Source organism: Fistularia commersonii, chromosome 11 (assembly GCF_037954325.1).
Source record: "Fistularia commersonii isolate RoL2024-O1a breed Wild chromosome 11, RoL_Fcom_v1.0, whole genome shotgun sequence".
NCBI lineage: Eukaryota > Metazoa > Chordata > Actinopteri > Syngnathiformes > Fistulariidae > Fistularia > Fistularia commersonii.
In genome coordinates this window covers 3,885,810-3,957,898 of record NC_141294.1, presented here as the reverse complement: position 1 = coordinate 3,957,898, position 72,089 = coordinate 3,885,810, and the positions used below count along the sequence as shown (strand labels likewise).

At 39.7% G+C, this 72,089-nt stretch overlaps 4 protein-coding genes across 6 annotated transcripts in view; all 4 read left to right on the top strand.

Moving 5' to 3' along the window:
* Positions 1 to 4,674, top strand: part of LOC147229245 (basic helix-loop-helix transcription factor scleraxis-like) — an 11,996-nt gene extending 7,322 nt beyond the window's left edge. The window contains exon 3 of the mRNA XM_086154556.1: positions 3,873 to 4,674. Within this exon, the coding sequence (XP_086010682.1) occupies positions 3,873 to 3,911 (39 nt within the window). The 3' untranslated portion in view covers positions 3,912 to 4,674. The remainder of the gene's footprint in view (positions 1 to 3,872) is intronic.
* Positions 4,675 to 37,476: 32,802 nt separating this feature from the next.
* On the top strand, positions 37,477 to 47,309 carry gapdhs (glyceraldehyde-3-phosphate dehydrogenase, spermatogenic). Its single transcript, XM_086154555.1, has 11 exons — positions 37,477 to 37,575; positions 44,086 to 44,144; positions 44,317 to 44,413; positions 44,656 to 44,762; positions 45,387 to 45,477; positions 45,602 to 45,720; positions 45,822 to 45,903; positions 46,006 to 46,157; positions 46,279 to 46,441; positions 46,629 to 46,726; positions 46,814 to 47,309. The coding sequence occupies exons 2-11, from the start codon at positions 44,116 to 44,118 to the stop codon at positions 46,881 to 46,883; spliced, it is 1,008 nt and encodes a 335-aa protein (XP_086010681.1). The 5' UTR covers positions 37,477 to 37,575; positions 44,086 to 44,115; the 3' UTR covers positions 46,884 to 47,309.
* A 2,154-nt stretch (positions 47,310 to 49,463) lies between these two features.
* tmem147 (transmembrane protein 147) lies at positions 49,464 to 54,247 on the top strand. Of its 3 annotated transcripts, none has more exons than XM_086154553.1 (8): positions 49,464 to 49,535; positions 49,992 to 50,084; positions 50,509 to 50,578; positions 50,760 to 50,825; positions 51,394 to 51,530; positions 51,680 to 51,764; positions 52,031 to 52,152; positions 53,645 to 54,247. In XM_086154553.1, exons 2-8 carry the CDS (start codon positions 50,008 to 50,010, stop codon positions 53,763 to 53,765), a joined length of 678 nt encoding a protein of 225 aa, XP_086010679.1. In that variant the 5' UTR covers positions 49,464 to 49,535; positions 49,992 to 50,007; the 3' UTR covers positions 53,766 to 54,247. The 3 variants fall into 3 exon arrangements, with proteins under 3 accessions (XP_086010679.1, XP_086010680.1, XP_086010677.1); XM_086154554.1 differs by having other exon boundaries at positions 49,485 to 49,506; XM_086154551.1 differs by lacking the exon at positions 49,464 to 49,535 and adding an exon at positions 49,612 to 49,664.
* Positions 54,248 to 57,247: 3,000 nt separating this feature from the next.
* LOC147229242 (sulfotransferase 2B1-like) lies at positions 57,248 to 62,252 on the top strand. Its single transcript, XM_086154550.1, has 6 exons — positions 57,248 to 57,466; positions 59,155 to 59,363; positions 59,463 to 59,589; positions 59,807 to 59,901; positions 60,084 to 60,264; positions 60,931 to 62,252. Exons 1-6 carry the CDS (start codon positions 57,328 to 57,330, stop codon positions 61,044 to 61,046), a joined length of 867 nt encoding a protein of 288 aa, XP_086010676.1. The 5' UTR covers positions 57,248 to 57,327; the 3' UTR covers positions 61,047 to 62,252.
* Positions 62,253 to 72,089: the final 9,837 nt, after the last annotated feature.

The window sequence follows — 72,089 nt, the reverse complement described above, 5'->3', positions numbered from 1 at the left end:
AACTAAATTAGATGTTTGTATTTGACAGAATGGATTAACACAGGAAAAGAAGAGAGAGTGCATGGAAAATCGCAGTTATAGGTAAAGGAACGGCACGGATTGAGTTTCGGAAAAACAATATTAAAGTATGAAATTGTGGAGTTGATAAGATGCCGTGGAGAAAAACGATTTACTATCTTCACATTGGAGTATAAACAGACTTCTTTCACCTAGATAAAACAATAATATTGTTCCAATGTGGTAATATCATCATATCGTATCTAAAGTAAACATCATCAGGTAATCATATTAGTGTCGGACAAATCACCCCGCAGGGAGGCCGGAGGTATGTCGCTGTGTACGCGAGTGCGTGCGTGCGTGCGTGCGTGCGCGCGTGCGCCAGTGTATGTGTGTGTGTGTGGGTGTGTTTGGAGGGAGCATGGATGTCATCCGACCATGCCGTATTACTCTTCAGGAGATTGTTTTGACTACCAGGCCAACCTTATAGCCCCCCCTGTTTTGACTGAACCAGTTACACTCCGGCTGAACTGCCTTCGCCATCCACAGCTGTGCCTCTTACACCATCACTCAGTGCCGTGCACGGAGCGGCAGAAGTCTTAGTCATTTTACGGTAATTTGATGTCATGTGGCAAATCTTCAAGAAATCATAATCCACCCTTTTGTTCATTTAACCACTTTTTACCTCCAAACGTCCTTCTTTGCATTGATAAAGACCTCCAACTTCTTGAACGCCTCTCACGTCAGCAGCTTTCAACATCTAGATGTTATTCTTGCCATTTACTTGTCAGGTAAAGAACGCACTAGTAGTTACGGTAGCAATAGGCCAGATGTTTCCAAAGCCACATGAGAAACAGTTAGCTCCCTTTATAATTTTGATAAAACTGAAAAAGATTAAAAAAAAAAAATGGATTTGTACTTTCAGATGGCAGCTTATATTTGCATTTCTCAGATGTCTCTAGTATTCTTGTACTGCGCGCCAATGCGTGAGCCCATTCTCTTGGAAATTCTTCAGTTTTTTATTAACCTAATTGATTTCTCACATTTAAAAATCTCCAGCCCTTTTAGTATATAAACACTCACATTTACATATCTATATCTATCTATATATGTAAGTATCAAATGTACTTCTAATGGGAAGAAGAGTGACGTCATTAGTACGTCTGTTTTATGCCTTTTATCAATTCTAATTCAGTTCTCATTCAATGATAGCATTTTAATCGATTTCAAAGCAGGAAATCTTCACATTTCTATATTTATCGGTGTGTAAACCGATGCAGCATCTCGTCCTAAAATCTGTCCGGACGAGGCCGCAGTGGATATGGCTACCGTGGCACTGCATGGCACGACGGCTTCTTCGGCTTCACATCGTCGGTTCTTTCCATGTTTAGGTGACCTATTTTATTCAGCTGATTAATAAAAGCAGTCTCCACCATGTTAAAAAAAAAAAAAATGGAAAATCTTGTCAATAAGGAATAAGTGACATTGCATTTTGGGATTACCTGATTCTTCCACATGCAGCCACGTCTGTTAGAAATTGTCTTACATATTGGTAAAGATATTTCATCATTTTTATTTGGCAGGGTTGAATTAGTAAGCCATAAACTGTGTACAAGCTTGACAATTAAATTAACCTAACCGTACAGAAATACTTGAAATGACCACAACCTTTAAATTCCACATGGCACATTGAGTTAAACGTCAGCCAACACGTTACCTGCCGCTGTCATTTTGTTGTCATTTCACATCTTTCCTGGGCATTGGCCTGAAAAAGAGGTCTAATTATAGAGAGGGGAAAATTAGCCTACTTCTTGATTTATGACCTCAATAAACATTCGCCGTAATCGTTTAGTCTCAGATGCTAGTTTCAATTATGTAGCATGATGTTCATTTCAAAAATTGCTGTCTGGGTTCAAAAAAAAGAAAAAAAAAAAAAAAAAAAAAAAGACGATAAAGTTCTGCTTCTTTATTGTGTGTCTGTGCAGATATTGACAAGTCTCCACCGCAACCATCTGCCCGCGTTTGGTTTCTGTCGTTCCCCTCCGACTCCGGTTGACCCCATTACTCGCGCACAGAGCAAAACAAACAAGCCAACAAAACAGCGGTTACCGATAAAGTACAGATAATAGGGGCTTTATAATCATCCTCCTTTCTCAGTCCAGCTGGAGGAAGGATTGACAATAATTGTTCCTGCGTCTCCTCACACTCGCCTCAGTCAGTGGGAGGACCGACTCCTGTCCAAATCCTATGAGCTCACGCTCTTATTACCTCCTGATATCCTTCCAAACACCTACCCACCTTTGTTGATGTCAGTCAAGCTGACTTTTCCAAACACCTACACCTTGTGTTCGGTCTGAGAGGAAATGTGTTGCAGGTGTTGGGATGATGGAAGAAGGGCCTTCTGCGGCTCGAGTCGAGACAATATGAGATGGGGAGGGGGGGAAGGAGAGTCACGAGAGGACAGGAGGGGCGCTTGCGAGAGTTCAACTTTCATCCGTGACCTCACCTGCGGCGAAGGTGTTCGACCTCGTCACCTCGAGGACGTTTATGACAGAATGAGATGTCCGGGTAGATCCGATGGCTCGGTTTAAGTCGTTAAAAGCGACAATAAATGAGGCTAATACTCATTTGTCAGCTGTGATTTCACGAGCGGAAACATCATCTTGGAAAAAAGAAAAAAAAAGAATAAGCAAAGCTGACATCCGTTGCTTTTTCACCAGCGGTCTGTTCGATTAAAAATCTCTCGACTGTTGCTCCAGGAGCTCATAGAAGCGGAGCAGAGGTTAGAGGAGGAGGGGAAAATGTGATGTTATTTTCCTGGCCAGATAGAGAAATCCCCCTCGCCAGCCAGAAAATCAAGAGAGCTGCGCTCTGATACCACAGATAAACCAGAAGCACATCATGCACTCCGTCTCGTATCGACTCGCATTTTTCACTCCGCAGATTCGCACGCGTTTCAATACACGCTCGATCTCCGCCGACGATAAAAGCATAAAGAAATGTACCATTCGGTCAGTTTTCCCACGCGGCGCGTAGCTGACGGCTACGGCTTTTGAACGTTTTGGAAAGGTGAGCTTCTCATGGACGACGCACTCACGGGCCACATGTAGGTCATACGAGGTGACGGCGAATCAGTCACGGCCGTACAAACAGCAGGGCCTCGATACCCAAGACCAGGTTTGGCATCCGGCGAAGGGAAAGATCCTGGTTCTAATTACAGTACATACAAAAAGATAAAAAATGCACGCCTTGCGCTTTTTTTTTTTTTTTTTTTCACTGCCGGTATCTTACCAAACACGTAACCTCACATAAATATAAGAATACGCAAAGCTGTGCTGAGCAAATATTGAAAGCAAACATAATATGGGAAGGACTCTCAATCTATGAACAGATGTTAGGAAGGACATTCTTTGAGTGGAGGCTTGTTTTTTCGCGTGTTTATCAAACAGCAGTCAAATTCTGCCAAGACCTTAAAGTGGTGTATAAAGAAAAAGGGAAAAACGCCCAACTGTCATTGTTTTCACAGATCATAGATTCTTGATTCGATGCGCCCCCTTTGATTTTAATTCAATCGATCAAACTTTTTTTCTCGATTATAGCGATCTGTCTGAAGACAACAAGATTGATGATGTATATTTCAAAGTGCTATGGTATCATGCAGTTCGGAAAAATCTCACACCTGCCCGCAAATCATTTACCACAGTAGGAGTATTCACCGCTGCATGAAAACAAAAAAAAAAAAAAAAAAAAACTCCAACGCAAATGGCAAGACACCAGGATTAGAGAATGAATAACCGCGCTGTCTGATCTCATTCTGGTGTCATTTATGCCGATCGCATTTCCTCAATGCTTGACTCTTTTCTTCTCTCTTCCAGAACAAAGACAGAGACAGGAAGACGGCCATTCGAAGTTAACAACCACACGAGGAAAACGCTCGTCACTTCGACCATACTTTCAGTGATTTATTTTTATTTTATTTTATTATTTTTTATTTTTTTTTTAGCAACTTGAAGACTCTTCATACTTGTGAAATATTTCAGAAACTTTGTTCGAGTTCGACAGCACTTCCAGGACTTTTCAGACAAACTTTACAGAGCATCTCTTTGTATAGAATTTTTAGTCCTTTTTTTTTTTTTTTTTTTGGGTTTATTTTGTTTTGAAGAGTTAGTTTTCACATGATTATGAAAATTAAGAAGAACCTTTTATCAAGGGATTTTTTTTTTTTTTTTTTTTTTTTTTTTTTTACTGTATTGTTCAAAGACTCAGCGACAGTTTCTTCAGTGTTAAGAGCTTATGGCACATGTTAGGAAAAAACCCGAAAACCTATGAAAGACAAATTTGTATTCATCAAAAGCTGTGTTATTAATGTGTAAACTGTAATATAAATGTATATTTATGTGACATAACAATATATAATGAAACTATGTTATTTAACAAGCATATCACATTCTTGAGAATTAACACGTTGCAAAACATTGGTTATACCCAAGGTTTACTTTGGAAATTACAGGTGCACACTTGCCTGTGCACGCACACACCTACAAAAGCGACGCTGGAACTGTAGTTTGGTACGTCTAAAACAATTTTAAAAATTTCATATGCTGGAAAGTAACTAAAGTTGGTTAATAAAATTGTTTGTACATCTGGGAGTAAAGTCGATTCCTGGTTTTTGGCACTTTGAGCATTTTATTGCCTGAAGTCTGTCAAAATTCTTCCTGGGTGCACCAATAAAAAAAAAAAATGAAAAGTTTCCCAATGAATTCTCCTGCGTTTAAAAGAAGAGCTGTTTTATCATATTCTTACTCCCGCAGTCATCAAGGGGAGAAATACATTTGAAAAGAAAAAATACAAAAAAAAAAAAAAAAAAAAAAAATCCGTGCAATGAGCAGCTTTCACGGTGGCTCCAGCTGTGGCTTGCATCAGCCTCATCACTGCTTCTGCTTTTGGCTCTTTGTCGTCGGCTTCAAACCAGCTCTCTCTCTTTCTCTCTCCATCCCACACCCCGTTCTCACTTTTCCTCTTCCTTTTGGGGGCACGAAAGATCAGAGCAGAGGGGGTTAGAAGATGAGCTGGACACGTGGGGGTGGGGGACCGGTGGAATTTCGGATGGATGGGGGCGGGGAGGATATTTGGGGGGGAAGGAGGGGGAGTCGCTGAATTGAATCTGCAGGTATGGCTCCTTGAACATCTGCCTGTGTCCCTTCGCTGTCCTCTTCTTTACCTTTCCACATGCGCTTTCTCTCTTCTTCTCCTTGGCTCTTCCTCTCTTTTCCCTGGAGTGCCACTGGCCTCCTTAATGATGACTTTCCAGGGTGTGTAGCCTTGTTTTCTATCTATCTATCTATCTATCTATCTATCTATCTATCTATCTATCTATCTATCTATCTATCTATCTATCTATCTATCTATCTATCTATCTATCTATCTATCTATCTATCTATCTATCTATCTATCAAATCTTTGTAGTTAACAGTTAACAGTTAAGACAACTTATATTTCATTGTATTTCTTATTCTTCCTCCTTTCTACTATTATCTATTACTGTTATGTTTTTACTTGAAACTCTGGCACAACAATTTCCTTCGGGATAAATAAAGTTGTTCTCATCTCATCTATCTATCTATCTATCTATCTATCTATCTATCTATCTATCTATCTATCTATCTATCTATCTATCTATCTATCTATCTATCTATCTATCTATCTATCTATCTATCTATCTATCTATCTATCTATCTATCTATCTATCTATCTATCTATCTATCTTCTTATGGAGTCTGGCTTGCAGATGCAATTGCGTGTTCATTTCAATCAATAGTCTATGGTGGTTCTAGGTCAGTATTTTCAAACCGCAGAGCAGCGGCGTTCCTTCAGCGATTTTCCACCATTAAGTAAAATGTAAATGAGCCGTCCTTTTGATGGAAAATAACCCGCGTGCTGCACCGCTTTGCTGTTTCCAAATTATTTTCTTTAACAATGCTGACAGGCTGTTTCTGTAACCGAGGTGCCAATTACAGAGCCTTTTTCTTACAATGTGACAAAGTGCCTGCAGAGGAAAAGCAACCAACAAAAAAATGAAAAGTCACTTGATCCCGCTGCCAGAACGCAAGTTTAGGGGAAGGGGCATTCAAGGAAAACACAGCTGATTTATTGTGCAATCTCACAGACACCCCCACAACCATAAACAGCAAGCAGCACTCGCGTTCACTTAATGTGTCTGACTTGTAGTGACATCATCTTGCAGCTGATTTATAAAGTGAGTAATCTTACAAGCACCCCATAGCCACAAATTAAAGGGAGAATCAAGATGAGAAAGTAGGGCTTTTTTTATTCCTTATTTTGGTTGAATTAGCGGAAAACGGAGATTGATAAGCTCGGAAGACGGAATGAATTGCATCGGGATAAATTGAACGTGCGTACGAGATCTTTCCTGGAAAAATCAACTATTAGGAATTAAGAAATATGCAATTACGGCATATTTTTCTAGATTAAACCCGAGCGCCGACGCTGATTTCTCCTCTCCGTATGAAACGCGGAGGAACAAAAGAGCAAATTTCAAGGCCCACTTCTTGTGTAAGTGGTCCCTGCTGCTTGCTAAATTTCGAGACAAAGAGCCGAAAAGCGCCGCGCTGTCTTGTTTAACAGATCTCTGTATGAGTCGATGAGACATAGATAATCTTACGGCTGAGGTTTTTTTAAATGAAGCAATAGCCTTCAAAAGGCACTGCGTGTCTAGTGTGTCCTAATGACTTCTGGTCCAGTTAGTTTGAGAGTCTGATCTCTCTAGCAGGCCCTCTGTCTGAGCGGCGGAGAGGGGAAAAAGGAACCGGTTCCTCCCACACAGACCAGATCAGGTTCCCCCAACGCCTACACACACATATACACACAATTTAATACACACAGATGACCATTTACACACTGATGAACATAAATGCACAAATAGATGGACACATTCATGCACGTGTAGTCACCCACACACACACACACACACACCAGGCAGAATCTGTGATATAGCTTAGCTGTCTAATGATCTCTGTGTTTTACATTGATGAAAACAAATCAGCTGAGGGGCAGACTGCTGTTACGTGTTTAAGTGGGCGGTTTTGGACCGAGGTAAACCGGAGGTTGGACAGTCAACAGGAATATTATCGATAAAGAAAGAGGAAAAAAAAAGTGCCCGGACGGAAGGTGCCCCTGTGGAAATCTGGCATGTGGCGACTGATTGATAAAGCTGCAGTTTCTATCCCGCTTTGACAAGTTAAACAATGTAAACAACATTCGGAGAGTGTAATTACACATTAGCGGGACCTGCTAAACCCCTAAAAAGGGAAAAAAACGGAATCCTAAAATTCATTCCTATCCATCTAATAAAACATTGAAACATTAAACTTTGGCTTTGACTAATAATTATGATTAATCCAGCAGCTGACATGAACCACTGTGAGATCATGACTCATAAAGATGACCTTTTTCCTGCAGTTTCCTAAGATGCCAGTCGTGCCTTCATGTCACTACATTTACAGCTGTCACTTCCCAACAGCTGGCTCTTGGGGAACCACTGCTAAAAAGAGGGCAGTTTGTTTCTTCTGGCTGAACCAAAAAGAAACGTTCACATTTGATCATATCAAACACACAAAAAAATTGCGTGTGTTTATATTTTCATCCCAAATACTCAGATTAATCCAAACATGTAATTAAAAAAAAAAACATATTCCTTGCATCAGTGATGGTATTTATCAGTCAGAATCTACATTTGAAAAAATACGTCTCCCTCCAGAAAGCACTGCCTGCTCGGATCGTGGCTCGGATGAGAGGAAATTGTTTTTTAATAATTCTTCGTTCGCCGAAGCTTGTCGACGTCACGGTGCCTCGACAGACGTTCCATTAGTTCCATTGCATACGAAAAAAAAAAAGCAAATATCTCCCCGGCCAAGTCAGCAGTCTAAAACAATTGCGGAGGGATGCACTGAGTGACTGGTGGAAACAAAAAGATTAGATTATTTTTTTGAGGAGAGACAGCATTGAAATACACCTTAGACGCAGCCCTGCTAATCCATTATCATATATTTTAAGTATTATTGATTCTTCCAAAGATGAATAAGCTATGGAACACCGTGTGTGTCTATTTACCTCGTTCCTTTGGAGCGAATATTACGGAGAAATAACCTTAATCGTTCGGACATTTCTTTCACAAATCTTTTCCATTATCTAATCGGATTTAAAAGAGGACAAATGAAATCAACCGGGGCATTCATCACAAAAATATTACCTCATTCAAATAGCTTGTTTGCTAAACTTTGAGACTTGCGAGGGGGTTCGGTATCCGCGCGCCTGTTTGGAGGAGGCACAGGGACGGATATCGTCAAAATTTTTGTCACGTCGGACAAATCGACATCACCTTTACACCGAAGTTTAAACTTCCGTAAGAATCGTCAGAGTCGACGGTAGTTTTTTGTTTCCTTTTTTTTTCCCCTCCTGTTTGTCGGGGTGGTACAAATATGGCCTATTAATTAAAGATGGATAGGTAGCAGGGCTTTTCTGAAGCATGACCTCCTGTTGACATTGGAGTGGAAGTTTCCTCTGGTGTGCACTTCTGTTCTGTCGGCCTGTTGGCCAACTTCCTGCCTCCACTTGAACTGTCTCAATAAAACAAAAAGAACAAAGATATAAAACGTGGAGGCAAGAGCAAAATGCACCTTTAGGAGCATTAGTCTTTCTAACCCAACCGGGATCTGAGTTACGCAAACACACTGACACACGCGCGCACACACACACACACACGCTCACACACACACAGTCACACACGGCAGGAGGCTAACTGCTCCAAGTGGGAGCTGTGCTGCTGAGGGCCGGATGAAAGGAAACACTAAAACTACAACGAGGGAAAGACAGGTGGCCAGTTTGGCAGGTCTATGCGCTCACACACACACACACGTACACACCGAGACGCACGTATGCACGAACACAAACCGCTTCCTCCTCAAACCCCCTGTTGCGCACACCTGCGAAAGTGCCAAATCTCGGGGCTCCACCTCATTCGGCCGTCCACCTACCTCGCCCACTTTCTCCTTCCTCTCATCCCCCCGGATGAATCTTTCCCTCACGTTCCTCTGGCTCTCGAGGCTCTTGTGTGCAAACATCTCAGCCTGGAATTGGTTGTTAAAACACTTCCTCTTGATGTGGATACCACCATGACTGTGAGATGACTTCTTGAGTGTGTGCGTTTAATATTGCACACCTTATAAAGAAAGCAGATTTCGAATCTTTACAGAACATCACTCATTATCAACTCCGCGGATTTTTTTTTTTTTTTTGAAGGTGATTGATTCTGTTTTTACTCTCCGCAGCACGTTGAGGATGTCTTGGCAGTCAATAAACCGGTGCTGATGTTCTCTCACCAGCCTGTAATGGTTCCCCATTGTACTCCTGCTTTTTTTTTTTTCTCCTCTGGCTTTCTTTCATTTATTATTAAGAATTCTCACTGGTGGAATATAGTGACTGTCTAGACTCAGTATTAATGTCTGTTTAAAAAGATACCCTTCCCACTACAAATAGACCAAAACTGTAAGTTTCAAAGGGGAAATGAGATGTGCATGCTTTGGCACAATTGGTGCTTAAATATATTACTTGAAAACCACCTTGTGTAAATTCTGATTTTAAAAACTCTTTAACCACAGATGTGACAGATTTATTTTCATCATTTCTACCAGCTAGAGAGCAGTAATTTTGGAATGATTGTCACTGGTTATGTCAGGGGCTCCCAAAGTAGGAGTCAGGACCTTTACAAGACTCAGGCGTGAAATTTTTGTCCTTTTTTTTTTTTTCTCCTCGCTATAGTCGTTTCAAGAGCAAAGAAAGAGTTGTCATTTTCAGCAGCCTTTTAGTTTGTATCCATGTCTCAATTAGCTGTGGGGGAAAGTCGAAGTTCACTGAAATGTCATTTTCGGGGTTAAAGAGAGACAAAAACAACCCGACGTAATGCAGTTCAAATGCAGTTGGTTCAAAGTTTGGCAAAGTTTCAACCAGAGAAAGTAATATTGTTTTGTGTTCTGGTAATCAAGAGCATCATCGGGGTTTAGGGTTGTCAATATTCAAAAATACGTCAAAAATAAGTATATCATCGTGTTTGGAATAAGACTCAGAGTATACTTGAACTTGAAATTGCCGGAAACACCATCTATTGAAAAGATGATGTCTTGAAAATACCGTTCAGCCTCAGCAAAAGTATCTAAACATTTGTATAAACAACATAAGAACACGTTTTTGGTTCTTTCAGAACATCAGGGGTTTCCAAGGGGTTAAACACAGAGACCTTTCCATTCTCACTAATAGTTTTATTATATCCTTTGCTGACACCAGGATCCAGCTTCAAGAATCTTCTGGCTTAGGCATCCCTACCTTTTAGTAGATACACCAGACACCCATTAAATTTGTCGTTTCTTTTAAAGTACTTTTCCTTGTTTGCAAGTCTTTCCTCGGATTTGCGCTGTTCATCAAATGTCCCTCATCCTTCCACACCTATCCCTATCCCAAACTTCCTGTCTTTTGTGCTCTGCGTGTATACAAATAGCACACGATATGGGAACTGAAGACATATATCGGTTATAATTCTCAATGTGTATCTTGGTTATTGATCAATCGACTGAAAAAAACGAACTGATCCTTTTAGCTGCAGCCTAAATTCCAGAAATTGTTCCGTAAGCTCAATTATCGCATATGCAAATTTGCATTGTATGCTTGCGGCATTTGACATCACGTGCACATAGAGAGGATCGCCCGAGCAGTTCGGAAAAGGATATAGATAGTAAATGGCTGTGTGTGCAAACACACCATTAAATAAGATTACAAATAGCTAAATTTGTCAGTTATAAATGTAATAATTTCATGACGGTCATTATGTCTGTAAAGCGAGTTTATAATCCAGACTTGTGAGCAACAACAGTGACCGGACATTCTCACTCGCTCTTTGATCAACTCTATTTTCCATATGCTACCGTTGGAAGTCGGTAAAGCCATTGTGACTGCTATAAAAAAAAAAAAAAGATTTTACATTTAACATACATGGGAAATATTATAGATTGCTAAAGCGATTTGGATTTGATTTAACAGTTCCATGCTGTCTGCGATGAAAACCAGAGCCAGATTTTAACCAGCTACAGGTTTGGTCACCGCCAGCTGACACCAGTGGAGACTTATGAAATCGTAGCAACCAAAAGAAAACAGAACATCTAGTAACCGTTCAGCATGAGATCTTGAGCTCTTCCTCCATTTCTGCATTAAGTTGTCAACCACCAGAAACGCCGGGTGACCTACAGCAACTTCTCTCCTTAGATCTCGCCAGGTGATAGATGGATATAAAGATAAATGGAAGTTGAGGCACACCTGAGGTGCTATAGGCTCCTGCAAACATGTGCATGGTGCATGTTCTCATATAGGATAGCAAGGATTGTTCATGTTTTAGCGTTTTAAAGGCTGCACGAAACTCAGAACCGAGCAAGTCCGCTCAAATCAAACCAAGAGCGAAAACTCCGAGAGCAGTTAGAGACAAGTCGGAAAGAAAGAGATCCGTCAAAATAGACTTGAACCTTATTTTCCTTCATTAGGGTAAAATGATTTCCTTCGAGTCCAGCTTTATCTGTTTCAATGGTTAACAATATAAATCTTGCAGTCTTAGCTTTTTAAGAGTGGAAATTTGAATCGAGCCTTTTTGTGCAATGTGTGCTTATTCTTTTTACTGAGGCCAATAACACTATCCATTCTCCATTTTCAGGGTCGCCGTGGAGATGTGATATGCAGATTAATTTTCATTTTCCCCAAATGGCCAATGCGGTGACATGGCAAGAAGAGACAAGGAGGGTAGAGGTGATGAGAAGAGAGAAAACTAGAGGAGAGGAGAGGAGTTAGACCAGGGCAAGAGTAAGACTGAGCAGGTATTGAGTGTAACCATATACAGAGAAAGAAGGAGATTGCAGAAAGAGAAAATTAAAAGAGGAGCCAAGTCTTCAGTCAGTAGCAGCTTGCCAGAGCGTTGCTGTGCCTCGCCAGGTCCCTATGCTCTCTGCTCTGTCCTCTCCAATAAGACCCCTGGTTTAATGCTGGAAAATTCCCTCCAAGCTGTCAATCACTCCCTTTAATAAAAACAAAGTATAACATTGCGGTCTCACTCGCTCTCCGTTCTCCCCGGAGAATTAGAATGCGAGGTTTTGTCTGCGGAACTGTGAAAATCTCCTCTGCTTTTATTAGCAAAGCTCTGGTTCGACCAAAACTCTGGAAAAATCTGGCCACTCTCTGCTCCGCGTCTCCCATCTGGTCTACATTAGGAGCCAACCACCTGGACCAGTACCAAACCTGAAATGAAACTGGGGGTATTACAGAAAATAACTCCAGGATCTGCCTCCACACACACACACACACACACACGTACCCTCACATAGAGATACATATCTTGCTTTATTCAGTAGTGCAACCACTTGCGTGTGTGTATCTGTGCTCCAGACATGGTTCACGCGGCCTACCATTTCTATCCTTTTCTATGTGATGCCTAATCAAATTTCCTTCAGGTAAAACGGTCTTGACCTTCGTGATGGAATATGACTTGAGTGACCGGCCGTTTGACTCGTTGATTAACTGGCTCACTGATTGGCTAGTTAGGTGCTGAAAACTTGGCGAACACAGTTGACAGGATGAGGGATGGACTTGCTGACTGATGAGCAACACTTACTGACTGAGTGACAGCTGGCAATGTAAGGTATGTGTGAGACTAGTGAGCTTCTGGTTTTTTTTTTTTGTTTTTTACCATTTAAATCAAAGAAAAGGTCATTTGAATGGGAGAGATTTCCAGTCGTCAGTTACGTCACGCTCATCACAGCTGATGAATTAAAAACAGATCAAATGCAACCCCGTGCCAACGCTGCATCAACGGCAGAAGGTTTTGCCTTGTTGAAGCAGTAAATTAGGTGGCGAGAGTCCGTCTGGCGTAGCAGGACCGGAAAGGGAGTGCAAGGATGTCTGACCCGCCGAGGACGTAGGTCACTGGACACACCGGAAGGACGGAAACTGCAGGGGTTCGGCAAACTATCGCGCACCGTTGAAAAAAGACATACATTTTCTAATGGGATGCTATTATTTTGTAACTCGTAACCATGATTTTCATGATTTCAACTTCCAGATAACAATCAGATTCAGCACAAGGGAGTAAACTGTTTTGTGTGCTCATGCTACCGTTCTTTCAACAGGATTTATTTTTCTATTTTTTCAATCAATTTTTGGAACATTTTAAGTGCAGTGATTCATTACTTTCTCAAAAAACATCCCCATGGCGTTGAAACCTTAACCTCCGAAGCACCGAACCAAGATTCAGCAGGTAAAGATGCAAAGCGCTGTGCGGACTTTTGACGATTAACGGTCACGATGACGCTTCATCTTTTGTCGAACAGTCGCTCGTATTGCAGCGAGAATACCGATGAAGCCCATTTTGCTGACCGAGGCCCCAATGGTTAAGTTAAATCAAGCTAAATTAGATTCGATAATTCTGATCAGGGAAAAGATGGCACTGACACGGGCAGGTACGTGGCTGAAGGGCACCTTTGCAATGAACTCAGCTGCGTGTTGAACATCCTTTGCCCACATTCTCGATTGCCACCGATGAATTTACTCCCATTAGTATCAAAAAGCCAGACAGTTTTTCTAAGGGCAAAAACCAAAGCTGCACATCGACCACAGTTCTACGGAGCCAGGAGTAGTTTTTGCACAACTTGTCAGCATGGCTTTAAGAGTGATTATGGTGATGCTACGGCCTGACATCGCTCTTCTTACTCTTCATGCATTCCCTTATCCCTCATGCAGCCGCTTGAGGAACCAGACTTCTTCAATGCCAGTGTGCCCCGCTCTGTTGTCCATCATGCATCTCTGAGTTCACTCAACGATCAGCCTGTCCGGGGGGTCGTTCACACTTAATAACAAACAGCAGACGCGATGCCCCCGATGGCCTCGTGGCGCGTCATCACGTGTCTTACACCTGATAAAGATTAGCAGGCGATGCTCTTTTTCTTTTGATACACTGCATTACGGATCACGACACCACTGGATTATCAGGATCTCTTTCATTTTCACTTGCAGTCTCAATATTATGTGGTAAATATTTAAATTATGCATGTAAAACACCTACATGATCCACTTCTTGACCGGCAAATTTGGAGAACAGTCAAAAAAACAGTTAAAATCAACATGATAGCGTGCACAGCTTTGGCTGAATGTATATGAAGATGTTGTGTGATCGCAGTTCAAAATCAGAAAGCCAATGGGCGAGTTTACGCCGTATGACAGGTGCAACAGGTTAAGCTCTTTCGCCCCTCTTTACAAACATGCAGATTGAAGTAAAGACGTGGAAGAGGAGGTAACAGTAGCTCTATGCTTAAGCAGATACGTGCACATATTTTCACACAAACTGTCAGCTGGTCCTGTTCCAGAACCTCTTTTAGCCACTTTAAATCACCTAGGCAAAGTGTCAGTAAAGGCAGAGCTGAATGAAATGAAAATAAACATGGCAGAGCAAAGTTTACTGTCCAGAACTCAGTATCGCTCCCCTTGGTGGAAAACACACAATAAATTACAACAGATCATTTGTGGAATTTTAGGAAGAAAAAGATCAACTTTCCTTTTCCAACAAATGATTGGGCAGCTGATTTACTGCATGAATTTTGCATTGTGTGCTTTCCTGCTGGGTGTCCTTTTCTGCACCCATTGTGTGTGTATGTGTGTGTGTGTGTGTGTGTGTATACACACTGTGAATGGTAACAATGCTGTGGTTTTCAGGCATATGATCCTGTTGTACATTTTTTTAGACAGCTGCGCTGTTTCCACAGCTCATAACAACAACTTGTTCCATATGAAACCCCAAACACCGCTGTCAGTCCACCAGCACCCCTTTGTTCCGTTAAAAACAAAAATATGACTTGGATAGGACTGTGAAAAAATGTCCTATTCATACATGGGGAACAAATAAATAAACATGTATATAATATCTTAAATGATTTATATACATACAATCAATATTTTTTTGAATTAAGAGTAATAAAACAACATAATAAATAAGAATATATAAGAAAATAAATATAAAAATAAAATAATATATGAATTTAAGTGACTATAGTGGAATTTCTTATATCTATTGAAGAAAAAAGAGATTTAATTATTACTACTCCATGGCTGGTTGTGTTGCACCTTTTTTTGCACGTAATAATTGTTTAAAATTTTGTTGCTTAAAGGTTAGTCCTCACAACTATATCATGCTCAGCCAGCATGGCACAAAAAAATAAAAATTAATCTGATATGGATTTCTAGTCCATTTTACTTGGATTTTAATCATTTATTCATTCATTTTCATCCGCACCGCTTATCCTGCGCTCAGTGAGGCCTATCCCGGCTGTCATTGGGAGAGAAGCAATGAAAATATAGTGGACAATATTATCAACAAGTACGTCGGGAATGTGGGGTCATCCACTTGCAAAGCAAATCTTGATCATTTAAATTCTAATAATATTCCTCAGTTAATGAGCCAATGACTATTTTGGTGGCAGACCATCAACTACTTGAATTTATTCTCAAACATTCCTGAACTTGACTCGCCTTATTATTGTTGATTTAAAAACGAGTTGGTACTCGCCACTACTGTTGAGTTAAGATGGCGTGTCATAGGTCGAAATCGGGATTGAATATATCCCCTAAACTGAGATGGCACGCAGGTTCTACCATCCCTCGGTTAGTCTGAATTCCATTTGAAAATGAACAAGTAGGCAAACAGCTGTGTCACCTAAATGAGTATTTCAAACCCCTTGTTTTCATTGCCCATGCCGAAAACCTGGAAACCTGTGTTTCACAAGACTTAATTGCAATAGAACTGTATAAACAAGTCAAATTGTGAGTGAAATCTCCTAATGTTTTGGACCATGTGAGCTTAAGGAATAAGAGGCGGGTGGCCCGGTTGCCTCCAGAGTTTATTTGTGCAAAGTCCTTGCAGCCGGTTGAGCAAATTTTAATCGCCCATTTTAAAGTATAGAACTGAATTGCTACGGGCATCTTGGCTAAACATTTTTTTTATAATATGAGTCGGATTGTGCATTGGCAGTCATTCAAATGGAAAACGGGGCACCAGACATAGACATGTGGTTGGAAATTCAACATACAGGGCAGCGTGCAGTCTGAGTGACTGGGGACTTTCTCTGCTCGGGCATTGGTCATCATACTGAATAGTCAAAACTTAGGTATGTACCGGTTGTCCTAATCCGTAGAGCTATTGCGGTGAATGGCCGAAGGCGCCTGAGCGCTTAAAACGATCGCTATCGGTGTCTTTCCAGTCCTTCCAATTTAGCCGATCCACACGCCCGTGTGTTCCTTTTGTGCGAGATTAATTTGGAGGCAAACTGGAGGACTTCGCTCGGCCAGGACGCTTTGCCAGACAACAGTTCAGGTTAGTGCGGGATCTGATTTCAGACTTGGTGATTGAACGGAAAATTGGTTGGAATGCGCTACAGCTGTGAGTGTTGTGGAAACACATTTCTACATATGCAACATAATATGCATCTCCTCCATCACCGGTGTAACAACCAAAAATCCACAAAGACAAGGGATGAAATTGAAACTATAAGAATTTCATATAGCCCATCATTCAAAGATCTATAGGGTCAGTTGCAGTAGCCCACCTAAGTTGACAGCTAAGGACAGAATGAATTGTGAAATCCAAGATGATTCCCAACTGTCTGCAATAATCTCAGAGCACGTGAATGGCTGCCAAAAGTCTGACCTGGTGTTCATGCCCATTACTCAGCAGCCTGTTTATACTGCGAGGCCCACTTTGCTCTGGGAAGATGTAGTTGATGATGCGTACTGTATACGAGGAAGAAGATACAGCAAACTCGTAGCAGCGAGCTGAAAGCGCAAGATGCACCCTATGGAATTCGGGAGCCGGAGATTTGTGGCCACGTCCAGGAGCAGCTTACCAACGCAGCCACAGCTGGATTTTGTGGTCAGGTAGGAGGTCAAGGCGTACCATGCACGTAGAAAAATGTCAAGGTCAAGGTCAAACAGAAGCACATGCTGCGATTTGGACATGACGTATAGTTTTTCCGAGTTACCGAATAGAGCACGTGCTGCACATGCTAACCAGTGACACTACTTTTACACACGAAGGAATAAAAAAAGGTTTACACCTACTAGTACGGCATTATAATAAAATCACAGATAACTATATTATCGTATTTAAAACAGATATAATGCTAATATTTAATAGCTATGATAAGAATGGAGGATAAGTCCCCCATGTGTGCACGCCAGTGCGTGGGAAGGTTTTCGGTCGAACTGAAGGCTGAAGGTCCAGGCCATACAAGAATTATGTGAAAATGCTTTTAGAGAAAAGCAGCGTTGGACAGAATAAAAACCTTAAACTCAATATATCATTCGAAAGTAGAAGATCGGGAAAAAACTTGGAGACCGACGTGACTGACTTGCAAACGCGGACCGGTCTTTCTCGACAGTCATAACTTAAGGGATCGCATTTTGACACGATGCTGCGATGTTGATATAAATAAATGAATCAATTCTCTTTTTCTGCAACAGTGTACTTTCTTTTTCCGGGTGTTAATCCAGGTGTCTGAAGATCGTGGAGTCAAAACAGGTGAATCACATATCTGTTGCAATGAAGTGCTGGCAATACCAAAAAAAATAAAATAACTGACCCCAGTTTACGAGGTGGAATCCTGGCATATAAATGAAAAACATCAAGCTTGGATGTGCCTTTGAATTGTAAAGGAGAACTTGCGTTGTTCAAATCTCGACCAAATTTATGTTCAAAACCCTTTTGGCTGAAGAGGCAAGAAGCAAATGGGCTTCAGCCATTCTTTGTTTTTAAAGAGATTTGAGTCAGTATTTTGGTAACTGACCTCTCAGCTCTGATCTACATGGATGATGAGAGGAAAAACAAGCAGTCATATGGAGTAAATCATTCGATGGAGTCATAAAGTATGTGATCCAGTTGGTTCCCCCCAAAAATAAAATACCAAAAAACATAAAATCAGTTGGTGTTTTTATGATACAGGCATAAAACAGGAGACACATGATGGTCTCCATACATTTCATATGGATGCAGAGCGTCGATTCCCTGCAAAAAAGCGTTACTGGAGTAAATGTGCTGATGAACATTTTCCCCGGATGAAGAAATCCAAGTTGTTTTTTTTTTTTTGGGGGGGGGGGGGGGGTGGAGGGGTTGCATCTGAGCTGAAATTTTTATTCTTCTGAGTCACCTGATTACACTGTATGAAGTCACATGAAAACAGGAAGAGCTCATTGCCTAAAAACTGCAGGTCAGCTGATTAAAAACCAATCATAAGGAAAATGAATTAAATCCCAAAGTTATTGTGAAATTAGGCCGCGCAGACTAATGACATGTAAATATTTTACGGGGAGCTCTGAGAGGAGCGGGGCCTCCTTCCATTGAAAGATCCATCCCAGATAATGAAAATGATTATGCCCCGGTTCATAATGAGCCAAATACCACTGCCTGGAAATCTTAAATAGTGTTCATATCAATGACTTCAATCATTTATAAATCCTAACTCAAATATTTTGCCGTCATTAATAAACCCATTAGCGCGGCAGACTTTCAGCTCCATAATAGGTCTCCAAGACTGATTCTATACAGGCGCTCTCAAGTTACTGCATGTCTTAATTTCTTTCCTATATAACTTTTGGCCGCTGATTTATGACTCTATATTTCACAGCCTTTAGCTATTATTTCTTTTATAATATATTACAATTCAGAACAGAATTTAAAAAAAATGCGTTCCTGTCGGTCCCCATTGTGAGGACTCTGTTAAAGAGTACAGAATAGTCCAATAATAATCTTACTCCTTTATATTTCAGCCCTGCATTGACATTATCCCGACAGAGGACGGACGAGAGGTGCTCGACAACACGCCGTGTGCTCGGATTTGACATATGATTTCATTCATTTTCCTAGGCTTTATTATTGTTCCGTTTAATACCCTGAAACATGGCAGTGCACAAACACACATCCACAGTAAAAGCAGGGGTCAGGCAGAAAAGTATTAGAGCGCTCAGAACTCTATTTCCCAGAAGGCCTGCAGATTCCTGCGCACAATGAAATGGCAAAGGAGAGAAGACAGGATGAGAAACTGAAGACGAGGCATAAAGATGCTTCCAGCGAAGATACAGGAAATAAATCAACCGGTTCTTATTTTCTCCATGAAAATGATCGATAATAAGCCTGACAAACTGCCCCTGTGAAATTTCCTTTTCTCATGATTTTGATACTCGGAGAGTAAAACTTACCGCCGGTGTCCAAATGTTATCGCATTAGTCCGATTATGTTTCGAAAATACGAGAGAGCGGTTAAAACACGTGGACCGAAAGAGCGGCTTCTGTTTACACATGGCATCGGATGGATTTAAAAAAAAGAAGCGACCCCGGCGGTCAAATCGGGGAAACACACCATGATGGGGTTCCCGAGTCTCAATAAGTTGTGGAATGTGCCTTTGCCACTTGTCTCTGCACGGACCCTAAACCCACCGTCTCCTTTACAGACAATAAGCCTCCTTGTGAGAGAGGAAAGATGTTCGGGGAGAATGGGACCAGCTTGCCAACAGAAATAAAGAAGGAGAAGATGGAGCACTCTGTAAAAATGTGGAATCTGTGTATATCTGTGCTCCACTGTGAGCCATCAATCATTTTATAAGCCTCTTTTTTTGCAAGAAGAACAAATAATCATGCTTTTATAAATATAAATTAGATACTGTATGTTACAGAATGTTCTTTAAAAGGCTCGGACAACAAATCACTTTTTTTTTTCTTGTTGTTGTTTTCACTTGATCTAGAAATATAAAAACAGTGAGAAGGGGGAAGATTGATGACTCTCAATGATTTCTTTTCTGCACCACTTTGATGGTCTGGTCGTTGTTTGAAAAAAAGAACGAGATAAAACGAGCAAGAGATTCTAGATGTGCTGCAAATTCACTTGGCGGTGGCTCCGTTTCTTATTCTCATTGATTCTGAAATTTGTTTACAGTAAGAAATCTGAAATGAAATCATCCAATTTTGACATCCAACTATTTATTTATTTATAGGTTGATTGTATTACTAATGGCACCAACAGCTTGGCTGCATTTAAAGCATCCACTATTTATCATAATTGTAAAATTCTTAAATTCTCTTTTTTTTGCGTCTATTGTCTTTTTTTTGTTTTTTTGTTTTTTTTTTTTTACAAAATCATCATGAATCATATAAAACATATAAAAAGAAAGTGCTTCACAACAGAACTGAAGGACAAAACATAGCCAGAATAAAAAAAAAAAGAGCAATCTAAGTTTATAAGTTGGTGGTCATTTGAGAAAAAAACAAAACAAAAGAAAAAAAAAATGACTCAAATGACTACAAACATCAAAGATGTCAGAAATCTTAAAACAGACCACAATGGCCTCAGGCTAGAAAGCATGAGGAGACCAAGCTTACCAAACCAAATAAATTGCAAGGTTAGGATTCGGGGGTTTGTAATTTCACCATTGTTTTTGTTCTCAAGGGTTTTAGCACTCCTAATTCTATATACTAACAGTTATAGACAACAAGCTGATTGAAAATGGAAAAGAAGCGGAAAGCTTGCCGTGGGGCAACTGGCAGTGTTGCAGCGGTAACTTCTACCGTCCACTGGTCATTACAGAGACAAGGTGAGCTTTGCAGAAAAAATGCTCGCGGTAGCGTTTTTCAGCAACTAAGCATAATCAAACTGGACGGGAAGGTGAGTCAGAATTTTAGGAAAAGCGCTGACACATATTTTAATCAAAAACTGTCATAAACGCATTGTTTAAGCCGGTGACTCGCACTCGCATGGCTTTGTCAACAGAAGAAACCATCTGAAACAAGTTTTAACGCTGCCTCTTATGGAGTCTCCTAAGGTTATATGACAGAAACTGTTTCCCGTCTTTACTGTATGTGGTCGTGTTGTGATTCCATACACTATATTGACAAGAATAATGCTTTTGTCAGGCTAAACTGAACATCTGTTAAGAATAATAACAGTTGCCAAAGACTTTCTCTCGCTTTGACCCAACTAGGTTGGATGATGTTTCCATTTATTATTCTCCCCTCAAGATACACAACTGTGGCACTGAGATAATGCAGCTTTGCCTCTGTTTGGTTTCTATACTTTCACTTTTTTCACTGTCTCGCCTTGACGTTCATGCTGTTTTCCTTACAGTTATTACCAATTACCTTCTCTCTCGTCAATCCACAAATCTCTCTGCTACATGTAAGAGCAATGCCTAATAGCTTAAATCTACAGCAACAACCTATTAATTTCTCCCTTTGAGGTTGTTTTTTTTTTAAATATGAATTTGGAGCATATTTATTGCTGGAAACCACCAGATGTGCTAAAAATACCTCTGCCAGTCTGGTAGCCACGAGGCTCCATCACACACTCATTACCACACGACCTGAGGTTGGGAGGAGAGGAGAGAGGAGGGGATGTGGTCAGGAGAGAGAGGCATATAGCGTGTGTGTGTGTGTGTGTGTGTGTGTGTGTGTGTGTGTGTTTGCGCGTGTGCGCTTTTAAAGGGTTTGATGGGGACATAAGGGAAGGGATGTGGTAAAAAGAGGAAAAGAGAAGTGGAAAGTGAAGGAAAGGAACAGGGAGAGGGAAGGATATGATGTGCGTGCGTGTATGCGTATGAGCGTGCGCGTGTACGTGCATGTGCGTGCGTGTGTACGTGCGTGTGCGCATGGAGGTATGACTTAAGCTACTTTCAGGGACACTAACCAGGTTAGGGGTTGGGTAAGTCTCCAGGAAATGAATACAAGTCTATGTAAATACCCCAAAAATGACTTAAGAAAGTGCATGTGCACATGTGTGTGTGTTTGTGTGTGTGTGTGTGTGTGTGTGTGTGTGCGCGTGTGTCTGTGCGGAGTCTAGAATGGTTGTGGTCAGATACATTAGTATTATATGATATTTCCTATGGTCTCCTGGCATTTCTGAATGACGGCACACATTGCAGCCTACTGGGCTATTATTGAAATCTTACATCACATCATTTCTGAAGAATTTGCAGTTTGTTTGGCTGAGCAATTTTTTTTCTGTCACTCCCCACCCACTCATCTTTTTTCCTTGTCTTGATCTCTTGTCTTTTCTCTCCTCTCCTGTCTCTTTCGCCTTCATCCCAGTCTCCACACTTCCAGCCACCATACCTCTCTCATCCTTGATTTATTCCCCTGTTTCTCTCCATCCGTCCGTCTGTCTGTCTGGTGCTCTCTGTTCCAGCTGCCGAGTCCCTGCTGGACCATCAATCCTTCTCCTTAACCCAAACCTGGCCCTCAGTCAGCAAACACACAAATGCGAGCACACACGCCAATGCACACATACACTCATAGTATATCTACACATAAAAATTCAACTCTGTTCACGCAGCCAGACATCATATATTCATGCACGAACAAGATCTGAAAAAACACACATACATGAATGTCCACACGCGCGCACACATACATCAGGAAGCAAGAGGGGCAACCTGATCCTTCAGTCAACCTTGGAGTGAATCACACAGATGGAACTTCCAGGTTTGGGTTAGAATGTGAAATCAAGACTAACAAGGTGATCTGTGGCTCTGCAGGCTGGCAACGACACAGGTTTGTGCTCGGCTTGTGACCAGTTTCTTCACCATGCTGTCCTTCAGTCCGGCGGTGTCAGGGATAGACTTCGCAGGCAGGAAGCACTTGGATTTGATAACAAACAGATGGATGAAAAGACGGGGGCTGCTCCATCAGTGTTTCACGTTGAATTGAGGGGCTGCAAAGATATCCGCATTGGTAATGACTCTGATATAAGCAATGTGACATAAATCATCAAACACCATTTTTTTTTTTATATGTATCACTACATTAACATAAACGGGGAGGGAATATTAAGGCTCGGACAGAAATTGGATGTCCTCTAATTACTGTCCCCTCCGCCGCAGAGTAATCCAAGGATGCAATCATATTATGCGGTTTCTACTCAATTATATGTGCAATCTGACTCATGTTGGTGGAATCATTTCTACATTTCTACATTTGTTATTGTTGGTGGTTCCGTGAACTCTGCGCATGCAGAGGGTCAAGGTCTGATTCCTGTCTGGCATGCTAACCTTCCCCAACCTCAAAGAACAGTGACTGGTGTGTCTGATGAAGAAGGAAGGTGTACGTGTGTGTGTGTGTGTGTGTGTGTGTGTGTGTGTGTGTGTGTGTATGGGTATATATGACATATGGAGGGGTAAATGTGATGTATTACTTTCATTAACTAATTGATCAGCCATTGCTGATGCAGATGATAGGCAAGCATCAGTGTTTGGATTCAGAAAGATTTTTATTTTTTTGCTCATGTGCAAAATAATAGGACATAGCAGTAAGAACCCACAGTATCATTAAGTTTAAGTTTATCCCGGATTTGGTCTTGTTTTTTGGCTGCTTCCCTGTATATATTGCAAATATACCATATTTAAGTCATTGTCTTTTGAATGGAGGGAGACAGGAGGAAAGTATAAATCAGCTTCGCGAGAGACTTGGAGCTGAAGAGCTGGACAAGAAAGGTGGCAAAAATAAATGAATGGAATCAAGTGAGAGATATGATGAGGATCTGGAAATACAAATAAAAGATGCTCATAAAAAATGGAAAGCAAAAGCGAGCAATTTTTTATGGGTGGCCAATGATGCATTTAATATACTTCGGGGTTCCAGGATTCACAAACTGGCAAATGTGCTTGCGATGAGAGAGAGGGACAAATGAGGAGTGAAACAAGCCAGGGAGGTCACACGAAGGACTGGGTGTTGAAGCAAGGAGGTGAGGAAAGAGGGACAAGCCAGGAGAGAGGTGTTAATGCATCTTATGTGGATCCCATCACCCAGAGAAGAGAGGAGGGAAAATGACATAAATACCAGGCAGAGAAATGGGATGGAGAAGGGGAAAAAGTGTTGAGGAGAAGAAAAAAAAAAAAAAAAAAGCAGCATTTGACTGAACAGCTCTTTAAGTGTCATAGTAAACCATTTTCTGGGGGTTTTATTTTCATAAAATTCTGATGATGATTGTTGTTTTTGTTGATATATGTTCCTTTGTTTGAATTAAGGAATTTCCAGTCAAGTCTTGGACTGAAATAATTGAAGCATTTAAAGGTTAATATGCCATCTAATGTGTGCATTTGTCATATTCGGCACGTGAAAAGTGTATTTTCCGACCACGCTGTAATTATGCAGCTATTAAACATAGCACGCATCTTTAATCGTACTTTAATCACACGTTTTGTTCTGAGAGCCGACACAAGTGGCTTGTAATATATAATTACATATCAGTATATATATTTTTACTAGGTTTTGGTGTAGTTTTTGAAACCAAATGTAATATTTGGGTGAAGAAGACAGGGGATTCTATCTTGGAAACGGTTTAGAATATAAAATATTTCCTTCTGGTGGTGCCTTTTATTTATGGAAAAACTACAGGATTAAATTTGACTTTATATCCTGCACTGACAATGTTGTTTTTCTGTATGCGACTTGCAAGTGGATAAACGGAACTAAGGATAAAGGAAAATACATAAGGATAACAGTTTAAGCCATTTAGGGGAATTACTCAGGAAAACCTCAACTGAATATTTTGAAAAACACATGACTTATACGCGCACGATGGCCTGAAAACAGCTTTCCTCCGAAAAATATGTTCCTCATTTCTCAATACGGGATACATGTATAGAATTGATTACATTGAACATGTGTTACTTGCATAAATGTCATTATATTTAAAAAAAAAAATCCCATGTTTTATTTTCAAAATTTGACAATTAATTACAAATATTGTAATTTATTATCATTGGCTCAGAGGGCTATAATAAAAAAAATATGATTGTTCGTCACAAAGCTATAAATAAAAACATTCTAACAGTATTAGAGCAAATCATCTGCATCCTGTCATATTTCAGGAGGGAGATGTTATCATTTTCCTCCATGTCTTATTGATTTCTTTTTTTATAGCCAGCAGATCCTCGAATGAAATACAATTTGTACATATAATTTGAAAACTTTTTTTTTGATTCATCTAAAAGCCACATGACACAATGATGTATACAACGGTAAATACGTAAAATGTCTAAGAGTCCATTTCTTTTTTTCCCAGGTTCAGTAGCACTTGTGGGATCTTGGATATATTTACCCTGTTGTTTGCAATTCACTGTCAAATAAATTATCAAAGTAAGGTAATACCGCTTAAGCTCTACTATGGCAAGACCTGTTTGAGCTCTGTCTACCTCTAACAATGGCCACACTGTTCCCACACAGCTGAAGGATTTCACATCGGCCTTGAAATGTGACAGGAAAGGGGGGAAAAAAATGGCAGACGCAGTTTGGAATTTAAAGGGTTAAACTATCTCCTGGTAGTGGTCTGCTCGAGAATATTTTTATAGCGAGAAACTGAATACTATTAAACTGGAATCGTTTTTTTTTTTTTTTTTTTTGTAAGCCACTAAAGTTAGCTGTTAAACCGGCGCAACAAGTCATTCTGTATTCTGGTAAGTTTACTCATCTTCCTCTCTGCCTGCAACTCTCTCCTCCCCACGCTCGCTTCCTCCAAGAAGCTTTGCTCATCTCCCCCGGGACTCACCTGATGTTTTTGACAGAAGGTGCGCAAAAAGAGAGGAGACGTGCTCCGAAGAATGTGGTCTTACGCTGGCCCGACCACATGTTACACACACACACACACACACACACATATGTGCGTGCACTTGCACATGAGCATGCACGGACACACACGTTAGCATTCGAGTAAACAGGGATAAAATATTCAATATGAGATCAAATAAAATCTAAATATGGTCATTAGTGTCAAAAAAAATAAAACCTGGATTCTAAAATAAAAAGGAAAATACACCGGGCTTGTTGAGATTATCGAATATTGCCCGGAGCCCTGTGTTTCTGTGACAAAAACACAACCGGTTATTTTTTAACTTAGCACTGATCTCTTGCTGATCCAGCTTGGAATGGAGTGAATTACAAAAAGGGCAGAGGAAACGGAGAAAGTGAGAGAAAGAGAGTAAAATACAAAGGGATGGAGAAAAAAGGGGGGAAAGAGAATGAGAATGTAAGATAAGCTTCTCAAAAAGAGGTACTAAAATGTGGGCTACTTCAGACGGTGAAATCCATTATATGAAATCTGCTTCTGTGTTTATTAGATTCACCTGGTTCAGTTTGTTTCATCACATTTCTAACCATTGTTTTATTTTTCATTTATGCTTTAATAGCGGTACGTTTTTACTGATTCTTCTTACGGCGCTTTTCACAATTTCATTTTTTCTTTTTTTCACATCATAGTTGCATGTTACCAACATCATTTCAATATAAACAGCTCAATTTAGTTCCTGTGCAATATTATTTTTTTGTTTTGTCCAAGTATTTTGTCATCCAACTACCAAATATCAAATATACCCCTGTCAAAACTTGGAGGAAATTGAAAACAATTTCATTGGCCTCATTTGCTTTACTAGTAAAAACCCAGCCAAGGTAAGGAAAGACACACGGCCGAAACTCGGTGTAGAGTTATTACAGGCAGTCTATCTGTCAGTTAGACAAAGCTTTAAGATGGACTTCATAGAGTCGTTGCAGAAACAGCAGTGGTTGAAGGAACTTGCCAAATCCAGGTTGAGGATTTCAGATCAGATGAACAGACATCCTTCTGCAACCTCCAAGGACAACAAACCTCTGCTGTGATGAGGTGACACTTCCAGTCTCTCAATGCCAGGCCAAAGAAAACACAGAATGGGAGCGGCTGAGAGGAAGTGGATGAGCTGTATACACTGCATAGATAAGTCTAAACCAGGGGTTGGTTGGAGGACATATAGAAGCTGCTGTAAACACGTTTCTTTGCTACCATCTATTTCGATGAGTCAAATCTCGACATCGCTATGTAATTATAACGGGTTAAATCAACTCCATCTGCATCCATGTACGTTCTCGTAAGCCTTTTTTTTCAATATATAGTACTTTCCATCTGGTACAAATTACACAGGTAAGACAATAACAATAAAAGACTTAGTATTGGGGTTTAAAGGTAGTGTTCCATTATAGAATTGATATTGGAAAGCTGTGCGTATGGAATACAGCGGAACAATTCACGTTATTGGAAACTATGCGGAAAAGAACAGGAGTCATGTTGTCAGAGAATGTATAGATGGCGAAGAAGGAGAGTGATGGAGGATGAAGTGAAATCTGAGCGACCATCGGACGAGTGTGACCTCGATGGTGAGTGCCGGGAAGTCGGGACGGTTCAAAACCGACACTTTGTTAGTAACAACCTTCGATTCATGAGGACAAACTGAGGTCGGGTGCCGTTCCAGACTTTGAAACTTGCTGTTGTTTAGTGCGTTTATGTTTTCCGTCGGTTCAATGTCGAGCTACTATACTAGGGATCAACCTTAAGTTGTTTTTCTCGTCTCCACGACGAACCCGTTGCCTAATTAAATTCGAATGTTATCTCGGAGCCCCCCTTCCCACATCCACCTGTAAAACCGATGCAGGTATTGCCTATTAAATTCTGACAATATCACTTTATTTTGACACTCCCTGGGTTGATCCTCATCTTTCTCTTTCATGTCCAGTGTCGCTGCTCGGTTCTCAGGAGATGTGATATAAACAGTCTTTGTGACATTGTTTGTAATTTTATAACCACCTTGAAGCGCTTGAGAAATATGTTTCTCTTTCACAAGGCGCTAGTACACTTAATACCCCTGATATAAGTAGAACAGAGAATAGAAATGTTTTGTGTGAGATGAACAGCTTACGTCCCTTTTTTTCACATCTTTATCAGTGACAGAGTTGAAAAACAACGTTAGAAAAATTGTTTTATCATTACTCAGGGATTCTTTCACCTGTTGCTACTTAACAGCTGAATTTTTGTCAATTTTTTTTTCTTATTGTACATATTCAGTTATTTTGAATGCTGTTGTCTGTGCATCATTCCTTTCCTAGAACAGATTGCCTTCAAGGTTGCTGAAGTCTACAGGACATAAACTGTCTCTGAGGAGACACTAAATATTTACTGCAAAGAATTTGGATGAATTCACGCTCTCTGGGCGGTTTTACCCAACCAGCAGAACTATTCCACCTTCAAATAAATATTCAAATTTTGGCAACTCTTACATTTTACCAACTTTGAGTTTTGCCGGAAACGTTTTGAAAATTCTGGAAAATCAGCAGGCCAGAGCACACGCCATGGTTAGATGTTGTCAAGTGCTTTAATATAACCAAAAATGGCCTTGGAATATTTTAACCAAAACCATTTCAACCTGTCTTTGTATTTTCCACTGCAGATTAATTTCAAAAGCAAATATGCTGGAAAAAAAAAAAGGGGAAATAAAAAAACTTGGTGTCTTAACTCTAACTAAATGCTGCTCCTCTATCCAAGCTGGGCTTGAGTGATGCTGAATCACTCCTGACCTGAGTATAAATTTTTGATTAGTACGCCCTTAAACACTTACAAATCACAGTCTATGAAAATATTATCAGAGTGGGACAACTCTTTGCCTAAGGGGTCAGCAGGTTGGTTTACTGGTACCATGGGCTCGGTGTGTTGAACTGTTCAAGCACTGGAAATTAAGAATACCTTAAATCACTCATAGTGGGTTGAGAATGCAAAGAAAACCTATACCAGACACAATCATACACGTGTGGAATAATGTAACCGTGAAAATTAGACATAATGCTTTGGCTATTAAAACCCTAACATAAATGGAACATGTGGAAATTATTTTAGAAGTTTGGACCAAAATGACAAATGGTTTGTTTTTCTTATGTTTTGCATGTAGGAAAGCCTCACATCTGCATGCACCCACCCACCCACACACACACACACAGACACACACACCTCTAGTCAGACTGAAATTTCCTGTTAAGTAGTGCGAGGAGATGAATATGAAAGATTTGTCATTAAGAGCTAGTGGCTCCTTTCAGCTGACAGTTTACAAAGGGAAGTTTAAATATCAATAAATACATTGTCATGCTACACAGGTGGTTTTCATTTCCAACACATAATCTTTGGTTTATGGAGGAAAGATACTTAAATATCACAAGGAAGTCAGCTTTATGAATGGCAAACATGGCTACACCTTGATCTAAGATTTCATATACTGTGTATATGGAGCCCGCTAACTACGGCAGGATCTTTTCATTTAAATTGGTTTAAGTTTTTCCCCCACTTTTACAGCTGGTCTGGGTGTGCAAGAATTAGGAGTATATTAAAAAAACTTCTTTTTTTTAGGGTGTCGGGACATATTGTTTGTATTAAGTAGTTAGTATCAGAGAACCGTTTCAGCTTTTTTTTCTAAAAACCGGGTGATTGTTTTGATAAGCAAAGCAAGCCACCAAAATGAAAACTTTGAGCTGTACTGGTCAGAATGTTTAAAAGCGTTAATGATCCATAATGTTGAGTCTGTTGTTCGAGGTAAGTTGAATTGCTGCGGCATTGGTTCCGACCAACTGTTGTGCGGTTGCCACCTTCTATGTCAGTGCAACAGACAAATGCAGCAAATTAGTGTACTAGCAGTGTGGTGCAGTGAAAATAGTTTTCCTTATATCTTTCAAATAAAGTCATGCCCAATGAACACAATTTAGCCACAAAAATGCAGTAATGAAAAACCCTCCACAGGTTCAGTGAAAAGCAACAAGCTGTACCTTTTCACATTACATAACCCCAAAACTTCTTGAGTTCTTGGTGGACATCCTGTCCTTTTGTAAGTCTGGCCAGAGATTTTCATCACATCTGATTTTTCCCCCTGTTTAACGCACTGGGGAGAAATATCGGTGCATGGTGCAGCGGCCATCCCTGGAACGGTCGCTGGTGATGTGCAGACATGCTGCATTCATGACATCTAACAGAGACATCAAATTCGCACACTGACAGGCCTACGATCTCCAACTCCTCGCAGGAAAACTTTCTATCAGTGCACAAATAGGGAGAATTCTATGGCGGGAAATTCCACAGTCCTATGCACAGCCCACTTTTCCAAAACAAGCTGGTATCATCCCTCTCTTTAATGTGATGGGACGCATCCAAGCTGACTCAGTGTCCCACATTTTCTGCAATTGGCGCTCTGTAAAGTGTAGTTACTTACTTAATAATGTTGCTTCTTTGGTCCAAGGTGGTTATTGTGAACATGGAACGCGGCCGGAGCATCTCAGGGTTTGTCTTCCTTGATCATCTTTTTTCTATCTGTATTTTAACATCTAAATAAGCCAGATATTGTCTTAAGAACTTGACATGTAAACTATACATATGCTATTTATTCAACTAAGTAATACCCAACTATCTGAGCTTTAATGAAATCCTATTGAGGTCCATTTACAATATGCCAAGCGATGAAGGACCACCGCGATGTCAGGTTGCCTCTCAGATGATGCCTATTTTATGGCTGTTTGATTTAGATTTAATATTCAACCGGTGGATTTATTGGCTGAAACCATGGTACAAATGAATAGTGCTTCTCTGCCACCAGTATAAGGACATTTTCCTGTTTTCTGTGAAAGTTCAGTTCATTAAAGTAAGAGGACACAGTTATCATGAAACCACTGTGCATAAATGAAAACAAAGGGTCAAGCTGTTAAATTAAAAATGTATGAATGACATTTTTTTTTTTAATGTATTTTGTGTGGTCTAAATTTATATCAGGCCTTGTTGCTGCATTTCTGAGTGGCTCTAGTATCAAATAATCCTGATAAAGTACTTGGAACTAGTGACACGGAGAAACCAGGTGTTTATTTACTTGGTGAGGGGGCCTTAGCTCCCAGCGTTGTCCATGGGGGGAGCCCACAATTTATGTTCTGAACCTGTCCGCAGGAGGCTGTCCATCATGAGAGCATGGATTATCCTGCAACTGTGTGTTCCCATTCCCTGCTTCGCTGCCTTTTTCTTCCTACCAAGATAAATTCTGAGACTAGTCCATGGGCACATAAGTGCGACTGTAGTGAAAGCAAGCTTTATCCGGGCACCTCTTAACTCTACTGATAAAGATGGATGTTTTGTTTAGATAAAGAAACAAAAATGTTAATTTATGTTTTTAACGGGAATGGATTGTAAAAGGATTGTATATTTAATTTTCTCTCAGGTTAATAGTGACCTATTTTGTGTCATCAGACGTCCCAAATATCAAGTAATTTCTGACATTTAAAATGTTCACAAAAACAGCTTCAATTGATTCTTGAGACAGATTTGCCACTTGATCGTTATAAAAGCTTGATAACGATATTCTTTTGAACGTCATTCTGTTTGGTCTGTTTTAAAACGGAAGCGACATTAAAATGAACAATGATCCTCCTCAGTTATATGCAATATCAAGGACAAGATTGCCCTCTATTGAAGAAAAGAAGAACCTGCATCTGAAAAATGATGGAGTCATTTGCAAGTCACAGCATTTGTCTTTGTAACCCAGTCATGAAAAAGTGACCGTGATAATGTTATGAGTTTATGTAATTTTTCCATTGAATGTGTGTAAAGTGAAAACTGTAATCGAGTGACGAATCTGTTCTCAGTCTTGAAATATTTTGAGTCACAATATGAAAAAATGAGCTCATCGTTGTCATCATCTAGTGCTAAGTTGCTTTAATTTTGTTTAATTTTGTTTTAATTTTTAATATCCTGCCTGCTATTGTCCCTGTAGATTAATTAGACCTTCCAGCAGGCATATCCAAAGTCTGGCCCGCGGGCCAAATACGGCCCGTGTCCAAATTTACACCGACCCGCAGCCTCTGTCATAAAATCAATAATATGCAGCCGCCAGCACTGTTGACCACAGTATGAAAATGTACAAAAAGCTATCTTATAATTTCCCCAGAAGATGGCAGTAGAGCTTAGGCCACACTATGGCCGTGGAAAACATTGCCCCTTGTCACAGGGGTCAAAGGGCATTTTGTGATCCTCTCCAGCCCTTTTTAAAAAATGACGACTGTAACTAAAAAAAGGAAAGTTGACAGCGAGGGCCGCCGCTTTCAGGACAAGTGGAAATTGGAGGATTTTTTCACCGAAAGACAAAACAACTGTGTCTGCTTAATATGCCAGGAGACTGTGGCTGTTTTCGAGGAATTCAACATCAAGAGGCACCGCCAGACGAAACACGCAAACTACAACAATCTAAATGGGAACGAACATAGCGAAAAATTGAAGCAACTGGAAGCTGTTTTAACGGCACAGCAGCGCTTTTTTTTACAAGAGCCCGCAAATCAAATGAAAATTCCACAAAGGCAAGCTACGAGGTAGCAACGCTGATTTCCAAACACTGCAAACCTTTTACTGAGGGTGAATTTATTCAAGACTGCGTGATGAAAATGGTGGAGAAAATTTGTCCTGAGGAGAAACAAGAGTTTGTTAACGTTTCCCTGGGTTGTAACACTGTGGTACAGAGAATTGAAGGCATTTTATCTGACATTACGGGACAATTGGAGGCCAAAGGAGCAGAGTTTGACTCTTTTTTCATTAGCTTGTGACCTGTGACGAAAGCACGAATGCCTCAAAGAATATCAGGCTGAATGGGCGGCCCTCACACATTTTCACCTCAACAAATATGGTCCTCTTTGCAAAATGTTTGGACACCCGTGCCTTACAGCATCCTTACCTGCATCAACGGCAGGTCTAATAAGTGGTAAACCTTAGGACACCTATGGTTAAAGGAAGATGGAAGCAGACAAGGAGCATCCAGCCGGTTTTGAGCCTCTTAGATCTGAGAGGTGCTTTAGCCCCTTCAAGAACTAAAATTGTACTTCTTTAAGCCCCTCTTTGCTGGCACCATTATCCTATACTATGTGTTCTTCAAAGTGACTGGTGCTTCAACACTAGACAATCATATTTACTTTTCCCCTTCATTTTAATTTTTTGATTTTAATGCATTCTTCAATTATTTTTATATACCTTCCTTTTCTTTTATGATATTTTTTTATACAAAGTCTCCATTCTATTTCATAGATTTATTTACAAATGTACTCCTCCTCCTCCTCCTCCTCCTCCTCCTCCTTCTTCTTCTTCGTCTCTTTCGGGCTTTTCCCTTCAGGGTTCGCTACAGCTAATCAACCTTTCTCCATCTAACCCTATTCTCTGGATCCTCCTCTCTCACACCAACTCTCTTCATATCCTTTCTCACTTCGTCCATAATTCTTCTCTTTGGTCTTCCCCTAGACCTCCTGTCTGGCAATGCCAATTCCAACATCCATTTACCAATATATTCACTGTCCCTCCTCTGTTCATGGCTCAACCATCTCAGTCTGGCTTCTCTGACTTTCTCTCCAAAACATCTAACGTGTGCTGTTCCTCTGATGGACTCATTCCTGATTCTATCCATCCCAGTCACTCCCAAAGAGAACCTGGGCATCTTCATCTCTGTGACCTCTAGTTCTGCCTCATGTCTTTTCATCATTGTAACAGTTTCTAGGCCATACAGCATCGCTGGTCTCACCACTGTCTTGTACACCTTTCCTTTCATTCTGGCTGATAGTATTCTATTGCATAGTACGCCTGACACTTTTCTCCGCCCATTCCAACCTGCTTGAACCCGTCTCTTTACCTCTTTTCCAAACTCTCCATTGCTCTGGACTGTTGTCCCTAAATACTTGGAATCCTCCAACTTCTTGATCTCCATTCCCTGTAGCCTCACCGTTCCACCTGGGTTCTTCTCATTTACACAGACATATTCTGTCTTGCTGCGACTAACTTTCATTCCTCTCCTTTCCAGAGCACACCTCCACCGCTCTAGATTTTCCTCAACCTGTTCCCTGCTCTTGCTAAATATCACAATGTCATCTGCAAACATCATGGTCCATGGCGATTGCTCTCAAACCTTATCTACCTGTCCATCACCACTGCAAACAAGAAGTGGCTCAGAGCTGATACCTGAAGAAGTCCCACCTTGAACTTCTCTGTTACACCTACAGCACACTGCACCACTGTCTCACAGCTAGCATACATGTCCTGCACCAGTCTAACATACTTCTCTTCTACTCCAGACTTTCCAGGGTTATAATACCAGGGTTCCTCACTTGGCACCCTGTCATATGCTTTTCTAGCTCTACAAAAACACAACAGCACCCTGTGGCCTTCTCTGTACCTCTCTATTAGCATTCTCAAACCAAATACTCTATCTGCAGTACTCTTTCTAGGCATGAAGCCACACTGCTGCTCACAAATGCTGACTTCTGCTCTTAGTCTAGTTTCCACTACTCTTTCCCATAACTTCACTGTATGGCTCATCAACTTTATCCCACAATTCTGCACATCCCCCTTATTCTTAAAAATGGGCACCATCACACTTCTTCTCCATTCCTCAGGCATCTTCTCACTCTCCAAGATCCTGCTGAATAATCTAGCCAGAAACTGTACACCCAGGACACTTCCATACCTCCACAGGTATATCATCAGGACCAACTGCTTTTCCACTCTTCATCCTCTTCAATGCCTCCCTCACTTCACTTTTACTAATATCTGCTACTTTGTGGTCTACAACAGTCACTTCCTCTACCATTGCCTCTTTAATTTTCCTCATTCATAGCTCTTCAAAGTACTCTTTCCATCATCCCATCACTCTTCTAGCATCTCTTAATACATTTTCCTCTCTAACCTTAATCACCCAGACCTGTAGTACATCCTTTCCATCTGTATCTCTCTTTTTTGCCAACCTGTATAGATCATTCTCTCCCTCCTTACTGTCCAACCGAGCATACAAGTCATCGTACGCCCTTTGTTTTGCCTCTGCTACCTCTGTCTTTACTTTACACTGTATCTCCCTGTACTCCTGTCTGTTCTCTTCAGTCCACTCAGTGTCCCACTTCTTCTTTGCTAACCGCTTTCTCTGTATATACTCCCGCCCTTCCAAATTCTACCACCTAGTCGCCTTTTCTACTTTCCTTCCAGATGATACACCAAGTATTCTCCTACCTGTCTCCCTGATCACATTAGCTGTAGTTGCCCAGTCATCTGGAAGCTCTCCCTGACCACTCAGAGCCTTTCTCAACTCCTCCCTGAAAACCATTCAACACTCCTCCCTTTTCAGCTTCCACCACTTTGTCCTCTGCTCTGCCTTTGTCCTCTTGATCTTCCTCGTCACCAGAGTCATCCTACAAACCACCATCCTATGCTGTCTGGCTACACTCACCTACAACTACTTTGCAGTCACTGATCTCTTCGAGGTTACCTCGTCTATACAAGATATTTTCTACCTGCGTGCCGCATGGCTCGGGGGGTTAGAGCGGTCGTCCGCAGAACCCAACATTCCAGGATTTGATTCCCGGTTCCTCCTAGCCTGTCAAAGTATTGTTGAGCAAGACACTGAGCAGACAACTGCTCCCCTGGCACTGTTCCTTAGCTGCCTTCTGCTCAAGGTTCATCCATGATGGGTTAAATGCAGTGCTCAAATTTCACTGAAGTTGCACTCTAAGTGTAACTGAATGTGACAGTAAAGTTATTTCTTCGTCTATCTCCATTCTTATAAGTTACCTTATGTTCCTGCCTTTTCTGAAAAAAAAAAAAAAAAAAAAAAAAGGGTTCACTACAGCCATATCCATCCTTTTTGCATTGTGTATCACCATCTTTCTCTCTGCGTTCCTATCCTGGTTACCAAATCTGCACCAATTACCACTCTCTCATCTCTGGGGATATTCTGCATCACTTCATCTCACTCGTTCCAGAACTTCTCCTTCTCCTCTAACTTACATCCCACCTGCGGGGCATAGCACCAACAACACTGAGCATCACACCTTCAGTTTCCAATTTCAGACTCATTAGTCTATCTGACATTCTTTTCACCTCTCAAACGTTCCTAACAAACTCCTCCTTCAAGATAACTCCTACTCCATTTCTCTTCTTGTCAGTACCATGATAGTACAACTTAAAACCTGCTCCTAAGCTTCTAGACTTACTATCTTTCCACCTGGTTTCCTGGACACACAGTATATCCACCTTCCTTCTCTGCATCATGTCGACCAACTCTTTACCTTTTCCTGTCATCGTCCCAATATTCAAAGTTTCTACTCTCAGTCCCAGGCTCTTTCCTTTCCTCTTCTCTCCCTTCTTCCAAACACGCATTCCTCCTCTCCTTCTTGGACCTGCAGTCGCCCAATTTCCACCGGTACCCTGTAGGTCATTGGTACCAATGGCTGTTATTGTTAACCAGGGCATCGACCGATCTGATATGAGATTCTTGGGTTTGATTTACATGTTAGTTTTTGGCAAAACCTTTATGCTGGATGCCCTTCCTGGTGCAACCCTCTGCATTTATCTGGGAAGAAGGAAAGAGGGAGACACTGGTCCACACCGCCCTGAGGCTGCATTACTTGCAAATGTACTCATTTTCAATTACCTTTCCAGCTCTCACTAATCTCTGTAATGTCTTTATTTTTCCACTAGATGGTGCAACAGTGTCATAACAAAGATTTGATTCGAGGCACATTTTCAACATTCCATTGTGAAGATCAGATCGATAGATAGATAGATAGATAGATAGATAGACAGACAGACAGACAGACAGACAGACAGACAGACAGACAGACAGACAGACAGATAGACAGATAGATAGATAGATAGATAGATAGATAGATAGATAGATAGATAGATAGATAGATAGATAGATAGATAGATAGATACACAAGGATAATGGATGGGTGGATGGATGATAGAAACACATCACAAAATCATCAATGACATTTAGACTATAGGGGAGTGTTATCTGCAACAGTTAGCCATGTACATACGGTTGGTGAGGGAGATTCAACAAGAGCACTGATGACGAAATGTGAGAGTGAATATGTCCCTGTTGGTCATCTGCAGTGCAGCGCACTGCACTGCAGGGATTTCCCATGACAACATCCTGCTGCACGTAGCCTCATTTTCAGTGAGACACGTGTTGTTACATCAGACACAGGGGATGTGTCACCAGAAAAGATAAGAATACCATGTACGGTATATGAGAAAAGAATGGTGGAAAGAGAGGGAGACTGCATATATCCCGAATTAATGCTGCACACATTGCAGCTTGCATCCATTTGACCGTGAGATGGTTCACTGCATCTTACATAACAGCGCAACCTCAGTGCATATGGAATCCCATACATGGTGGCAGAGGGGCAGGCCAACAAATCAGCAGTCTTCCACAGATCAATGCAGTTAGACATGGAATCATGCAGATCTTTACAAAACAGTGACCAGATGATGTATTTTATCACAGATGCAGATTTCTGTCTCACCCCCAAAACATGTCAAAATCACCAGCAGATGCACTGGAGGACATCTCAGTGTCTCTCCCTCGCCCATTTTTCATTTCACCGGAGCATGTGAGTGTGATGTCAAGTGAATCACGTCCGTCTGGCTGGCAGCCCCGGCGAGGCCGTGTGAAGCCCCGCGTTCAGAATGGACTCTAGCAAGGATGGTTAAGACGTCACGTCGCCATGGCGACCAGGCTCCCAATGGCACTGGGCGGTATAAAACCGAAGGCGGCAGCAGACACTGCGCACACAGACTGAAGAAGCACCGCCCGAAAGGTAAGGATGTTAGCCTCGCTTAGCATCGTCGAATAGACGTTTTTTTTGCTGCTACAAAACACATATTTACCAAAAAAAAAAAACGACTTGGAAATTGCCAAGAGAGATGACCGTGACCCAAACCCCGGCTTTTTCGTTGGCGCATTCCGGCCTTTTTTCATACCACGCAGTGCGAATTGACATAAAACACTTAAATCGGTGATGGAGCGACATTGGCTGCCCTTTAGCTTCCTCTTTAGATTTGACGGGCGTTAGCCTGCGATATTAATTGTGGTAGAATTCGCAGTTATCCCTCCCTACGTTCATTTTAAACTGCTAGGTATCAATTGGAGGTGGCACAAAAGCAGGCCAGAGGATGAGGGGTGACCTAGCGACATTTACAAATAAAAGTCGACCGATAATATGGTTAAATGCTAATGCACATCAGGAAAAGGAAGCCCTTCGTGCAGGAAGTGATGCGGTCTGGAAACCTAGTTCCTTCGAAATACACGCGTTGTTGAGTCATCACAGCAGCGATACATTAAAACTCAAAGAAAACTCGTTTTAATGAAATGCAAATCACAGTTGGTCGTAACAAATTTGCACACTTGAAGTGTAAAGCACCGAACGGAGAACGTGACATTATCGGCTCACACTGCTGCATCTTTGCGGAAGTGGATTAGGCTCCATGTTACGTAACCCTTTTCAAATTACAATAGCAGCGTTTGAAACATTGCATCCAAGTAAAACCCAGATTATCAAAAAATATATATATTTCACGTAAAATCTATTACAGCCATGGATGGTGCCCACCTCGCTGTCACAATCTCGGCGTATCAGTTGTGATAAAGCTGGTACACCGAATGAATCCACGGACGTGGCCGCAGGTTCAGCTACGTGCAGCCTTGGATCTACGTGATGAAGTCTGGCAATGTCGAAATGAGACGGTTGATTTCGCGCAATCACGGGAAATGGCCTTCGAATTAATGCAAACTCGAACAGGCTAAAAAGCCCCGGTTCTACTTCTTATCAAAGATGACTAAAGGAGCGCTGATAGCGATCCTTTGAAGGGCAGAGAGGGAGGTGGGTGTCGCAGAATCTTGCTTCATTCGGCAGACCAGTAGATGCGATTTTAGACCTGCGTGTTTCAAGCAGCAACAAAAAAAATATCAGAATCATCGGTTTGGAAATATATTTTCTTTCAAACCCGATATGTTGCCAAAAGGCCACTTTATCTCGCTGCTAAAATAAATCATCCAATTAGTAGGAATTTGGTGCTGTGTGGAGTAACTGTGGTTACATGATGTTCTTGATGTGTCATTCAGTTCCTGTAGGTGTGGTACACCAAGATGCAGCTATGTCTAACCTTGTTGCATTCTTGAAGGTCATTACACCAGCTAAGGAAGGTCAGAGAAGGCCCAGTGCTGCTGCCGTGATGCTCTGAAGCTGCAAAAACGCATATATAAATGATATACCTGCTAGAAATTTGCTTTCCAGTCTCTGCCTATACGTTCAAGGCCTAGAACTGTCACAAGGATGTTAAGCCATGTCAAAGCCAAACAAATATGTTTCCAGATATATTGGACATTGTGTGGATGATTCAGTAATCGGCAATTACTTTTCCATTATTATTTATATAAGCTGAAAGTCAATTAAGTCAAAGCACACATATATTCTGTGCCATTTAGGCAACATGTTTCTTTCCAAACATTCACTCAGTGTATTTTGATGATATTAAAAAGTATCAAAAAATCCAAAAAAAAATGTAAAAAAATTATGGACTTATTTCAAAGGCATTATAGATGAGGTTACAAAAAACATCTCGTTTGCATAAGTTAGCTTAGTGTGACATTTGTTATGCTTACTCTTAAGTGCTGCAGAGCAGGGTGTCAGCTTTATGTCAGATATGTAAACGTCAGTGCCCCTTTGCTGAGGAAGAAGTTTTGCGGCAAAGAAAATAGTTTGAGCACCACCAGCAACAGACATGTTATGTTACCATGTCATTGAGATGATATTGACATCCAACACTATATGGGTTTATATGCAACTGATCAGAGGTGTGGCTTGGGCTCTCAAGTGTTTGCTGCAGGATGTTCATCAGCAATATTTTTGTTGGGCTAAATAAGAGAACAAATTCAACATGACATTTAACTGACCTGTATATGAGTGAACACACAGACATGAAATTATCAATACCTATTATATTCTGGAGTGCATTTTTCCCCCAGGATGTTATTTGCACTGGAAGGCCATTTGGTTTTTAGGTCGGTGTTTATAGAGTGTCTGTCATCTTTCTAGTTTATTTTCCAACCTGTCATTGTGTCCTGCATGTGTGTTTAAAAAAATTAATAAATAAAGTGTTGGATGACTCAGCACACTTCACTAATGTAATTTCAAAATGACAAATCCTTACTCAACTCAACTGGGAAAGTACACTTTTACAGTGCAGAAAGGTGTTTCCTCAATAGCCATTATGGGGTAACGTATGTTGTATCTGGAGATAGTGCGTCATGAACTGATAGTAATGTCATTTAAAACGAATGGATATCTGTAATCTGCCTGCTAACAGAGGCTCGAAGGTGTGTGTGTGTGTGCATGCGCACATGTGCATGTTTCTTTGTCTGAGTTTGTGTCCTGCACTTCTTCTGCAGAGTCATCACATGTCTCTCCTATTTAATCTACTGCAGTGTAATACAGAACACCTCTCAATTATTTACAACGGTTGGATTGTGTTTAACTGCGTATTCCATCCAACTATATTTATTCATAAGATTACTTGTTTCATTGTTTTGTATTATTTTTGATTCCATAAATAGAATTTAGAGTATAGTGCATGGGTCTTTCTGTCAGCAGGAGCTAGTGTTTAATGAATATGCAACCTTTCAGTGTGTAAATGCATCTGATATCATGAAGGACAATGTAACGGACTACTTTATGGCAGTAAGGTGACATTGCCTAACTGATGTGGCTGTTAAAAAGGGGAAAAAAGAAGTAGCTACAGAGCACATGGCCAAGAAAGGAAGAGACGAGCAAATGGAGAGCTTTAGTCACCCTCTTAAGTTTCAGGCACTGCAAAGTTTGACTCAATATAACTGGAGAGTGAATGCACAGTATGAGAGTAACTGCCTCAAACTTGTTTGGTCTTGAGCTGGGTGGGACTTAAAAAAGAAAACCTCATTGGATAGTTTGTCTGGCTTATAGCCATTCAGTCCACTGCAGTGGAAAAGTACTGTTGAGAAGTAGGGTGTGATGGAGGAATAGAAAGCTAGAGGAACCTATGAATGGGCAGGACATTGAAGGAGGGGAGGAGGAAGGCGGGATCAGCATCGTGGGTAGGAAATGTTAGACCAGGGTTTGGGACTTCATTCTTTCCCTGACAAATTAAATAAATGAGGCGATGGAGGCATGAAGAGATTAGTAGACCACCTTTAATCCGAATTTATACTCCCTTGATACAAATACTACAACAGCCTTTTGTTTAAAAGGGATAAGCAGGCAATCTGGTACAAAATCACCCAGGTTAATTTTTCAAATTGCTTATTAAATCAAACAATCAAGCTGTCTCTGTCGTTTCTTCAACCATTTCTACCCCAGAAGTCCTATCAGTGCAGGTGCAAGCATGCAGCCATGATGCCCCCCGTCCTGCACCCCCACTGCTTAAACAAGGCTTATGAGAGGAAAATGGGTCGCAGCTTAGAGGGAGTGCAGGGTGTGCTGAATGAGCGGGACTCGTCAGACAAAGAATAGCAAGACTAACAAATAGGGGGGCTGTGGGGGGATGCTGTATTTAAATTTTTTAGTTTGGGTGGTTGGAAAAAAATGGAGGTGAAGTGCCACACCAAAAAGATAAGAAGCGAGAAACAGATGGAGATGAACTTTTGCTTGGCCAGAAAAAAGGCAACGAAGGAGACATGTGCATACTGGTGCAAACTGCAAAATACAGTTGTGAGATATTTGGTACAGACGAAAAAAAAGTTGAATAGCTTACTCTTATGAGGGCAGAGCAGCTCAAGCCCATCTTGATAAATTCAAACCTCCTTTATATTCAAATTAATTCTAATATCATATTGTTTTATTGTAAATTGTACACCGGCCTTGTGTCACATCCCGAAACTTTCTTTGATCTCGTCTTTAATTATGATAATGAAACTGCAGTTGACAAAATCTCTGCAGCTTGAAGATTTATGTTCTCAGCATTCACTTGGCTGGCGCGCCTCAGACTGTGCTGCCCCTGTGAGCCGAGACTTGTCTCTCAGCATTAGTGTGTGTGCTGAATTCCAGATCTTGCTTGATTGGCTTGCAGCCCTATGGTGCAGGTCTGCAAAAGAGCGACTGGGTATGGTGTTTTTTTTGTGTTGTCTGCTCATCTGGACATTAATTCTGCTTTATATCCTTGACCATAGTACTAATATTCGCTTATTTCCAGAACCTACAGTTCAATGCCTTGGAGGCTGTAAATTCAGTATAATATTGATGCGGCACTGGATTTTTTTAAAGCTATGCTGAGCAATGCTTGTCTTAACTGAAATTTTCTTATGATTAGAAAAAAGGAATAAACGTTTTCTTCCTCATGAAATTACAATATAACTGAATCAATAAAATAGAATGAGGGTGACACTTCTATCCTCTGTCAATAATCTGAATGATTTATGTATGCATTGTAATGGTAGTTGAGCTCATATCGAATGACAGAACAGAATTTTCTTTCGTTGAAATTCCATTTACACAGTCTCACGGGTATCTTAGCAACAGTAGTATTTAAAAAGGGGGAGTGTCCGCAGAAACAAACAGTGAGATAGATAATAGACATCTACGCTTGTATTAAAGAGTAAAACCAACATTAACATCTCCTGAATGGAGTAATTCAGCACTTTCTGTGGTGAAAATCAACTAACAAATTTAAACCAAACCTTTTCAAAGGCCAGACAGTAAGTAGTCAAATTGTGTATCTCCACATTTAAAACTCCATTGCAGGACTGTCCTCCCAGCCAGTCTTGCATTTATATGCATTCTCTACTTCCTGACTCTCCTTTGGTGACATTTTTATGGAAACCAGCAGCAGGAAGACAAAATGGCTGCTCTGTGTAGTATCAACATACTACATATTGGCAGTCAAGCAATACAGCATACACTGTACGTAACCCATCTTATTATAGTGCAGTACTAAAAGCATTATAAACCCAGAATATTGCTACTAATTTCTCATGTTTGAGATTGTGTATAAGGATGTGGGAGAAATTAGTTAACCTAATCTGGTTTCACCCGTTAGTCTATTTAAAGTTTACCCATAATGCATTTCATCTGGTTGACAGCCTGTCCTATGTGCTCCCTGCAGAGAAGCGCCTACACTCGCAGACACACGTATCCAGACAACAGATTAGGAGATTACCGTAGTCTAAAATGACACCCAACCAGTTTCAAGGACAGTCTCCCTTTATGTACACACACAAACACTAGTGTCAGAACAGGATAATACAGGTGTTTGGTAAATTCAAACACCTTTATTTGTTCCCTGGGGGGAAATTACAATTGACTTAGTAGTATCCCCCAATCCTAAGATTTTGAAGACCCTTTACAGACAGAAGTGTCCATTTGCAGATCTGGAAGTAAAACACATTTTCAGGTCTTCAAGATTGTAAAAATAAGTTGTGGTACATTGAAGCTATCTTTTTTTCTCGAGTTGCGATGTTCTTTTAGATGAAATCCATAAATCAGCAAGTTACATGTTATGTGAATTGTAAAACTAGCAATGATATTAATACATGCTTAACCTATAGATGAATTAAAGCCAATGAGATGCTGAAGATAGTTGAGGTGAAAGGACATGGAGCAGGAAAGAGAGGAAAGGCAATTGGTAGAATGGCAGAGCGAGTGGGAGGAGATGACAGAGGAGGCATGGATAAGAGAAAATTGGAGAGGGTTGTTTGAAAAGGAGAGGAAAGAACCGGGTGAAGGAGGTCACATTGTTGAATCGAGACCAGGCTTCCTCTCTGCTGTGTCACATTCCTACCTCTCCCTTGGTTTATGCCTCTTCATTGTTTTCATAAACATGTCCATGCATGATATAACACTTCCTCACTCGTACAGCTCATTTTAATTTCACAGTATAGAACCCTTGGTCTTCCACAGGTTGAGCCTATTTGTTCTCCTGTATGCAAAAATCCCACCTCTTTCAGTTAGTTTTGTATTGTTTCAGCTCGACATGTTAAAGTACCAGTAGGATTTTTTTCACCCTCATGTGCCGCTGTGTCGCTCTGCCTGTCCTCGTGTGCTGGGGATTTCGTTAACACTGCTGTTGATCTTTCTGAAGGTCAATGTATCTTTTCATTTTCATTCACATTCATAACTAATCCTGAAAGTTAACCTAAATGATTGATGCCTACTGTTTGCCTTTATCCGACCACTTGAATGCAGTTGTTAGTTGTTGGCAAGCAATCTTCAAATGTTTAAACTTAATGATAAAGTCTTATAATGAGGTAATTTCAGCATCTATCAATAATTTAATTTTTTTTTTCCTCATATTTCCATTAGGTAACTCATCCCCCCGAGGAAGAAGCAGCCATGTCAGACCTCTGTGTTGGAATCAATGGGTGAGTTTTAAGGTTTACAAGCCAAACCTGTGGTTATGTGAAAGTCTGAATAGACCAGTATGAAAGTTTCATGTGAGGAGATGGTTTTTCCTCAGAAGGAAGATTTCATTTTTTTGTCGTTTTTTTTTAATTATTTTTATTAAGTATATTTTTAATCCTTCTCAATCTACAGTTTTGGTCGTATTGGCCGCCTGGTGTTGAGGGCCTGCCTTCAGAAAGGCATCAAAGTTGTGGCCATCAATGACCCCTTCATTGACCTGCAGTACATGGTGAGCAAATACTTACAAAGTTATCTCAATTTAATTCCATTCCAGAGCATCCCTGTTACTCATGTGCAATATGTTGTCAGTGAAAACAGATTTCCAAACATGGATTCTACTGAAACAAATATTAAGACCCAATTGAATGAGATTTTATTGAATTGTAATGCTATTCTCAGAAACATCTGAACCTTTTTTGCATCAATGCACTCCTTTCTTAATTCCGTTACCGTTCTTTTTCTGCTTTTAAGGTCTACATGTTCAAGTATGACTCAACCCACGGCCGTTACAATGGAGAAGTCACCCACGATGGTAACAGTCTCACCGTGGATGGCAACACCATCTCTGTTTTCCAGTGGTGAGTGATGATGATGATGATGATGAATACTGACAGCTAGCTCAGCAGAGCTTGACAACTCCATTAATACATCATGAAGGGCTTACTTCCAATAAACCGCAATAAACATTCATATATGCAGCTGTCCAATATTCCAATTGGAATCCTTCATACATTTATATTTCATTGTAAGATAAGGCATTTCATTCCAGTTCCTCCTGCTGATCTTTAAAATCCTTCGTGAAGTCCTCTCAGATGGAATGAGGCAGTCTGTTGCCTCAGGCCCTGTGAAATACCTTTGGCACCCACTGTTGTTTTAATCCATTGAGGGCTGGCATCAGCATTTTGCAGAGGGCAGTACAAACAAAAGATTTATTCAGGAGAAGTCCATATTAAGTACTTCATCTTTGAGCAGTGAACATTGCAAAGTTTCCCTTCTTACATAGCCAGGTTTATCACGCAATTATTCATTTATTGATTTATTAGGATCACATCACTCCAAACATTAAGATGTGATATGCACTACTCAAAAATAGTTAGTTTCTAGTGCTCCTGTATATTTGTTATCTTTGGATATTTCTTTTTGTTACTGTACTATGAAAACCATCTGTATATGTCCTGATGGTGTTTCTTTTCTGACTGCAGCATGAAGCCAGCTGAGATCCCCTGGGGCAGTGCTGGTGCCAAGTATGTTGTCGAGTCCACTGGAGTTTTCCTCAGTGTTGAGAAGGCCTCTGTATGTACACACACATACTGTGATATATTGACAGCACAATATTGATTGTCAATTGTCAAATATTGTTTGTTTTCTTGTTCTCCCTCTCCTTTTTTTCCCTCATCTCTCTCATCTGGTCAATCAGTCTCACATCCAGGGTGGAGCTCAGCGTGTGGTAGTGTCAGCACCCTCACCCGATGCCCCCATGTTCGTCATGGGAGTTAATGAGGACAAATACGATCCTTCTTCCATGACCATCGTCAGGTAACATGACAATAACCGATGCATTCATATCAAAGATCTGCGTTCTGTCACATACCCTAGGTTGAGATTTTCAGTAAGTAACCAAATCTACCTCTATACAGCAATGCCTCCTGCACCACCAACTGCCTGGCCCCCCTGGCCAAAGTCATCCATGATAACTTTGGAATCGAGGAGGCACTCATGGTATGTTCCCGTAAATGCAAGTTATGTTTTACCATGAAAGATATAAAGAATGTTCTTGGGTGATGTTCTGTGCTGACTATTCAATGTGATTATTTTTCATAGACCACAGTCCATGCATACACAGCCACTCAGAAGACAGTCGATGGTCCCAGCGCCAAGGCCTGGCGTGATGGCCGTGGTGCCCACCAGAACATCATTCCCGCCTCAACTGGTGCCGCCAAGGCAGTGGGAAAAGTCATCCCTGAACTCAATGGGTAAGACCATACATCACAAACTTTTATCCATAACCCAACATTAAAATCAAGACCAGGTGGTTAGTTGTAAAGGACGGAGGAACTGTTAATATACATTGTGATTCTCACTGTCTGTCACCAGCAAGCTGACTGGCATGGCATTCCGAGTGCCTGTGGCTGATGTTTCAGTGGTGGATCTGACATGTCGCCTGTCCAAGTCTGCATCTTACGCTGAAATTAAGGAAGCTGTCAAGAAGGCCGCACACGGGCCCTTGAAGGGCGTGCTGGGTTACACCGAGGACCAGGTATCCTAAACACACGGCTACATCATTATAGTTATATCCCAGTCCAGTAATAAAGGGGGATTTTCATTTGTTTTGGACCACTTTCTTTGTGATATTAGGGGATAATATCATTAAATTATTTCTATTGATTGGAAATATCAAAAGGAGGCCAAATATTATGTATAACATTGGCTTTTATGATCCCCAGGTGGTGTCTTCTGACTTTATCGGTGACACCCACTCCTCCATTTTTGATGCCGGGGCTGGCATTTCCCTCAATGACAACTTTGTGAAGCTCATTTCCTGGTACGTTTTCAGTGTTGCCCATCTGTTCTACTGATCAAACAAGACAGTGGTGAAAGGAGTCTTAACGATTACTTTATCTTTTCCCAGGTATGATAATGAGTGTGGCTACAGCCACCGTGTCGTCGACCTGCTGAAGTACATGCACAGCAAGGAGTAGGAACATCCTGTACAGAATGAAGTCAGGAAAGGGACCACTCCAACCATCCTCTCACTCCTTCTCTCTTTTACACACAGGGTGACCCTATTGCCCTGTTTAGCATCACAGCCCTTAACTCTACTACTGTTTAAGTAGGAAGCAGCAACAATGTGTTTTGAGTGTTCTGAGTTTATCTGTTCTTTCCTTAATTAAAGAGAAGATTGATTGGTGACAGTATTAGTGTCTGTGTGCCCCCACCCTCTCCACCTCCCACTGCCACGTTAGTCTTGTCCTTATGGCTCAGTACAGTACTATGGTAACTGCTGTATCCATTTCCATGTTGGTGTGTTTGAAAGGCTTGTTCACCAATGGAAGGCTGATGCAGAGGCAAAGCAAAGGTGACTCCGCTTAAGAGTAAAGACAGAAATAAAACTTGAAAAACCTCAAGCTGCCCAGTTCTTCTGTTTCATCTGTCAGTCCATGATACACGACATTAATTTAGACTGCATTACAACACACGCTGACTCAGAGTGTTTAATTTCTGTCATTGTTAAAAATATATTCCCTCATTTTAAGCTCCTGCTATTATTTCATTGGAAGTCTAAAAATATATTAAACCTATCCATGATTAAGATATTTCCCATTAATAAATGTTTCTATGCAATGAACAAATTTTAAACCAACCAAATAAATGCTGAACTCCAAGACTTGAGGATGATCCCTATAAGCCGAACATAACAGGAAAACTGCGCTACTGCTTCAGTCTTTTTTTTTAATTTACATTTTTGTAAGGTCCAACATAACAAATGCGTGTCTTATGATCAAACATAAACTTGGAGAAACCACTTGAACTAAGATGATATAATGTTCCTCGGCTTATTGCAACTAGATATTGGTTAAAAGTACCAAATAACCAAAACAAATGTTTTATTTTTAAGGTACTGCATTTCGGAGATGAATGTCGTATGTCGTATGAATGTCGCATGAATTCAATTCATATGAATTCATTCAATATTTCTCCTATACCAATATCCACTTGGTTTATTATTTCTATTTTACACTTTACATCAATACCCTCAGTCAGACTTTGTAGGGCCATATTGATCTTTTGAGTCCTGCGTAGCAACAATGTCCCCTGAAATAACAATCTGTGCAGACTGTTGGAAGGACACCACATGTGACACTGTGGCTCCTGAGAACAATGAAGGCCTCTCTGTGGACTCAGGGAGAAACAGAGAATTCCGTGACACCACATGGTGATTTTTGATACTGCATTTTGACTCCATAAGAAAGCAGAGGCTATCTCCCAAGATAAATTACTCATATAAATCATATTAGTAGGAATGCAATCAAAGTAGTGTGCTCGTTTTGTAAAGAGTAGTTTGCCCACTTATCAAATATTGATTAAACCATAATTTAAAATGTCAGTTCTGTTACAGATGGTCTGCTATTTCTTCTTTGCACAGTCCATCTTGTGCTCAACACAACTAAGCAGTAACCAAGATCATTTTCAGTCCAGTTTCTGAAATCGCAGCCTATCAAAGTGCTTTCATTAATCTTCTGCCTCCAGTAATGATAATATCTTCCTGTTAATTTCTTTGTATTTTGTTTTGTTTTTTTCAGTCTGCCCACTCTACCGCCTACATTTTTCCTACAAATAGTGTAGCAATATTCTTATCTGTTAAAGGAGTATAGCATCGTCATTTAATTTTCACAAGCAATGAATGAAATATCACATTTATAACTCTTGAGTGTATTAAATTTAGAGAACTAATGTCATTTAACCTGATATGCACTGAGTGTGCGTTTGCCATGACCCCTACCCTGTAATGATAGTGTGCAACACATTGTGTGAGGATTTTCCAGGGAATGATAATAGCATTACATTTTTAACAACAAAATAACCCCCAGTTTTGCCTCTACTGAAGTGTTTTCGTGGAGGTGATGTGGCTCAAAATTGCACGTGGGCAGCTGTTGCAGAGTCAGCTGCAGCTGAGGCTTGGGTGATTGCATTGATGCTGGTGATTCAATACATTGAAGCTGAATTGCATCTTCATTGTGGATGCAGTAAATGGTTTGCAACTGAACAAGAAAAACAAAGTAGCTAGTGTTAGACTAGAAGTGAATGGTGCAACAGGCGTGCTCTTCATACCCTGTTGTTCACGCTTGGATGTTTTCGTGGTGGCCCTCAGGTACAAGCATGGATGAGCCCAAAACTAGAGTATCAAGTTACGTTGTTTCCAGCTCAAGAATGCTGACGGCAATTTGTTGTGTAGATAGACAGGTATATGCCTTGCAGGCCTGGGGTCAGTGCTATCTCAGGAGGTTGCTGACTTGACTTTTAAACCACTTGATATAGCATACCTAACTACACCTCTATGAAGCTAAAAGCTTTAGCTTTTAAGTGTGCTGTCTTAAAAGTGTTTGTTTTATTATAAGAGAACAATGAGCAATGTAATTCGATGTATCTGAATATTGAGTAAGGCGCCATAAAAATAAAATGTATTTTTATTATAAGAAGGTCACCCCATCACCACACTCGGGAATGGGGAAACGATGAAAGGTTCCTACCTTGGATGTCGTCGGAGGAATTTTGACGTAGAACCAACGACATTTCCGGTTGTCATCAACGAGAAATATTAAGGTCTGTCGGTTTATTTAGCGACGTTCGCCGTAAGTACTGTTATTTGCTCTGTTAGATTGTTTAAATGTACCAATTGAAATATGTTTCTGGTCAATCACGACGCAGACAAACTGCAGTAAAGACGTTTCAATGAGCCTGGTCAAGCAGCGCTTATGCCGGTAACGTTATCCATCGTGTGTGCTAGCTACTTTTGTCATTAATGAAGTACACACAGCTACACGGCATTAAATTTAAAATAAAGACTTACCTAACATTCTTCAAGCTGTGACAGTCGTGAAAATAACTGCTAATGATTTCAGTGAATCTGCTGGTCTCAACTTGATGAAACGCAATGTGGAAATAATGCCATATATTTGAAATTAGTACCTGGACGGACAAACTGTCCCCGAAGGTCTAACCCAACACATAATTAGGACTGAACATAAATATCCTGAAAATGTCTGTTTTTGGGGATCGACCGTCTGTCTTCTTCAAAATTCTTCTAGACTGCCACCGGACAGCATGACACTGTTTCACTTTGGAAACTGCTTCGCTTTGGCATATTTCCCCTACTTTATAACGTACAAGTGCAGCGGGCTGTAAGTACCTCTTTCATCAGAGTTTGGGCAAAGAAATCCGTATCACTTTGCACATACTACTTTACTGTTAATGAATTTACTTGTTCAACCCCTTTTGAATTGTAGTCTGTAGGAAAATTATGAGAAGTATTGCATGTTTCTCTGCTGAAGGAACAGTTGGTTATAGCGACACCAAAAAGTCTCTTTAATAATCAGATTAGTCATGTCCAAGCTTTGAGAGTAGACTGCACAATCCTCTTAGAACTGTGCAATATGCTTGTGCCTTTACTTTTGTTTTACCATATAATGTCAACTATTTTCCACAATTTTATCATTTAGAATTTATCTCGCAGAATTCTCCTTAGAATGCACTCCCTCATAGCGCCTCTCCTTGAATTCCGATCTTAGTTGGGCATGTTATCTTGTTTGTGTGTTCAATGTTTAGGTCAGAATACAATGCATTCTGGAGATGTGTTCAGGCTGGGGCTACCTATCTGTTTGTCCAGCTCTGTAAGGTGAGACTTTTCTTCTTCTAATTTTGTATTTTTGAGGCTTAAGTGTCTGGAACAAAGTAATTACAATTAGTTGATGAGATTAGAAAAAAGAATCAATTAAACAAACAAACAAACAAGCAAGCCCATGTTGCCTTGTTGGTTTGGAGCGAGTAATCTGTAAGTCTTATGATTTTTCTTTCAGATGCTGTTCCTAGCTACATTTTTCCCCACCTGGGAAGGTGGAGCTGGTGTTTATGACTTTGTAGGGGTAAGTATTGGACCTGGAATTTTGCGCCACTGTTATGTTTTGCATGTGGACATGTTATTTTCCTCCCCAATAAGTTTGATTTTCATGATGCTATGATGATACTTGACAAAGATATGATTTCAAAGAAGACATTCTGGAAAGTCTAACCTTTGGTAGTTGCAATAAGTATGTAAGTAACTGTGGGGAAAATTGAACCATAAATTCTCTGAGGAGCCTTTTGGTCCCACTGAATGTCCCATTAGAAGAACGTAGGGGACAGTGAGGTGAGGGAGGTAGAACAATCGTCTTTGGTGCCGTCATTGGTGGACAGCAGCCTACTGCTCACGGTTCATCCATGATGGGTTAATTAGAGAGAAAAAAATAATAATAAATTAATAAATAAAGATAAAGGATAAGTTATTATTACAATAGCTATTATTGTTGGTTCAGCTATTTTCAAAAAAATCCCAACTTTAGGTGCCAAAATAGTTATGTCTATGTTTTTACTTTGCTCTCTGTGAAGAAATGCCAGAAAAGAAGATATAGTTGTGTTCGTATTTTTCTTACAATCTATATGGGTTCCAATCAGGAATTCATGAAAGCAACGGTAGACCTGGCAGATCTGTTGGGCCTCCATCTTGTGATGTCTCGCAATGCTGGTAAAGGAGAGTACAAGATCATGGTGGCTGCCATGGGCTGGGCAACAGCAGAACTGGTCATGTCCAGGTATACAATCTGCCGTTATGGATTTGAACTAGTTTCATAGGGAAAATACCATTATTTTTTAGCTAGATTTTTTTTTTTTGTTCTGTCAATATCTGTGTCAATGCTAGTCAACATTGAATCAAGCCTGTTGTTCTGTTTTGGTTCCTCAGGTGTCTTCCTCTGTGGGTAGGAGCCCGAGGAATCGAATTTGATTGGAAATACATCCAGATGAGTTTTGACTCTAACATTAGTTTGGTTAGTGTCTCTTCTTTTCTTTCTTTAACATTTAAAAACCTCGCTATCGCGCCTACTTCCAGTTAATTCACCAACATAACTACCAGCAGTGTATTGAAAAGATAATTTTTTCTCACCTCTCATGACATGAGAGTGTTTGTTTAATACCTTATCTGTACCTTTAAATTCTCTTTGAACAGATAACGTTAATGTTTGCATTCTATGACAACTATGTAAAATAAAAATAGAAACAAAGACGCCATCAAATAATCCTCTGGTTTTTATAGGTCCATTACATTGCCATGGCAGCAGTGGTGTGGATGTTCACGCGATATGACCTTCCGAAGAGCTTCAGACTGCCTGTTACTGTGTTGCTGGCTCTCTGCGTTTACAAGGCCTTCTTAATGGAGTAAGAACACAATTAAGACATACATGCAGCTTATGATGCCTATACATATAGTCCTTACATTACTGGTGAAATTGAGGAATTTTAATAGGGATACATTATCAAAAATGAATTAATTGCATGTCTGTAGAGGTTCTCAGTCATCAAGGTCAAGGTCTCTGCAACTGGACTTGAATTTCTTCACTTGAAGATGCTTCACACCTCGTTCGAGAGGCTTCCTCAGTTCTAATGACCCATGGGGAGTTTCCAAATATAACTACCAGGTTTTTTGGATGGGTCTAGAGTATGGTGGCTTGTTATGTAAGAGTTGATCTCCAGAAACTAGGTGATGGAACAAAAGAGCATTATAGTGGGATTACCTGGATTGGGAAGTCAAACCTAAACAAACGAGTGAAACCTGTTGGATCACCTGTCCTGAAGTGGTGGCTGTCCGTTGTTGGGCCATCTGTTTGTCCTCGGGGTGCACCAGTTTGTTTTGGGGCTTGAAGTGTACCGGTATATCGTGTTTGTTGAACCCTTTGGAGTTTCTCCACAACACCAGCAACATACGGTATGACAATGTTTTTTTGTTGTTTTTCTCTTCCTGTTCTGTGTTCCTGGTGGTTTCTGATTTGGAGAAAGGCCCAATTCGGGTAGTTGCTCTTTTTTTTCCAACGAATTACACCTCCATTAGCATAGCAACCCCCCTTGAACTTTGTTTCTGCAGATCAACTCTGCCACTTACATTACTAGCCACTAGAATCTAGGCTTGCCCAAAAACCTGGCAGTTATATTCAGAAACTCCCCATAGGTCATTAGAATTGAAGAAGCCTCTCTGTTAATAATAATAATAATAATGAATAATACTATTATATTGTAAATTATTATTAATTATTATCATAGGTCCTTGGAATTGAAGAAGCCTCTCGGATGAGGGGTGAAACGTCTTCAAGTTTCAGTCATATGATTCCAAACCTGCTGAAACCTCAAATGTCTTCCTCACCTAGTAGTGCTCCATCAACAAAGAGAATTTGGACAACATAATAAATAAATATAAATAAATTTTATGCTTATCACTTATTCAATCACAATTTTCAGTGCGAGTGAGCATTCACGTTGTTAGGCCTCTGGTGATATTTTGACACCCAAGTGCTTCCCATAATTAACACAGGATGGCAGCACAGCAGCATATTTGGGACTTTAACGCTCAATCTGTGCCAGATCCTGATTTCTACTGCTCTCCACAGGAGAAACTGAATGTCACATCTTTTGTTCATTTTATTTTTTATTCTGATCATAGCTGGCTGAGACTTTTGCATTCTTAGCATGAAAGAGATTTTGATGCAAGCATTTATAAAGGCAGCCAGCCGATTGTTTTGTTAAAGGACTGATAGTAATTATCATCAAATGAAACACAATAAGAAAATGCCTAGATATTTTGCTGTCTGTGTTGTCCTGCAATGACGAAATGTTAAAAGTGTATGACTTTATCCCATGTTTTCATCTTCACCTCCAGGTTGTTTGTCCACGTCTTCCTGTTGGGCAGCTGGACGGTGTTGTTGGTGAAAGCAGTGCTAACCGGTGCCATCTCCCTCTGCTCCCTTTTTCTCTTCATAACTTTGGTCCACAGCAATTGAGTCCTACTTTGTTTTGCCAGCCTGTTGTGAGGGATTATCACAGGTCAGAACCTGTCCAGGTTAACTACATCTTGTTTCACCACTCAGTCCAGAGGAGTATTGAGACTCTCAACTTTGGAATGGTCTGGTGCTGTTATGTAAACCACTTCTGTTCAGACCATGGTGCAGGTAGCTATCAGACAACATCTGTACCATGATATCCCTCAAAACCTTTAGGTTTGTGAATGTTGAATTTTATATTGTAGTAACTACAGTTTGATCATGTCTTTATGAATAATTACTTCAAAAACATTTTTTTCACATGCTGTCAAATGTGCAAATGATAAGTATTGAAAAAAACAATTTCATGTTTTTTTGGATTGCTCAGTGTGTGGTTTATTTATTCACAAGTAAATACTTTCAGGCGCTTCATCATGATTATTTTGTGCATGTAATTCATTTAGTAGTCAAAACAAGATTAAACTGGATGAAAATTTTCTGAAGATAGAACTACTCTGACCACCTGATTAGCATATTAAACATTTTAATTTATTCATGATTTTCTACAAAAAGCTCCATACTAGTTCGTAGAATAATTTTAACCAAATCACAGATTTTAGTGTTTATTATAAGTATCAAGTATGTGTTTTCTCATTCATTTTAACAAGTGTTTTGTTTTCTAACACTAACTGCTTGACTTGGATCTACATATATTCAAAGGATCAGGATATGTAGAATTAATGCCTTTCAGTTTAGTGTGTCATTTGATTCCATTAACAATAGGGTTACTTTTTATTGTTTGTTCAGTCATATTTCAAACTTTCATACTTTAGAATATCTAAACAGTGGCTAATAAGATGGTTAAAAATGTTTGCCATGCAAGTTTATCCCTTCTTAAATGATCTGTGTTTCTCGCTTACCCTTTCTCGGCTGGCTTCTTGGGAGCAGAAAAAAAAGGTCTCATTTTTGAAATGCCACTGTGAGCTCTGCTCCCACACGTACACAGGCACTGCTTTCAGAGTCTCCACGCTGTGTTTTGTGTGTGTTAGAGTGACCTGATTTGTGTAAGCAAGACATAGTGGATTCCAATGACAATTAAGCGCATGTGACCATGAAAGTGTGTTATGCTACTCTGCTACCACAGACTCAAATTACCTGTACCTACCAACAGGAATAAGCCTTTCCCCAAGTTTTGTATTCTATGTGAAAAGCACTGGGTGAAACATGCCTTATTTAGGTAATGTGTAAATCAACAATCTATTAAATTCCACACTCATATCAGTTGCAGCTCTCAGTCAGAGCAGTTTTGTTTTAGAAGTGCTGTAGATATACTTTTTTCCTCAGTCTTTCATCTCTTAACTGTCGCATTTGCTGTCACCATAATAAGATATGCAAATCAAGCTCCAAACAGCTCCTTTTTCTATTCTCTGGTATTCTGACATCTAACAGATCAGAACTTTTTAGTTCTGAGTGACAAAAAAAGGCAATAGTCCGTCTACCTCTTTAAGCCCAATCCTTGGCGAACAGCTATACAACTTTGGACAGATTGCTAGCAAGACTTGTCCTGACAGGAAAACACATATTTGACTAACAATTTGTTGTGCAACACTCAAATATATAGAGCCAGGTAATAGATAATATGTGAAAAAATGTGTTTTTTTTAGACAACAAACAAGTTTATTCTTGTTGAAACCAATTGACTGTTTTCTTCGTTCTCTAACCAAGTGTTAAAACAAAGCTTCTCTCTTTGTTAAAATTGCATCAGTCTCCCATGTTTATGTCTTTTTCTCCTCCTCCTCAGATCAACTGAGATTACCAATTTAACCCTGGGCATTTGAGCAAATGTGAATTAAAAAAACAACACCCAAAACATAAATTGCTGCTGATTTACTGGTGGAAGAAAAGTGGTTCAGCCCATCCAGCTAATGTTGAATAATTAGGAGCACAGGGTCAATAACATGTGAAACAGCTTGACTACCACAGAACTTTAGTTACTGGGCTGCCATTATGTCCTCGAAAAAATACATTCAGTATCATGGTCTGCTTCTACCTCAAAACGCTCACTGCACAGAGAGCTTGGAGTATGCTCTTAATTTCTCCCTGCAGGATACCGATGTGTTTGCTGTGACCTACCCAAAGTCAGGTAACATATATTCATTTGCATTGTTGTCTTTCAGTAGAGCTATCATTTGGAGGAAGTTCTAGGTTTTCTGGACTTTCTTTATGGAAAGACCTATTAGTAGTGTTGTATAATGCATTGTAGTGGTATAAATGACAACGTTTTGACAAATATAATTTGCAACCGTTTCTCAAATGCAGTTTGTGAATATAAAAAGAATGCCAATTTATATTTGTATACATATTACTGTATGGCATAGAAATTGTGCTATACATCATAAACAAATACCCACAAAAAAAGATTCAAAATTGTGTACATGACCAATTGAAGAGTCTCTTCTATGCAAACATCACAAAACACCTCATAAATGTTACGGTATTGGTCAGGTTATAACATTTATGGGGTTTTTATGATCATGTTGGGGGATCTGACTATTTAAAAAGCTTCAATAATACATTTTAGGGGTCCCTTTTATTTCTGGTGAATGACATGTTTGGACCAAAATTATTGAAATTCACTGTTGAGCGCTAGGTTGATGGCCTGGAGTCACAAAAGTCTTGCTATCCTGCATGGCAACTGGCCATGTTTTGTTCCAGTATGAAAAGGGCTATGTGTTTGTTTTTAACTGACTGGATCTGATTGCTATCATTGGTATTTGACGGTTGAAAACTTGAATACTTGTTTGTTACGGTGTGTAGTGCAAAATATCCAGTTCTCTATGATACAGCCAAGAGTGTATAAATGTTGCAAGGAACTTTTTGGCAGGCTAAAATGCAAAATGTATATCTTGAATTAAGTTTTAAATGAAAAGTGGAAGCATCTCTTCAGTACCTGGGGTTGTACAGTTTCATATATATAGTCTTCATGCAACATCTCATTTTATATGGCAGATACTGAATAATCTAAACTTATTGCAGTTTATGGAACAACCACAGATTTCAAGTAGGTTCTGTGAAGTCACTCAATGCCATATCCTTCCTCTACAACCAGGCATGAGACGTTTCTGAACGAATCTCCAGTGTTTTAGAAATATTGCAACTGTTCATTATCCATTGGTATGATGGTTGAATATATTCATTTTTACCAAAACCTTTGGTAACTATTTACATACACTGTGAATCTGCATGGATGAGACATGGACTGTTTTTTTTTTAAATCTAAATTTTGTGTACATGTGTCATTAAAGTTACTGCTAACATCGGTCTCATTTCAGAAGTTCAACGTAATCACACATCTCTTATGCTTTTATTTTTTCTTTATTTTCAAAACTGATTTACTTGGGAGATACCCACGCTCGATGAGGCTTCGCCACTTCCGCTATGTGAAACGCATGCGCAGTGCGCTCCCTGCTCCTCCGCAGACTTCTGCATTCGTCCGCGGCTGCAGCTTCGCTTCGGAAACTCAGCTGCGGCGACGCCTGTCGCGACTCCCATCACAACTTTTACCGCTCGCAAAAGCATTTCTATGGCTTCCGATGCCACCTGTTTCCTGTATGAGGGACTTTTTGTTCCGAGAGAAACTCACTCGCTTGAGAGTTTGACATTTGCTAAGGAATTCGTGTTTAAAGATTCGGACGTCGTGGCCGTAACTTACCCAAAGTCAGGTCAGTGTTTGTCAGAAGTTATGCAGCCTTTTTTGCGATGTTCTCTGGAAGATATCTGAGAAGAGAAAGGGGGAAAAAAATTAAAAAGTCTCTGGCCAAATTTCTAAAAATCTGCTTGTTTTGACATATACTGTCTGTGACAGTGCATGTGTTCGATAAAAAAAAGAAAAAATCAGATTGAGAAAATGTGAAATACAAGTCTGAATGCGTAGAGCATCCACAGGTTGCAAAACAGATTGCCCCTCAGGGGAATAATAAAGTTTACAAAGTATTAGTAGTATAGTAGATTGCAATCAAAATGTAATAATTCACTTAGATGCAGTGGGTGTAAAAAAATTGAAAAGCTTCGTATCATGATACTTTAGTATTTATTACATTACATTACATTACATTGCATTTGGCAGACGCTTTTATCCAAAGCGACTTACAATAGAGGACATAGGGACTGCAAATATACTTGCAAATACACGATGCATTGATGCATTTATTGATCCATTGCTGCAGCAGTGGACCACAACAGCTGTCAAATGAAAATTAAATATACAGCTGAAATACCAAGAGAATTACAATTTAAATGACTATTTAAATTTCAAGGTCCAGATGAACGTGAATGATCGTGATTGCCCTTTAGATGGCGCAGCTGGTATATTTATTTTAACTAGCGCACATTCACTACCAATCTTATTTTAGGATCACATGACGAAACAAGTTGATAAAATGAAATATGTTTTTTATTTGTTTGTTTGTTTATTCATTTATTTATTTGTGTTCATGAGCCAAAATTGTGTTTGATTTGACTGTGGTATCATAACAGTGCTAAATCAATGAGTTAACATTAAGGCCACCTGACTTGTTTTTTTGTTGATCTCCAGGGCAAGGTTCAGAATCTCGCAGAGAAACAATATCGGGAGCAGAGAGCATCAAACTATATAAAATACACACTGAGAGCTGTCTCAGCACAATGTGTGCTGGGTCACATTTGGCAGTTATATCATTTCCAGAATTTCTCACTTGGAATGACAGAATTGAGCATTTTTTCTATAGCGCGCATAAGGAATGCAACTTGAACCGGCCATTCAATCGATGGAGATATCTTTGCTTAAATTTGTTTGATAAGTGGCCGAATAGGTCACAAGAGGCAGCTGTCCTTCAGTTTGTTTAATCGAGTTTATTTAGCAGAGAATGGAATAAATAAATAAATTCTAGTTTCAGTTAAACTGTTGAACATACCAAACTCTTTAAAAGTGTATTGTGTGTTGGGATTTTATCACAGGGATATTAATGCTGATTAGATTAAATATTATATATATATATATACACACACACAACTGCTTGTTTTCATTCAGTTCAGGATCTATTACATTATTTTAATGAGTGATATGTTATTTAGACTTAAGAAAAAATATTATTAAATAATGATTATTTTCATTATCAAAATAGTGAACAAAAACATGGTTTCTGGTAAAAGATATGTTTAAATGAAATGATGATTATTTGTATTATCCAAATAAAAAAATGGTTCATGGTTTTATGGTAACACATTTTGAGAAATTTCTTTCCCCTCCCGAGCTGTAAGCAGATAATTTCCATCCCCTTGTAGTTTTCAATCAAAGTTGTTAAATGGCATGCCATATTTACGTGTGTGTTTGTATTTAACTAACATTACTGTCTTCTTGTCTCCTCTAAAGGTACAATATGGATGCAAGAGATCCTTCCATTGGTGCTGAATGGTGGGGATCTGACACCGATCCAAACCATTCCCAACTGGGACAGGGTTCCCTGGCTGGAGGAGAAGAGATTAAAAGAAGTTGTGGATCAGCTGCCATCTCCACGAGCACTGGTTACACATTTTCCTTACAACTTCATGCCTCCCTCCTTTCTCGCATCCAAAGCGAAGGCAAGTCCCGGGCCCGGCGTATCTCGTTGAAAGAACAGCTGCTTGTTCAGCGTTTTGTTTTGCTTGCATTTTGAGCGACTGGTTACATCTCTGCCTCAGGCGATCTATGTCCTAAGGAACCCCAAGGACGTCCTAGTGTCTTCATACTACTTCCACCAGATGGCAGTTTTCCTTGATGATCCCGGGACCTTCGATGAGTTCATTGATAAATTCTTAGAGGGCAAAGGTCAGACTCACATCCCCCCCATAAAGAGTTAATTCCTAAAGCAACTTCTTCAGTAGCTAATGGAGTTTTTTGATTTTATAATAATACATCAAGCTAGTGGTGAAGATTAACACTTACACCTACATGTTAATGATATGGACGTCTTTTCCACTGCTTTTTTTAAGTTAATTTCTCATGTCCGGCCGAAATGAAATGGTGATTTGACGTTTTCCTCTAGTGTTGTTTGGAAAATGGACCGACCATGTGAAGAGCTGGAGACACGCAGAGCTCGGAGACAGAATAATGTACATCACGTACGAAGAAATGGTTCAGGTAATGGACACCTGCTGCGGTTTCAATTGTGTACTCAAAGTTGGAATACTTTCAGCTAAAATCTCCATTTGTTTTTAGATTGAGCAGTGTTTGGGACAAATATCACCGAACAAATTTAGCTCATTCAGGGCTTTGGCAAGAAACATTCATTTGGGGATATTTACCATGTTTCCCTCTCGCAGGACCTCCCTGCAGCTCTGCAGCGCATTTCTGACTTCCTCGGCAAGGGACTGAGTGAAGACACAATTGAGAAAATAGCGGAGAATTGTTCTTTCAAGGCCATGAAGAATAACACCATGTCCAACTTTAGCCTGGTGCCCAAGGTGTACATGAACTCGGACATGTCTCCATTTCTCAGGAAAGGTAAAGTGTTTTTTTTTTTTTTTACCATCGGCCACTACTTTAGATAAATACGTATTATGTTCGCATTGCTTTTTATCCATCTCTATTATTTTAAAGTGCAATTGAAATATCTGTTTTCTCCAAAAAATCCGATGTTATTACATGAACGTCGCATTGCGTGCTTCAACATTACAATCATAAACGCTGGCTACGTCGTGCTCTCTCCTTTGACCTCTGACTGGATGGAGGAAACCATCCTTAAAGAAAGAGAAGAGGGATCCGTCTCCCGCAACAACAAAATATGTTACGCATGCTGCATTTGCAGGAGCGCAAAATGAGTCTTTAAAGCTTTTACAAGAATATAATACGGGCATCATTGCATGACACAGAATTATTAGCCACCGCCAGGGCCATGAGAGCAGAAGTTTACATGAATAATTTCATATTTAACCTTTCATTTAAAGAAAAAAAAACAATAATCGTTACTAAAAGACAAGGTGGCCGAAAAGGAAAATACAAATGCCTGGATGTTATTTGCATTTTAACACCTGTCACATTGGCAGCTTGGAATAAAAGCTACGAGATGGACAAAACAGTCAAGAAACAGACAGAAAAATACCAAGCTTATTGGATTATTTTTGAGTGTGTGTTTCACATGATTGTCTTTCGTGTTGCCGGTTGTTTCAGGTATTTCCGGAGACTGGAAAAATCATTTCAGTTCGGAGCAACTGGCCCGATTTGTTTCAGTCATCCGTAAAGAGTTCGAGGGTGAGAGCTTCCCACTGCCCTGGAGTTTGGACTGAACAAGAGCTGAAGAAAAGAGCGATAGTGAAAATATAATCACAGCAGAGTAACTTAGCTATATATTTCAATTGTTCTTCTTTTTTTGCCATCCTCCTATTTCACACTCGGATTTAGAATAGCTGCAGACCTACCTTAAGTGGGACGCACATGTTCATTTCATGTGATTAAGCAAGTAAATGCTTCACTCCGCCTGAAAAAAGAAAACCATTAATAATAATAATACATAATACTAATCAAACAAATAATCAAATCTGTGCTTAGTCTGCATCAAGGACATCAGGCTCTCATCATGATCAATTCTAGTGCATTGAATCACAAAAGCCAGGAGTTGTTTTCTAGCGCTGTACAAGCTTTTGTAATATTTTAGCCCGAACTGTAATATTTTCACTCTTTTAAATATGTAAAAGAACAGATTTTTGTAAAACTAACTGCTGAGAATATTTGGTTGACAGCATGTTTTATGTTTGCTTTTTTCCCCCCTCTATTTTATCGGTGCTAAAGTTAGAAAATACAAGACTTTAAATAAAACAATATTTGAAAAGTAATTTTGAACAATTAACGTGTTTATTGCTCACTTGCGTTGAGGTCAATATGGGTTCGAGTGTCGTTTTTCACAGATGATATTTTGACTTTTTAATGCAAAAAAGCATAGTTGTAAGGATTAACATTAACGGTGGCTATTTTTATTTATCCTCCCCAATGAGCCAAAGTGGTTAGGAAACACGGGCAGTGGGAGCATTTGGATTCTGGCTTGAATAAACTGAATCCAGCCATTGTTCGTGTCGTGAAACCTACTTTTCCTGCTGCCATGAAAGGAGGCTGTTCTGCATGTTAAGTGTCCATTGGTGTAACATCTTGTGATTTTTTTTTTTTTTTTTTTTTAAGTAATTTTATTAAGTGATCATTTAATGTTTTATATATACTAGCATTTTTGTTGTGATGTGAATAATAATTGTGGAATTATTACATATGATTATTAATGGCATATGTTCTAAAATTGCTCATCTCTTTTTTTTTTTTCTTTTTTTTTTTGCTGGAGCCTTAGCTGTATATTTTTCATCTTTATTTCATTTTTTTTTTTTTTTTCAAAATCAACAACATTTGATTGGGCCTAGTTTTGTTTTTCTTGCTCAGGAGAAACCGCGAAGAAGCTAAAAGATAGACTGTGAATCAAGCAAGCGAAATTAAAAGCACAACTGACAGTGCTCGTATGGTGCTTCTGTGGATTTTTTTAGAATCAAGCGAAAACCAAAACTCCCTAAAATGTATTTATATATTTGTTGTACATATTTGTCCTTTCTTCACACCTCCTCAAAGTTTCATGAAAACATTTAGGTTTTTCACATATCCAGAAATAACATTTTAACCCCCTTATAATTCTCTTTTTCTTAGTTGTCATGTGTGGTTGTAATTTTTGTTTGTTTTGAACTTAGTGGTGTTTGTTTCAGCTTAATACAAAACACAAACACATCTATGAAACGGGAGGCTTTTTAATGATAAACTGGTTTATCATTCTACTTCAGTTTTATATAGGTTTATTTAAAACATACAACATGTAAAAATTAGCCAGATGGAAATGATTTCCAGTTGACAAACTCCTTTCACAGGCATTGTGCGTCAGGATTAAGCCCTAACTTTTTTATGGAAATAAAAAAGCAATATACCGGTGACAGACATTGATATGTGGTTGTCTGCATGATTGATCAATGTGTCATAATCAATGTGTCAGTTTGCACAAGCAGCCAGTAGAGAACTGGGAGACGACCACTGATGTTAAGCATCTACTGATATATTTGACACGATAAGAGTTACAAAGTGTGTTGTATCACTGCACCTTTTCATATTTCACTCACTACAAATCCAACTCGGGACATCTGTGCCTCCACTGACATGTCAATGGAAGTAATATTTAATGAAAAAACTAAAAAGACATTAATTTAATTTAATCCACAGTGCATTAAACAATTCAGAGTACTTACATCATATTTGATGACCCTCTGACCTTCATCAGTATTTATATCATGAATTTCCTCTGTTCCTATTTGTCTGAAGTCAGTCTCCTGGTAATGAACCACTGTGAATTTTGACCAAAGGCCACAATCCCCTGAGGAAACAGCCAGGATATTCTGACAACTAATCATTTTCTTTTTCAGATTTAGGGAAGGACTGATTATTTTGATAACAGTGAAATTTCTCATCACCAGCCAAATGCTGATCTGTCCAGGAAGACGTTTGCAAACCCACAGATTCTTTGATGCAAATAGAGCATACAGACACACACTTATACAGTTTTTTGTATGCATTAGCGCATCAAAATGCACCCAAATGATATATTACTCTTTTGCTATGTGAGCCAAAATAAAGATAAACAGTCAAAAAATATTGTTGATTTAATCAGTGTATTGAATCAAAAAAAAAAAAAAAAAGGCGCAGAAAGCCCCTGGCTCATCCTTGTCTGGAAAACACACACACACACACTCAGTCACATCTATTCAGACCTGGAAATTGGTTGCAACTTACAAATGTTTTGTCACGCATTGTGACCTTGTGAGTCTTCAGATGTTCTAATTTGACCTTTTTCAATATGTACTGCTCAAAAAACATAAAGGGAACGCTTAAACAACAAAATGTTACTTCAAGTCAGTCACATTTGTGTGAAATCTAACTGTCCACTTAGGAAGCAACACTGATTCATTTTGACTTGTTCTAAGGACATTAAATCAATGTTGAATGTGCCTGTCATGTGTTTTTCCACTTTTATTTTGAGTGTGACTCCAAATCCAGACCTTCGTGGGTTCATACATTTGATTTCCATTGATCATTTTTCTGTGATTTTTGTTGTCGGCACATTCAACTATGTCAAGAACAAAGTATGTCATAAGAATATTTCATTCATTCAGCTCTAGGATGTGTTATTTCAGTGTTCCCTTTATTTTTGTGACCAGTGTATATAAATCTAATTTTGATATGATTTTTATCCTGTTTTTAAATGTAAATATATAACTAATTGACGAAGCGCTGAGATGTAGAGTTCCTTTTAAAGTTGTCTGTGTGTGTGTCTGTGTGTGTGTATGTCCCTCCCATGTTTCCCCTGAGTTCTGACACTACATCAATTACATAGTGGCCTTTTTTGCCCATGGGAGATGTGTGTGTGTGTGTTTGCAGACGATGTGGTGCCTACCCCAGGACACCCACTTCGCCGTCGACTTGAGCCCACTAGCCCTGCCCTGGGCGACCCACAGGATGCTAGCCTGCTTTGATGCTCTATTCTCATCAACCCTCTCCCACACACACACACACATGTGCATGCACGCGCTTACACACATATACACACTCAGAACTACAAGACATCCAGTAACTCCAAAGATTGTCCTGTATTTCTTTTCTGAAGTTTGGTCACATTGAGCAGGACAGGTTCTCCTCAGTATTAAGTAACTTCCTCCGCCCAGAGGCTGCTTGAATTATCAGATGAAGTTCAGTCAAAGCCGGATTAATGGGCTGGTTTTGAGGTCCCTGTGTTTGGAGATTTTGGAATTAAATCTGCAGATATCTGATGTCCTTTGACGTAACTGCTTTGGCATGGATTAAACTGTGTTCCTCTATTTGCTTTCCCATGATGTATGGGAAAAAAAATGCATCGATTTATTTCGGTTCCTATGCGTAATGTTATAAGGGAAGGTATGAAAATCATCATATGTATTTCCAACTTAAAAATCCGGAAAGCAATTTGAGGAAAACACCACCAAGGACCGCATGTCTGTTCTCAGTATATTTTGTTTTATCATTACCTGCAAAAAATACCCATGGTCATTCAACCCAAATCAGGCTTTTGTAGTCGGAATACATATAAACTAGAAAATTCTCGCGTCGTTTTGACGGGAACAGATGAGAATACTTTCATAAACTACAATCAGCCGAGCACATTGTTTCTGTTATTGGTTAAATTGCCTGTGCTTGATGTCCTCATTAGATACGTTCAGGCTACAGCCTGACCTCCCCAGGGTCATATACCCTGCTGCAGACATCAACAGATGCTCTGGTGATAGCTCACAGTGTGATATATGCACATCTCCTTCCGATTTGTATGACATAGTAAGTTCATCATGCGCTCAAATGATGATGACACTTTTCTGCACTCCCACTCTATACAATATATGGAATCGCACAGGTTGTAACAAACTCTACCCCACGTGAATATTCAAATACAATGTCTTGAATGTTTTTAATTGATGTCTTTTAGATCGCCTGAAATTTAAATGTGTTGATACGTGTGCAGTTAAGACATACAGTATCACGTTAAATGCGAGGACGTTTTTGAGTGACGCGCGTTTATACTCCTGCGCACAGGATTTTCCTAGAAACCAGCTGAATTTCTAGTTTAAAATTGCTGGTAGCTGTTTACCATACCTTGATTGTGGACTTCCGCTTTTGCAATGTGGGCATAAAGAACATTTACATTGTGACCGTTTAATACTATCAGTCCCATCGATCCCTCTGCTCTCTTACTCCGGCCTCGTATTTTTCTACATGCTCTACCTCAGTGTTTCCCAACCACTTTGCCGTGGCACATTAGTGTGCCGTGAAAAAATGCCCACTTTCACCTGATTGGTCCGAAAATTATTAATCCAACGCAAATAATGTGTCCTATGTCTATGTGGGCAGCGTGCAGTGACAGGCAGAACAATTAAATGCTCTTCCACTGGATGGCAATGGGTAGTGAATTAACCTGTGTATCAGATTGATTAGTGACGCTTTGCGTGATACATTTTTGAAATAAAAAGTACTTGTATCTGCGTAAACAAACAGGCAGCATTGTTGAAAACTACCAAGACGAGTGAGGAAGCAGTGAAAGCTTGCTACAAAGTTGCTGAACTCTTCTTTAAATCCAAACAGCCACAAACCGTAGCAAAACATTAATACTACCTGCAAAAATCATTGTAGAAGAAATGCTTGGCTCTGGCGTTGATAAAGAAATAGCCAGAGTTCTCTCAAATAATACCATTTCCAAAAATAATACAATTTCCAAACATATTGATGACATGTCTTCAAACATCGGAAAAAAGTGTTCTGGAAAAGTTGCTCATCAGTGGGAAATTTACATTGCAACTTGACGAATCTACAGATATTAGATATATTAGATTTCACACAAAGTAAATTGAGACTACGGTTTCATTCTAATTTGTTAAAAAATGTTTTTGACATATTTAGTTGGTGGTGTGCCGTGTGATTTTTCTAATGTAAAATATGTGCCGTGGCTCAAAAAAGGTTGGGAAACACTGGTCTACCTATGTTTTCTCCAGAGGTGGAGAAAACATTTCATTTCAGGTAGTATTTGAATGAGCATATATTTTCCAAGGACACGAACAAACATGCACACGTACAAGCACGCACACACACACACATGCACACTTTTCAGTCACACCCCACCCTGGGTGTCTGCAGAGTTCCGTGGGGCAATTAGCAATAATAGCAGGAAGCTACTTAGCGTTATCTGCTGCCATGGCGGCCTCCTATGGCACTGACAGACCCTGGACCGGTCACGTAGTGACAGTCTGTCTGTCAGACTGCGAGCCTGGGAGGGGGTGGAGTAACGATGGGAGAGGCCCCGGGGCAAATGGCCCAGGAGGAAATCCATGTTATTTATCTACCTGGGTCCGATAAAGCAAAAAAAAAAAAAAAAAAAAAAAAAAAAGTCCGAAATAGAAGAAAAGAGAAAGAGTGAGGGAGAATGGAAGAAAGAAAAAAAGATATACAGAGTGTGATATGAGTGTGCACTAAATGGGGACATAATGGTGTACACAAGTTTCTGGCAACATTATTTTGGTGAGCATGGGAACTGGAAAATAGAGATTGACTGCTAAACTTTGCATCTCTCTCTGAATAAGTACCATGTCTGTGCGGTTCGTAAATCAGTGTTGAAATAGGGAGTAGTTGTTTGCCGGCGATACATCTCCCGATTGCGGTTATGATGTCCATTGTTTCGGCGGCGTCTCTTCCTGTATACATGACACTGCAAATGTCTTGATGAATTTGCGTAGTTGTAAAGACGGTATAAGGCGTAGTGACTAGCGCCTGGAAGCTGAAGAGGATGTTGCACGGGAGGACCAATAAAGATTAAGCCAAACAAACAACACATATCCCTGAATGGATCTCAGACAAAATGGTCACGTAGGTTCTTCAAGGTCCAGGTCAGATAGTCAGACTTTCAGACACGTGGCGGTTGACGTATTCAGGGTCTGCTGCCATTGTATACGACATTTCTATCAACATCCGGCAAGGTTGTTGACACAGAAAGTCATGTGTCACTCGAGATTATGTTAACAAGCCCTGAATATAGCTGATGTATACCATTTAACTCCTATAGCCAAACACGATCCTGTCCAAGAATTAATTCACAAATGATTTATTACTTCTTTTTAAATTTGGTTTATCTCCCGTACCCAAAAACTACATAATATCGTCTTGTCCCATTGTAAAAAATAGGGACAGTAAATCAACCCAGGGACAAAACAAGACGTGTTTTATTTGTGTTGCCGTATACAACAGAAATAAATTGATTGGTATTTTTGTTCTTCCAAAAAAGGGCCAACTGAATCACAGTGGAGTCAAGAATGGCAAGTGTGTGTGGTGGAATGCCAGAGTACGTAATGAAATAACTTAACATGAAATCTCATTATGTAATCAAAATCACATTACTTTATTCAATCCAGAGAAAAACCTTTTTAGCTTGTCTAAATTTACTTGTTACTTGAAGTTGGTTTTCCAAAAAAAGTGCCTGACGTGACCTGCGTGACCATATACGTGTGAAATCTTCAACTTGGAAACAAACCATCTGTTTCAAGGCTTCCTCAATCAAATTAATTGATTGATGAACTGATAATAACTGGACTTATTAATTTTGTATCGTCATCATTCTTTGATGCTTGCAATGCCGCTGAACCTGTTGCCATTGCAGCCAAGGTTTGAATCTTTGCAGTCACATTGTGTGGGTAAAAGAAACGCAGTTGTTCCAGTCGCTGAAATTTGGCTATTTGCTTCCACTCAACATGTGTTAGATTAGTGAAAAAGTGCTGGAAGTCCTAAAATCTTGTCATGTGTCAAAAGCAAAAAAATAAAAGAATAAATCAAAATCAAAAATAAACAAATAGTTCGATTGACACAAGTTTTAAAATAAATAAATATTTACCAAACCATGCCCATTAAAAGTTTTATTTCTGTGCACTCACCTGTGGCAGCTGATTGTATTTAGATTTATCAGACAGAGTGCCGATGGCGCACTGGGATGATTGTATGGATATTGACGTTTTTTGAATTGTTTCAATAGTCGAGTTGCTTCATTCGAGGTGAAGCTTCGTCATGAGACACTGCCACAATTGCTACACAAAAAAGACATTTTTGTGAAATCACTAAAAAAAAAAAAATCATTCTTGGACTATAAGAAAATACATTGGAGACTGATTTTGTGAACCTGTAAATTACCAAATGCATGGATATTATAAGAGACAGAATGCGATTCCTTGTAGGGCAAGGGGACAAAGCAGGAAGTAGACTTGACCACTGCCATTATGAAGGTGCTGAATGTGGACATAACACTGGACCGTTCCGAAGGAGGGGGTATTCTGTTAGTTTATTAGCTGTTTATGTGACAACAATACTTGTTGTAAACAGAAGCCGGTGTGACCTCAGGTTATTTGTCTTCTCTGTGTATAATTTTAAGATGGATAAATATAGCGAGCAGATGTGCTGCTGTTACTATCACTGTTAACAATAGAAGAACAGGGGAGGGGGCTTGGAAACAATTTGTTTTGTTACATGTCCAGATACCGGCTATTTTGGCAACAAAAACAATGTGACAGGCACGAGCAGTAATCTCAGAGCTGCAAGACAATAATTGGATGATACATAAAATAAAAAAAGGTCTATAAGTGCGTGAGGCGGTATGACTTTTTAAAAAAATCTATGCTGGTATTCACTAAAATATATCAACTATTATATTTAAGCATGTCAATTTGTTGGTTTGTTCAATCCCCTACTATTTATTTCAAGGTTAGCTCAAATAAAAAAAATTAAAAGTGTAAAAAAACAACCAGACATTTTCCTGTGAAGTGAAGCATTTCAATGTTTTGGAAACTCATGCACATTAAACATTTGGCTGCTCTGGAGTAAGCGATTGGAACTTTATATATACAGCCAGGTGAAATTATTGTTAAACTGATATTTTGCATGCCAAACACACACCGGGACATGTGAGACATCATGTGTGTATTACTTGTTTCTTGCACTCTTATACTATCGGGTTATGACATGACACCACTATTGATAGTAATAGGTATATAAATGTGAAATTACTCAATTATTTATTATCATTTATTTAGTTTATCAGTGCAGCAATACTAATTTGTACTTATACATTGAGCTGAAAGTCAAATTAGAGAATAACTGATAGGAACGTTTGAGGCTGAAATTCATCTCACACATTATTATTATTGTTTTTATTATTATTATTATTATTATTATTATTATTATTATTATTATTATCCTCCTCCGTTCTCTTTCAGGCCCCAATCCCAAATTAAACTCTTTAAGTTTGTTCAGTTGTATGCCCAAATAAAATTTTTAACTAAAAGTAACATGATCCTCTATAACACTGAAAAATGTGATTTTGAAAATCTGATAAACGGGTTTCCCCTGGTTTTCTCACTTGTAGATATAAATCATTTCTTCTTGCTGTTTAATGTCCCCACACCTCAAAGATGATTGTCATCTGGGGGAAATGTTCTCGAGATTAATTGTTATTGATTTTACAGAATTATATGTGAAGCCATGTCATTTTCAACTTCATTTCCAGCTCATTGTGAAAGATGACGGCTCTGGTGACTCCAGCATTTCACAGTAACAAGATAAAGTCAGTGAGACAAAAAAAAAATGTCAGAACTTAATACTTAACATAATACTGGCATCATGATGCAATTTAGTTGATACTATCGGCTGCGTCCCCTCATTCAGTTATGTAATCCATTGAGCCAGGCTCATCCAGCACAAAATACTTTAGGGCACGCACGCAAACATGCAAACACACACACACACACACACACACACACACACACACACGCTTATCCAAAGACAATGGTCAGAGGGAGGGTGTGTCTCCTCCAGTCACGAGAGTCTGCCTGTCTCTTTCTTCTCTTCCTGCCGTCTCGTCCTCATGTCTTCTGGACCTTCATTGTTTCTGGTTGTCTGTTTGTCCCTCGATGCTGAGCTTGTGTATAAATACCATGTCATTTATTATGTCCATGAAGAAAAAAATGCACCATGTGTATTTATATCATTATGTAATTTGTGTAGTGTCTGAATATTTCTTATCAGAACTTAAAATAACCACAATCATCAATTGAAAAGATCAACTCAAACTTTCGTTTGTGTTAAAAATGCATGCGTAAAAGGTGAAAAAAAAAACAAAAAGTCAAAATGATAAATTATGTTGATAGAACTTTCCTATTTTCTTTATTTGTTTAATTTAAACGAAAACAGTATGGCGTATTTTGAAATATGACCTAAAGAGTTACCTCTTCCACAACTGCTTTTTATTTAATCTTCATCGATATCGGTTCATTCGTTCCCCTAGATGTCCTGCATCTAGTGCTGCACTGTGGCAGGAGCCTGGCAAGGTTTCATTGGACCAGAGGAAGCGTTCAACCAGGCCTGTGTACCAGCACCACATAAAAAGACATGCAGCTATTAACACCATTATTTGCGCTTATGGATAAATTGCAATCCTCATGTAGCCTGGATTCTGGGAGGGAATGCGAGAACCTGCCGAAAACCCACGCGGTTTGACAGAACATGTCATCCCATCCCAACATTAATTAAAATCAAGAAAATTAAAAGCCAGCAAATCAGGAATTTATATGCATAAAAAGTTTGTCGCCATTGTATTGTGGTTGAGGATTTGCATGAGAGAGCATAGGTATCAGTGTGTTGTGAAAGTTATAAAAAAAGTTATGATAACGATCCACATAGATCCCATTTTCTTCTCTGGATCAGTAAATTTACTCGCTAGCTATCATGAATTATTCAACACTGTGAAGCTTGATATCTTTCGGTTGGTGTTTTTTATTTCGAAAAAGAAATCCTAAAGATGTTATAGATCCTTTGTCTTCAACAAAGCAGCAGATTGATCACTGGTCATGTTTACCATTCAAAAAAACAGATAAAGAATGAGTGTTTTATGTGTTGTGTTCTTGAAAAAACAAATGCCAGTGATGCATTTATTATTAAGCCTAAATAAGCCAAACTTTACTGCTTTCAGCCATTTTATACTTCCTCTAAAGCAAGGGGTCTCAAACTCATTTTCACAGAGAGCCTCATGTAATGATAACAGTATAAATGTAACTAAATGTAATGTAAAATAAATGTAACTGTGTCTGAATTGATTACTTATTCAAATCCAAAATGTTAAATATGGATTTGCATAGATATTAAAAAAAAAAACCAACTAGTTGCTCTGTTCCAAAGCTAGCTTTCACTGCTGCAGTGTTTTTGGACGTGTCGACATCCTGCCGCCATTGTATTTTAGCTTTTAAGGACAATATGTTTTTTTTCTGGAAGGCTAACTTTGGCATTCTTGGCACCGTGTTTTGTGTCAAAATGCTGACGTAAATTGTACTTTTACAACCGACGCTGCCTCATAACACAAAAATATATATTTTTTTGCACAAACGTATCCACCTTCCCATCTTTTTTCCAACATCCTTCCATCTGCATCGCCTTTTCTCTTCCACTTGTTAAAAATCGCATTGTTGTGGATAAGCTGCAATGAATTGTGGTAAATGTTGTTTATGGTTGATGCTCACGTTTGACTTATTCATTTTAAGACAATCAGACCTTTTAAGACGTTCCTGCGGGCCACATAAAATGACATGGCGAGCCACATTTGGACCACGGCCTTGAGTTACTGTTAATCTGTAAGAGGGGTGGGCAAACTACGGCCCGCGGGCCAAATGTGGCCCGTTGGTCTTTTTAATCCGGCCCGCCAAAGATTG

Bases quoted from the DNA above. Each gene is read 5' to 3' on its own strand.
- LOC147229242 (XM_086154550.1), top strand. From the start codon at position 57,328: ATGGCTTCCGATGCCACCTGTTTCCTGTATGAGGGACTTTTTGTTCCG. The intron at 57,467-59,154 runs GTCAGTGTTTGT...TCTCCTCTAAAG, and splicing joins CGTAACTTACCCAAAGTCAG to GTACAATATGGATGCAAGAG. The intron at 60,265-60,930 runs GTAAAGTGTTTT...CGGTTGTTTCAG, and splicing joins GTCTCCATTTCTCAGGAAAG to GTATTTCCGGAGACTGGAAA.
- tmem147 (XM_086154551.1), top strand. From the start codon at position 49,636: ATGAGCCTGGTCAAGCAGCGCTTATGCCG. The intron at 50,826-51,393 runs GTAAGTATTGGA...GGTTCCAATCAG, and splicing joins GTGTTTATGACTTTGTAGGG to GAATTCATGAAAGCAACGGT. The intron at 51,765-52,030 runs GTTAGTGTCTCT...TGGTTTTTATAG, and splicing joins TTGACTCTAACATTAGTTTG to GTCCATTACATTGCCATGGC.
- gapdhs (XM_086154555.1), top strand. From the start codon at position 44,116: ATGTCAGACCTCTGTGTTGGAATCAATGG. The intron at 44,145-44,316 runs GTGAGTTTTAAG...CTCAATCTACAG, and splicing joins CTCTGTGTTGGAATCAATGG to TTTTGGTCGTATTGGCCGCC. The intron at 44,414-44,655 runs GTGAGCAAATAC...TCTGCTTTTAAG, and splicing joins TCATTGACCTGCAGTACATG to GTCTACATGTTCAAGTATGA.